The 72,089-nt window shown below is 41.1% G+C and overlaps 2 long non-coding RNA genes across 4 annotated transcripts; both read right to left on the reverse strand.

Annotated features, from left to right (window-relative positions):
- Positions 1-12,274: 12,274 nt before the first annotated feature.
- LOC103170299 lies at positions 12,275-39,198 on the reverse strand. Of its 2 annotated transcripts, XR_486081.3 has the most exons (7): positions 38,984-39,198; positions 23,739-23,855; positions 21,008-21,098; positions 16,868-16,972; positions 15,520-15,593; positions 13,134-13,274; positions 12,275-12,877 (listed from the first exon to the last, which is right to left on the reverse strand). It is a non-coding gene; the product is annotated as an uncharacterized LOC103170299 (long non-coding RNA). The 2 variants fall into 2 exon arrangements; XR_003760775.2 differs by lacking the exon at positions 15,520-15,593.
- Positions 39,199-39,722: 524 nt separating this feature from the next.
- Positions 39,723-57,322, reverse strand: LOC120638480. Of its 2 annotated transcripts, none has more exons than XR_005660155.1 (7): positions 57,154-57,322; positions 55,797-55,889; positions 53,412-53,478; positions 49,651-49,714; positions 46,527-46,637; positions 42,838-42,943; positions 39,723-39,843 (listed from the first exon to the last, which is right to left on the reverse strand). It is a non-coding gene; the product is annotated as an uncharacterized LOC120638480 (long non-coding RNA). The 2 variants fall into 2 exon arrangements; XR_005660154.1 differs by having other exon boundaries at positions 46,527-46,642.
- Between the last annotated feature and the right edge of the window lie 14,767 nt (positions 57,323-72,089).

Consider the following 72,089-nt stretch of genomic DNA (forward strand, 5'->3'; position numbering starts at 1 on the left):
AGAGTCAGAGATGAATTGTGATTTCTTGAGTAATTTTCCTGAAATCAAGCTTCTCCTGGTGGATTTTAGATTTGTGCATGGAGGGGAACGGGGGAAGTTTTCAGTAGGCTTCTACCCTTTCCTGCTCCAGGGGTCATTCATTCGATCGTATTTATTGAGCACTTACTGTGTATAGAGCACTGTACTAAGCACTTGGGAGGGTACAATAAAACAGTGAACAGATATATTCCCTGCCCTCAATGAGTTTGCAACTCAGCAAAGAGGACAACTGTGCTTTGGACCTGGATGAACTTTGACCTTTCTACTTTTATTTTAAGTGATATTTAAGCACTTACTATGGGCTGGCCCCTGTACTAAGCACTAGGGTAAATACAAGCTAATCAGGTTGGGCTCAGTGCCTGTCCTGCAAGGTGCTCACAGTCTTAATCACTGTTTCACAGATGAAGTAACTGAAAAACAGAGAAGTGAAATGACTTGCACAAGGTCACACAGCAGACAAGTGAGAGAGCTGGGATTAAAACACACGTCTTTCTGACTCCCAGGCCCGAACTCTACCTACTAGACAGTGCTGCTTCACGCTGACCTGGTAGAATCGCTGGCTGGGTGAAATTGGAGAGTTGCTTTCTTGTCTCTAGCACTGACTGAGCCGACAAGAAAGACCATTACTAATGGATGTAAGAAGACTCCGCTTAGGGCCTAGAAAGCTAATCCCTAGAAAGTTAATAGTTGCACTCTTCTTGCCATCACCCATCGCCAAAACTATTGAGGAGAGGGAGAAAGTCCCCTTGCTCCCTAGCCATCAAAGAATCAGACTATCTGTCATCAACTAGGAGGCAAGATAGTCAAGGAAGTCACTAAAACAGATAAAAGTCTTCAGTGAAGTTCTGGTAACCAGGGAGTTGATACATACTAAGCGCTTAACAAATTTCCACAATTTATCATGCCTCCCTAAGTGAAAAGGGATCAGAATGTCTGGAATGTTAATGAACAAAGCAACATGGCCTAGTGGAAAGAGCATAGGCCTGGGAATCAAAGGACCTGGGTTCTATTTCTGAATCTGCCAATTACTTGCTGTGTAACCTTAAGCAAGTTACTTAACTTCTCTGTGCTTCAGTTCCCTCAACTGTAAAATGTGGATTAAATACCTGTTCTCCCTCTCACTTTGACTGTACTGGACAGGACTGGATCCGACTTAATTAACTTGAACCTACCCCAGTTTTTAGAATGGTGTTTGACACAGTAACTGCTTAGCAAATACCATAAAACAAACCAATAACCACAAAAAAATAATGACAGAGATGCACTCTCAAAAACATCATAGTCATGGATGCCGTCTCTCCTAGGGCTGCATCATATTTGAACTGAAGGACAGCTCTATTATCCAGTCATGCAATCAACCATTTGTATTTACTGAGTGTTTACTCTTTGCAAAGACTATCTGAAACACTTGGGAGAGTACAGTATAACAGAGGTGATAGATATTTTCCCTGCCTGCAATGAGCTTACACTCTAATGGGGGAGACAAACAATATAAACAAATTATGGATATGTACATAAGCCCTGTGGGGTTGAGGGAGGGGTGACTAAAGAGAGCAAATCCAACTGCCAGGGCAATGCAGATGGTAATGGGATGAGAGGAAATGAGGGTTTAGTTGGGGAAGCCCTCTTGGAGGATCTTTGCCTTCAATAAGGCTTTGAGGTGGGGTCGGAGGGGAGTGATTATCTCGTGGATATGAAGAGGGAGGGCATTCCAGGCCAGAGGCAGGATGTGGGCGAGAAGCTGGCAGTAAGATTGATGAGATTGAGGGATAGGGAGTAGTTTGGCATTAGAGCAGTGATGTGTGCAGGCTGGGTTATTGTAGAAAATAAGAGAGGTAGAGTAGGAGGTAGGAGACAAGGTGATTGAGTCCTTTAAAGCCAATGGCAAGGCATTTCTATTTGGTGCCATGGTGGATAGACAACTACTGGAGGTTTTTGAGGAGTGAGGAAAGATGAACTGAACATGCTATTATAGAGAAGTGACCTGAGCAGCAAGTGAAACATGGACTGGAGTGAGTAGAGACAAGAGGCAGGGAGGTCATCAAGGAGGCTGATAAAGTGATCAAGGCAGGAAAGATAAGTGCTTGGATTAAGGTAGTAGCAATTTGGATGGAGAGGAAATGGTGGATTTTAGCAATGTTGTGAAGGACTGAAATGATCTCGTGATGGGTTGAATGACAGAGAGGAGTCAAGGATACTGCCAAGGTTACAGGCTTGTGGGACAGAAAGAATGAGGGTTCCATCTAAGGTGATGGGAAAGATAGGGGGAGGACAGTATTTGGGTGGGAAGATAAGGAATTCTATTTTGGACATGTTAAGCTTGAGGTGACGGGAAGACCTTCAAGTAGAGATGTCTTGAAGGCAAAAGGAAAAGTGAGACTGCAGAGAGGGAGAGAGATGAAGGCAGGAGATGTTGATTTGGGAAATTGATTTGGGAATCATTCTCATACGGATGGTAGATGAAGCCATGAGAGCAAATTAGTTTTCCAAGGAAGTGGGTGTAAATGGAGAATCGAAGGTGAACCAGAACTGAATTCTGAGGAAGGCAGAGGAGGACCCACAAAAGAAACTGAGAATGAGCGGCCAGAGAGATAGGAGGAGGACCAGGAGAGGATAGTGTCAGTGAAGCCAAGGTTGGTTAATGTTTCCAGGAGAAGGGGATGGATGACTATTTTGAGGGCAGATGAGACCTCAAGAAGCATTAGGGTGGAGTGGAGACCATTGGATTGGGTGAGAGAGAGATCATTTAAGACCTTTGAAAGGGTGGTTTCTTTGGAATGAAGGGGTCAGAAGCCAGATTTTGAGAGAGTCAAGAAAGAACTGGAGGAGAGGAACTGGAGATGAAGATTAGACCACTTGCTCAAAGAGTAGAGAGGAATGATAGAAGGGTGATGGGGCAATAACTGGAGGAAGCTGTGGAATCAAGGAAGGATTTTTTTTTAGGATAGGGGAGACATGAGCATGTTTGGTTTCTATTAGCTTCTTCCTTACCTCTTTCAAAGAGTTTAAAATATTGGTCAGGGAGGAAAGGAGGAAGGGGGCAAGTTTATTGATAAGGTGAGAAGGGATGGGGTTGGAATCCACAGGTGGAGAGGGTGGATTTTGAGAGAAGGCAGGAGATCTCCTCTTGGGGTACTGCTGGGAAAGATGGGAGAATCGAAGAAGTGGTTGGAATAAGGAGGGACTGGAGAGGAAGAGGGGAGATTTTAGGGCAGTCATGCATGGTGATTTCAATTTTCTCAATTGAATAGAGGGCCAGAGATGGGCAAGAGTAGGGGCACGAGATGGGGGAAACAGGGTTTAAGAAGGAAGGTACACATCTAGAACAACTAGAAAGGGCAGTGGGCATGGCTGTCAATAAGAAAGTAAAGGCAGGCAGACAACAAAACTGTTCAGAAAACTATCCTAAAGATTCCTGGTGAGACACAGCATAGCATAGCCTAATGGAAAGGGTTCAGACCTGGGAGTCAGAAGATCTGCGTTCTAATTCCAGTTCAACTACTTGTCTAGGTGACCTTGGGCCAGTCACTTCACTTCTCTGTGCATGTTATTTCATCTGTAAAATGGGGATTTAGACTGTGAGCCCCACATGGGATATGGACTGTGTCCACCCTAATTAGTCAGTCTACCCCAGCATGTAGTTTGGTGTCCGGAACATAGTAAGTGATTAAAATACGTCTGGATAACATTTTGACTAATCAACTCAACAAAGAGCAAACGACATATGTCAGCCACAGACAATCTTAAATTCATCCATTGCTAAGAACAAAGCCTACTAACAAAGCCTACACGGCAGTTCGCACACATTGATTGGGCTTGTGTGTGCTTTTATTTTTGCAAATATTGACTCCAGTTAGACTAGAGACACTTTCAGCTCTAGCTCCTTGATTAACTTCTGTGCAGAGCTCCATACAGCAAGGGAAGAGGGAATTAGTATTGATGGCAGAAAGCTGAAGCCTCTTTTTCAGGATAACATTTAATACTTGCGAATGAGGCAGCTGAATCAAAAGGGGAAATACAAACATTGCACAACAATAATATTAAGTTGCACAAGAGATGTTGAATGTCTCCTTGAATATGTGACAAATAGTACCCAGGAAGGTCCATTCTCACAAATAGTGCAGAAATCAAAGGAGTGGATAGTTACGTGTCCATCAGACAGGAAATGAGTGAGGCTGAGACATTCCAAGAGGAACACAGTCTGGGTGAACAGCATGGATGTGATTCAGTAAAATCGGATAGCTGCCATCGAACAATGAGCTGAGCAGAAAGACGAATCGTCTCTACTGTTTTGCCGACAATGACATATAGATTGGAATGTTGGTCAACACCGCATGCTAAGGAAGAGACATGCATAACCCAAAGAAGAAAGCTTTCCTCCCTCCCCAGTACACAATCCAAACAAAGAATTGCACAGGAAAGTACCCAGGGGTCAGAGATGCAACACAAGCTATACACAAAGCCAAACAAAGACGGGCAAGTCACGTAGCTCGCAGGCGGAAGTGCAGATTGATCTCACTCCTAGTAGAATAGAAGTCAAGAGGCAGAAAATATTATCACAAAAACTGAAGCAGGCTGGGTAGATGCAAAGAAACAGCATTTTTTTGAGGGATGGATATGTTCTCGGCAATGTAATGGTGTGAAGCGCTGAACAAGGAGGGTGAGCCGGATAAAAGGATAAAAATATTCATTAGTGATGTTTTCCTTTAGCTAATGCCATGTCATTATAGTGGTATTGAGAAGCAGCATGGCCCAGTGGAAAGGACATGGGCCCAATAGGGGACCTGGGTTCTAATCCTGACTCGGTTGCATGACTATGGGCTAGTCACTTAACTTTTATGTGCCTCAGTTTCCTCACCTGTAAAACAGGGACTAAATAGTTGTTCACCCTCCTACTTAGACTGTGAGCCCTATGAGGGGTAGGGAGTGTGACCTGATTATCTTGTATCTACCTCAACTCTCGGTACAGTGTTTGTAATGTATTAAATGCTTACCAAATTTCACCATCATTATTTATTAGTAGCAATCAGATTCAAACATACCGTGATTAACGGTGAGATTTTCAGTGGTCCAGGAGAGTGGGGCTATTAGTCTTTCATATAATAAAAGTCTCTTCCACAAAATGTGCTGTCAAAGACTCTCCCTTGAAGTGATATTTGTTTAAGCTTGTTTAAGCTTGTTTGAGAAGCAGCGTGGCTCAGTGGAAAGAGCACGGGCTTTGGAGTCAGGGCTCATGAGTTCGAATCCCAGCTCTGCCACTTGTCGGCTGTGTGACTGTGGGCAAGTCACTTAACTTCTCTGTGCCTCAGTTCCCTCATCTGTAAAATGGGGATGAAGACTGTGAGCCTCACGTGGGACAACCTGATTCCCCTATGTCTACCCCAGCGCTTAGAACAGTGCTCGGCACATAGTCAGCGCTTAACAAATACCAACATTATTATAATTATTATTATTTAAGTCGATATCTGAGAACTGGTTTCAATTCTTGTAGAATCAGTTCTAAAACGACTTCCAACCCTCTTACTCCAGTTGAAAGTGCATGTTCTAGCTCACCAAAACTATTCAAAACTATTTCTACCTTTCCCCTTTGTTGCCTGTTGTGACCCCATCTTCTCACTGCCAAGAGAGCTATTTGGGGAAACAGAAATGCCCATCCTTCTCACATGCTACCCCCAGCAAAGGTTTGATTGGAGCAGATTTGTGTAAATGCTAGTGGACTAACTCGATTTCATGTGTGCTCTTTCTGCCTTGGTATTTGATGTTGATATAGGGCAGAGATGATAATGAACTCTTTTTCTAAGTCCCAGGGTCAAGGCCGTATTGAAATTAGGATACTGTGTTTACTCTACCAACTCAGTTTGGTCTAAAGCTTGACTTCCCATTGGCATCGTACTCTGTCAATCACTTAGATTTGGTTTTCTAGGTCTCTGTCTCACTTTCCATAATTATAAATTTTGCTGCTAGGCAGCAGAATTCAATGACATTCAGCTCATAAATAAGATTTGCTGGGTTCAGGCTGGAACATAACCTTGTGCTTCTTCAATCTAATTGTCAAACTATAGCATTTGCTTATGCTGAAAGGAGGTCCTGAATCATGTCTGTGTATTCCTTTGTGCCTCTAAAGCATAGGCTTTAGCAAATGGCTGCTACGCCAGTATGACAGATACAAGGCCTTTTGATGATGCTCTTAGTTTGTTCGGTTGGGAGGATCTGCCTTGGGACATCAGCTTCCAGATTCTTTGTTGCATTTTTAAACAAACATGCATGGACTAGATTGAAAAAGCAAGGACCTATTAGACAAATCTTCTTTGCTTTGTTAGTGAAAGCTCCTTGTCAGCAGGGAATGTCTCTGCCACCTCTGTTGTACTTTTCTAAGCTCTTAGTACAGTGCTCTGCACATAGTAAGTGCTCAATGAATGCCACTGTTGATGATGACGACAGTGGGAGGGTAGAGGTGCATTATGACATGGCCGGCCATTTCAAAATCAGGTGGTCTGTGAAAGTTGATTCGTGTTATAGGTCTGGTCCTACCTTTACAAATCTCCAGAATCTACCCGTCACTATCCATCCAAGCAGCTACCATGATGATCCAAGCACTTATATCCCTCCTTCAATACTGCGTCGGCCTCCTCACTGACTTCCCTGCTCCCTTTCTCTCCCCATCTCAGTTCACACTTCATTCTGCTGCCCAGATCATCTTTTCTTAAAAAAAAAAAAAAAATCCAGTCCATGTTTCCCCACTCCTCAAAGACCTTCAGTAGTTGTCCATCCATCTCTGCATTAAGCAGAATTTCTTTACCAGCAGCTTTAAGGCACTCAGTCTTCTCTCCCCCACGCCACATCCAACAACTTTTCTGATCTTCTACTACAGTCCAACTGGCACACTTCACCCTTCTAATATCAATGTCACTGTACCTTGATCTCAGCTGTCTTTCCTTCAACTCCATGCCTACATCCTCCCTCTAGCCTGGAACTTCCTTATTTCTCACAACCAACAGACCACCACTCTCTCCACCCCTTCAAATATAACCAGGGAAAGACATAGTTCCCATCTGAACCATCTCAACTTAAGTGAGAAGGGCTATTAACTGCAATCCAACCACATAATAGTCCAGAAAAAAGAGATGGCTCTATGACAGTGAGATCAGATTGCTGGGTTTTTTTATTTTATTATTTTCTGTATAATCATAAGAGGAATGTGGGAAGTATCAAGATACTAAAAAGCCATGCCATTGACTATCTTGTGCATGATATTAAATTACTAGAAAAATGGAGTCACAGTACAAAATGTTTTCTCTGTACAGGTTTATTGAACAACCTCCTCCTGTCCTTTAGAAATCACTGTAAAATGAAAATTGGGTTTAAATTTCTTCTGCTTCAAAACCCCCTTTTCCTCCCTAAAATGCCTTTTTAAAAATGAGGATTTGAGCCAATGCATTTTCTTCTGCTAATTCAATTTTCAAATCCTGCCTTCCACTTCCACTTTACAAGGGAAAACAGATCCCATCATTCCAGATATTTAAATTTAAACACGTTTATTAATGTTCCATTTCTTAATTCATTATCTATGTATAAAGAAAATGTCTGTCTTAAATTCTGATATTCCCCCAATGGACTGGTGGACAATCAAAACAGCAGTCAATTCAATAATGTCCAGCACAGGGCTAATAATAATTGTGGTACTTGTTAAGTGCTTACTATGTATAGGCACTGTTCTAAGCACTGGAGGGGATATGAGCTAATTAGGTGGGACACAATCTTAATCCTCATTTTACAGTAGAGGAAACTGAGACACAGAGAGGTTAACAGTGTGACCAAGGTCACACAGAATTCAGGTGGTAGAACTGGGATTAAAACCCAGGTCAAAAAACTCCCAGGCCCATGCTCTATCCACTAGGCCTTGCTGCTGGATAGCCAGCCTTCACGTTCCCCCAGGCACTACAATCCAGAAGTCCACTGGACACTTGAGCAATAGATGAACACTTCACCCTTTGTGTTAAGAATGGGAATGATGCTCTGGGCACCCTCAAACCTTAATCAGCAATATGGGCTCCTGGTCACCTGGGTACAGGGCAAGAGATGGTTGGTTGACTGCAAATCGTGCATCTACTCCACTGCTTAGAACAGTGCTTGGCACATAGTAAGTGCTTAACAAATACCATTATCATCACCAATACTGCAAGCTTAACTCTTGACTGTAAGCTTGTCTATAGACTATACGTTCGTTGCAGGCAGGGAATGTGTCTATTATTATAGTGTATTCTCCCAAGCCTTTTTTACAGTGCTTTGCATACAGTAAGTGCTCAGTAAAAATGAATGAATGAATGAACTCGAGCTCATGGCCTGCTGTTGGTAAGATTTATCATTTCCTTACTCTCCTGACTAAACAAAATTCTTATGACACATAGACAGCTCCATCCTGCTGACTTGCTGATGGGGAAGACCTCGGACAGTGGTTTTCTGTGGTAATCTTATCCTTATTCTATAAAATGAGCCATACGGAGACAACCAGCTGCCTAGCTCCTGGGAGGTTAAGATGAAAATGCACTGATGTATTTCTTCACGACCCTCCAAATTTGGGGCGTTTTATGAAGTAGCCATTTATACTACACTAGGGAGTTGGTTGCACACTGAACCTTTCGATTCCATAGCCCAAATGCCTCATGGTCCTGTGACAAAAATCCCTCTTGGTCATGCCAGCTCTGGGGAGTTGGTGAAAGTGCAGAAACAAACCAGGATCCACAGTGAGATGGGGGAGGTGATGACGAGGTATCAAAATTCCCAACGTATTGCTTGGCTCCACCGGTCTAGAGATTATTATTAAGTGTATTTATTGAACACTTACTGTATACAAAGCCCTGTACTAAGCACTTAGGAGAGTACAATATGACATCAGACACATTCTCTGCCCACAACAAGAGCTCGGAGTCTGGAGGATGGGATGTTTAGTGATGCTTTTCCAGCCAATAGCAGAAGAAACTCTGGAGAGCTAGTCAGAGCAACAGCTGACCGCAGCTTCTTTGCTAGACAAGTAGCATTTTTGCTTAATATGTACTATGTCTGTTTAGAATGATCTCAGCTCTGAGCTCATTGTGGGCAGGGAATGTGTCTGTTATATTGTTATAATTTACTCTCCAAAATGCTTAGTACAGTGCTCTGCACACAGTAAGCGTTCAGTGAATATGATTGAATGACTGATCTTCCCCCACCCCTGTTCTGTCTTTCCCCACTCATAACTCTCCTCCTCTCCTACGGATCTCTCCCTCCTACTCCCACTCTACCTCTTTCCCCTTCAGTTCTCTGTCTTTCTGCTCCCTAAGTGCCCCGTCTCCCTCTTTCTATGCCCTGCCTCTAAGAATCCCCTTTCCTTCTCCATTTGGACTAAAGAAAGCCAGGTTGTTTTCTCACTAAAAATACTAAACCATAAGATAGAAAGACTAATTAAGCGAATTTGCCCCCAGATGAGAAATGAGAAAAAATGGATTTCTTCCCTGATCAGCAACTGATTCACAGTTTGCCCCTGATATGATTGATTTAACCTTCTGGTGATCTATCCATATATAAATTAAGGCTAATGGTAAATGCTGCCTCTTATCAGGAGTCTTGGAAAGATATTTTAAAAAATGTTTAAAAAAGCTATGGAAAAACATGTAATAGAAATAAATCCATTGTTTTTATTGTGATACCAAAATATGGGCAAAACACATATAGAAAATAAGTATTTTAAAAGAATATCAAATTGCAACTTAGTATATTCAACATTATCAATGAAAATGGCTAAGTGGCAAGGACAAAGGAAGAGTTACTGATGAAGAAAGGGCAAAACTAATGAAAAAAATGAAATCAAACCACAAACCTAATTTAAAATGATTAATAAGTGAAATGTCAGGCAGGGATGTCTATCAAAGATTCTATCTAAGAATTAAAAGTGTTTTCTTATGGGGTAAATCCTTTTTTTTAAATATGGTTTTCAGTAAGTGCTTACTATGTACCTGGCACTGTACTAAATGCTTGTGCTAAGCTAATCAGGTTGGACACAGTCCATGTCATACTTAAGGCTCACAGTCTCATACCCCACAGTCTCACATACCCCATTTTACAGATGAGGTAACTGACACACAGACAGGTGAAGTGACTTACCTAAGGAGACACAGCAGACAAGTGGTGGAGCTGGGATTAGAACCCAGATAAATATGACTCCCAGCCCTTTGCTCTATCCACTTGCCCACACTACTTCCCGACTAGGCCATGCTTTTCCCCACGGATTTGGAACTTTAATTAAGGATAGGGTTTCATTCCACTGTTCAAAAACTTCTTCACAGACTTCTCTACCTGCTGGTTCAAGAAAGTTCAATTTTAATGACTTTTGAAGAAAATCTGCAGAGTCTTAGGTGACAAATTGGAATTTTAGACTCCCTCTAATAGTCATCCTTTAACCCTTGGATTACTAGAAGAGCACAAAGGAAGAAGTCTACATCATTTGGACCAGAGTTTGGGGGACACTGAACAGAAGTCCTTAAAAGCAAGGTAGTCTTGAAGAAAGGAGGGCATAGTCCTATCCAGGCAAAGCTGAGGTAGTTTGAGATAGGGTTCTCGGGGAGGACCTCTGGGAAACTGATGAAAAGGGTCACGGAAATAGAAATTCACTTTGTTTTAGAGGAATTTGTGTAAGATTTTTGCCTCCCACTTTGATAGTCTTCCGGGTGAGCATGTCAGTATCTGTTCACAAAAGGTGCTGGAGGCAGAATAGTCCAGGAATCAAAAAATGGAGGGGGACTTCAGTCTGCTTGCCAGCCTGACAAAGTTGTTCTATTGCCTATTGCCAAACTGGATCCAAAAGCTAAGGCTGGGACAGAAAAACCTGAAGTAAATGAGATTTGGTTTGGTTTTTTTGTGTGTGTGTATGTATTCATCGTTGCTGTGCACACAAGAATGTCTAGTTGCCTGAGCAACAGTGTGGGTGATTAGTTTTAAGTCTATAGGTTTGTCTGGGTATAAAAGTCTGTGTGTGTGTGTGTGTGTGTGTGTATTTGTAGCTATGAGCATTTTTATGTGAACATTTATGTCCGTGTGAATATATATGTATGTGAACATGTAAGTTGTAAAAGATGGATAAAAAAAGACAAGGTAAGTTTAGTTGAAGCAGCTGGCCTAGTGGACACAGCACTGGCCTGGGAGTCAGAAGGACCTGAGTTCTAATTCTGACTTCACCACTTGCCTGTTAGATGATCTTGGGCAGTCTCCTAACTTCTGTGACTCAGAGAAGTTGACTGTGAGCAATATGTGGGACATGGATTTTTTCCAACCCATCCATCACTACATCCTGTCAGTTCCACCTTCACAACATCATTAGAATCCACCCTTTCCTCTCCAACCAAATTACTACCACATTAATACAATCATACTATCTCACCTGGATTACTGCATCAGCCTCCTTGCTGACCTTCCAGCTTCCAGCCTCCTGTCTCTCCCCACTCCAGTCCATACTTCACTCCTTTGCCCTGATCGTTTTTCTACAAAAATGTTCAGGACATGCTTCCCCATTCCTCTAATAGCTCCAGTTGTTGCCTATCTACGTCTGCATCAACAAAAACTCCTCACCATCGGTTTTAAAGCACTCAATCACCCTGCCCCCCTCCTACCTCACATTGCTACTCCTTGCTACAACTCAGCCCACACACTTCGCTCCTCTAATGCTAACCTTCTCACTATGCCTTGATCTCATCTGTCTCGCAACCAGCTCCTCGCCCATGTCCTTCCTGCCTCTGGCCCGGAACACACACTTTCCTAAAATCCAACAAACAATTACTCTCCTGTCCTGCAAAGCCTTATTGAACGCACATCTCCTCCAAGAGGCCTTCCATGACTAAACTCTCCTTTCCTCTTCTTCCACTCCCTAAACATTAAACACTCCCAAGTGTTTAGTACAGTGTTCTGCACACAGTAAGTGCTCAATAAATACGACTGAATGAATATCTTGTGTCTACCCAGTGCTTAGTGCAATGCTGTTAATACCATGAAAAAGAGTGCTGAACAGCTAAATTAGAAGTGTTATATATTTATGTATTATAGCAGATTTAAGAATTTCAGGAACAGGTGATTCCTGGGATCCTAAGGAATTTTTCAACTCCCTAGTAGAGTGCCTGGAACAGAGTAAGCACTTAAATACCATTTAAAAAAAAGTGAAAAACAGAAATGTCTAAGTTACCACGACAGAATCAACCAGTGGTATTTATTGGATATTTTAATAAATATTTTAATAAATCCTTGGGGAAGTTCAGCAGAAGCAAGATACACAGCATCTGTCAATCTAATGGATGAGAGAGAGAGAAAATTATAAATAGAGAGGGAAGGTGGAAGAACAAGGATATAACAGATCATAGGACATATGTACTCAGGAAAGGAATAGAATATATCAGTACTAAGAATGGCTGTTGGAGTGAAGGGACTAGAAAAAAGCAGATGAATGATTTATAGAGCCTTTTAATTTCATGGGAATTTTCAATGGATCTCAAATAATAGATAATTTTGATTCAAAATGGACTAGATTTGAACTGATGACCAAGAGGTGAGAGGGTTGATAATCAAAACATTGCTTTTTCACAGGCTTGGATGTGTTCTCTGAAGCGACATTTCCTCTTCACCAGTGTCCAGGTTGAGATGCTTTTGTAAATGCCATCTGACTCCTCTGTACTGAAAAACCATCACTTCCTTTCATTATTGTTGAAGCCCATCATTGGTAGTCTTTCTGAGATTTTTTTTTCTTTTATCCAGGGAAAGGCTCTGGTCTAATTTTGTAAGGGACTTTTGTCTCCCCGGTAGAGTCCTTCAATTCGCCCTATTGAAAATGGTACAGGAATTACTGGTCAATTGGTGATTCATTTCACTTTGTAAGGTACATTTCATTTCTTCTCTGACAATAGAAGAGGGAAGGCAAAAAAAAAAAAGGCTCTATTCACAATCAAAATGGTCTTGTTTAAGTTCAAAATACCACCCTGTGAAATTCCTGTGTTCGAGGTAATGAACGGAGGTATCCATGGGAAAAAAGACAAAACTCGTGTGGTCAAAAAAAAATCATCAAAACTTTCACTCACCATTTTGCAAATTGTTCTGTTTCCCGAACGTTGATCATTGGGGTATGATTCACACTTGCTTTTATTGCATTTGCTTCTATTCATAGAGCAGCAAACCACGATTTCTGCAGGAATCTGGACCATATAATGTGCTGAAAGCACCTAAAAAAGGATCAGATTCACAAGATTCAGCTTCGATCATTCTCCCCAGAAATACAGTATAAAGTTCCCATCTTCCTGAATCTATGGAAAAGATGCTGAGCTGAATCCCCCTTCATTATGTGCCCTTACATCAACCTTTATCATGGCAATTTCATAAGATATTAGGAAGGTAAAGAGCTGATGGCATGGGCTTAACCTTGATTGAAGAACAAGTCTCATTGCTTTGAGGGGAAAGCATGGCCGAACAGTGAGATTGGCGATATGTACTAAAAGTGAGACACCATGATATTGACAAGCATCCAAGTTGCAGATGTAGCTTTCCCAACAGGATGACCCAGAAGGAGACTCACAAAAGTGAGGAAAACCCAAGGATGTCGGGAAGCACCATCTCAACTGGTGGGAGAAAGTCACAGGGGTGTTAGGAGAAAATAGTAGGCAGACCAGGATACGAGGCAGCAATCAGGATGATGGTAGTGAATTTTGAGAAGATCCGTAGGCCACGTGCAGATTTTTAAAGAATATAACCACTGATGCAGATGGCAAATTAAGGGCATATAAAGCAGCAGCCTGGCCTTGAGGAGAGAGCATGGGTCTGGGAATCAGAAGGACCACGGTTCTAATCCCGGCTCTGGCACTTGTCTGCTGTGTGACCCAAGGCAAGTCACTTCACTTCGCTGTGCTTGAGTTACCTCATCTGTAAAATGGGGATTAAGACTGTGGGACATATGGGAAGGGATGGAGTCCAACCTGATTACCTTGTATCTACCCCAGCACTTAGTACAGTTCTTGGCACATAGTAAGGGCTCAATAAATACCACAGTTATTATTATTATTATTATTACATGGCTTATTGAAGACACATGTCCTCCAAGCGGCCTTCCCTAATTAAACCCACCCCTCTTCTCCCACTCCCTTCTAGGTCGCCCTCACTTGATCCCTTCATTCATCATCCCTCCCAGCCCTACAGGATATATGTATCTGTATGTAATTTATCTATGTATGTTAAGGTCATTTTACCCCTCTAGACTGTGAGCTCATTGTGGGCAGGGAGTGGGGCTGTTTGTTTTTGTATTTTACTCTCCCAAGAGCTTAGTAAAGTTCTCTGCACACAGTAAATGCTCAATAAATACAGTGGACTGTTTGACTGAGTAGAGCCTTGAATGTAGGCTCCTTGAAGGTAGGAACGATGTCTTCCACCTCTCTGGGACCCTTCCAGGCACTCACTACTGTGCTCTCCTGCTCTTCCCCCTTCTCTCCTCCCTTCCCTCCTCCCTTTTCTCCCTCCCTTTTTCCTTCTCTCCCTCCCTTCTTCTTCTCTCTCTTTTCTCTCCTCCCTCTCACTCCCTTCTATCCCTCCCTGAAATTAAGAGACAAGTGGGAATGCTTGTAATTTTCAACTGCAAATTGAGAGACTAGGTTTCTCATTCAACTGTACTCTCCCAAGGACTTATTAAAGTGCCTTGCACACAGTAGGCCCTGAATACCTACCATTGACAAGTTTAACCTATTTTCTTTGTGTTTGCAGTATAATAATGACAATCATAAAACTGAAGATGAAACAGGTAAATAATTTATATGACTACAGATAATGCCAATTCCTTTATTTTCATGCCTCTAAACAAGGTAAATAGAAAGGATCCAACAAGCTCCGACTCACTGGAATTTAAGTTTTGACAACTGAAGGGCTTTTTTGCTCCAATTCTTTATTTGGAAGTTTGGTTTTTGAAAAATGGACTGGCCGAATTCAGAAATGGCCCTGCTTAACTGACATAAATTTCTATTAACTGGACTCATTCAAAATAAGTGGTGGTGAAAAATAATTTGTTTGACTGCCCAGTTCTGACATGATGCTTAAGCACTACCTAGAAATTGATCAACCCATCTTTACCTTAAGTCAAATTAGATGTACTAATTCAGGCAGTTCATGTCACTAGGTACTGTAAACACCTTCTCTAAAGGAATTTCTCCATTTTGAGCTAATGCATTTGCAGTCAGACAAATCTTAGAGATCCCTATGCTTACCCATAGGCATTTTTGACCAATTTTATACCTATAATTAAGACAGCACATATCCCAGTAATAACAAAGTAGTAATAGTATTTAAGTGCTTACTCTGTGCAGAGCACCATACTAAGCACTGGGAAAAAGGCTGGTAAGAAGGAAGTTTCTATGTACGTCCTGAGGTCAGATCCACTGTAACAGTAACATCACTGGAAAATAATAATTATGGCATTCAAGTACTTACTCTATGCCAAGCACTGGGGTAGACACAAAATGATCAGGTCGGGCACAGTCCATGTCCTACATAGAACGCACAGTCTAAAGAGGGTGGAAGAACAGTTATTAAATTCCATTTACAGATGATGACACTGAGGCATAAATTAAGTGACCCATCCAAGGTCACACAGCAGGTAAGGGAAGCATCATAGTGTAGTGGAGAGAGCACGGCCCTGGGATTCAGAAGGTCATGGGTTCTAATCCAGACTCTGCCACTTTCCTGCTGTGTGACCTGGGGCAAGTCACTTCACTTCTCTGGGCCTCAGTAACCTCATCTGTAAAATGGAGATTCAGACTGAGAAGCCCACATGGGAGAAGGGCTATGTCCAACTTAGTTTGTTTGTATCCACCCCAGCACTTAGTACAGCGCCTGACACATTATAAGTGCTTAACAAATACCATAATTAGTAATCACTATTATTGTTAAGTAATGTTATTCTAACGATGCACATCTGGGTACAGTGTGATATGGTAGAAGAAACTGGCAGCATTTTACCATTTTCAGGTCATCTATTAGGTGCAGTGACATGTAAGACACAAATTTTTCTATTAATGAACATCTGTTTTCAGGGCTTCTTTGGGTGAGATACTCATCTGAGCACTGTGACGCTGTGCCCAGTGAAAATCACAAGACTGTTCTGTGTTATGTCTTCCCCGTTCAATCCATTCCATTAAAGCCTTCATTTAATCTGATTTTTCTGACTTGCTGGTGATGGTGGTGATATTTGTTAAGTACTTACTATGTGTCAAGCACTGCTCTAAGTACTGGGGTGAATACAAACTAATCAGGTTGGACACAGTTCCTGACCCATATGGGGCCCAAAGCCTTACCCACCATTTTACAGATGAGGGAACTGAGGCCCCGAGAAGTTAAATGACTTGCCCAAGGCCACACAGCAGAGCAGTGGTGGGCTAGGATAAGAACCCAGGGCCCTTCTGACTCCCAGACCCATTCTCTATCCACTAGGCCATGCTGCTTCTTGACTGATCTTAAAATATGTAGATAGGAAGGTTCTAGAAATTCAAGCCCCAAGCACCTTCACCACTGCCTTTAAGCTCTCTTATTCCCCACTCTTCTTCTCAATGGGAAGAAATTGTTGTTTACCTCTTCCTAACTGGAATGTTCTAAGGAGGAATTAATAAATGATTACAAAACACTTGAAAATCAGTGTTATAAAGCCTACATTAAATAATGAAAGTGCTGTCAATCTACCTCTTTAAAGTACAGAATTATTATTTCTGTTGATGATCACCGCCCCCTGCCAGGCCAAGAATCTTCTTGGTACTTATATGTAATGAATACACAAATTAATTACCTTAGAGTTCAGTGTCTAACATCTGATCCGACCTGCACCATAGAGCTGTTATCACTTTCAGGTTCAAAGGTGTTGCTACTGAGAGAGAACTGTATTAAGGTGTGGCTGAAAATAACAAGCAAAAACAGAAAACATCTTCAGAATGTGATGAATAATAATTATTGTATTTAAGAATTTCCTAGTTGTCAATCACTCTTCTATGTATTGGGGTAGATACAAGTTAATCAGTTCCAGGTTCCACATGAGGCTTACAATCAAAGTAGGAGGGAATATAAGTACAGAGAAGTTATGACTTCCCCAAGGCCAAACGACAGGCAAGTGGGTGAACTGGGATTAGAACTCAGGTTTCTCTGATTCCCAAGAGCATGTTTCTTCAGGCTGCTTCTTTATATAGAAAAATCTTCAAAAATATCTGAGATTATACAATAAAAGAAGACACTATTGCCTCGGTCTTCCAGTAACTTTGAACCAAATGGAGGAACTTCCATTCTACTCCTGCTCCTAAAAATGGAGGGCAATAGGGAACAGATTTCTTTCTGAAATCAAGAAAGAAAAAGTTTTAACCTGGATGAAAGTTGGCCACGTCAGGTTGCAATATGTTCTGTGAGTGAGCACCAGGAACGAAAACATGGCCAGCTGTTATGGAGTTGATCGGGATGTGCTGTATGACACTAGCTTTTCAGCTTGGAAAAGTAGGTTCATTCATTCATTCAATAGTATTTATTGAGCGCTTACTATGTGCAGAGCACTGTACTAAGCACTTGGGATGAACAAGTCAGCAACAGATACAGTCCCTGCCGTTTGACGGGCTTACAGTCTAATCGGGGGAGACGGACAGACAAGAACAATGGCAATAAACAGCGTCAAGGGGAAGAACATCTCGTAAAAACAATGGCAACTAAATAGAATCAAGGCGATGTACAATTCATTAACAACCTTGTCTGGTCATATCATTATAGACCCCTGTGATTCTTTGCACACTTTTCAGGGCAGCCAAATTTGCTGGAATTCTAAGGGTGTAAAATGTTCTTGTAAAGTTCATAAATATAAGGGAATATTGCTTTTCTTTCATTTCTCTTTTTCATGTGGTAAAAAATCATAATTACTTTGCAATATTGGAGGTGAAAGCTACATGGGGATTTGGGGAATTAGGGTTAAGGATAGTCTTCGGTAGCCAGTACAGAAGGATCTTAAAACAAAACTTTGTTTTTTATCATATTAGTTAAATGCATACCTTGTGCATTCATTCAAGCTTATTTATTGAGCACTTAGTGTTCAGAGCACTGTACTAATTGCTTGGAAAATACAGTACAGCAAGTAAAAATAGGCAATCCCTGCTTTTAATAATAGAAGATGTAAATAATTAGCTGTGGAAAATAAAACCTGGACAGGAGAAGGTGGAGCGAAGAGAACTGTGATACAGTCTATTTGAAGGGCTAGGAAGTTCGAAAGCACTGGGAGAATGGTTTGGAAAAGAAGAAGATAATGTTAATGGCCTTGGAGCCATGGATGAGATTTGCAGCTTCAGGTCTTGAGAGGATTTTGGCTCACCAAAATGTGCCTTGGTCCATTCAGAACTGAAGGAAGTGGACTGGACTCCTTAGAATTACCTGAGATCAGAGATAATGGTGATATTTCAACTAAGCTCACTGCGGGCAGAGAACGTGTCTACCACCCCCATTACATTGTACTATCCCAAGGGCTTAGTACATAGTTCTGCACAGAGTAAGCCCTCAAATATGAGTGATTGACGGATTTGGGAAGTTCTATTCCTTGAAGCAGATGTTCATGTTACCCCTTTAGCCTCAGATGAAACATTTTGATTTCATGACTCTCATCCTAAAGTGTCCCCAGGTCTGTTGAACTAAGAAGTGGGTTCAGCTTTCCTTCAATGTTATTGAGACTGCTTGTTCATAGCAGAGCATAGTTATTTAGTTCATATTTATATTCATTTCTGTTTCCCCCCTTAGACTGTAAACTCGTCATGGGGAGGAATGTGTCTACCAACTCTCCCAAGTGCTTAGTATAGTGCTCTGCACACAGTAAGCACTCAATAAATACGAGTGATTGATGATATCTTCAAGGGAGAATGTCAGATTTAAGTGGGTGTAATGAGGGAACTCTGGCTAAAATGTTAGGAAGTACATTAAGAACATGTATGTTAATAAAAATTTCTGGCATGTGTAGACGGTAAGCTCGATGTGGTAATGGAACACGTCTACCAACTTGTACTCTTCCACGGTCATAGAACACCGCTTTGCACATAGTAAGCACTCAAATACTATTGTTGATGATGGCTGAATGATCAAAATGAGGGAGAAAAGTTAGCTATATAGCTCTCATCAATTTCTCGGGCATGGCTTGGAAAAAAAAAAGACATTTCACCTCAGATCCTTTGTCACCCCAGATGCTTTGTCACCCTAAGTTTAAATCATTATTTCTCCTTTAAGGGGCATAAAGGACACCTATCACCCTGCATTTTCTAATTCTCTGCTATCACCTCTAAATTTTGTTTTTTATTTGTGTAGATTTGACAGCTTCAACTTTTTAAAAACAGCTGGGAGCTGAATTATCAATCAGTTGTGTTTGCTGAATGCTTGCTATGAAACCCTCTTCTCCCCCCTTTCCCGCTCCTCCTCCCCCTCTCCCGTCCCACACCCTCAGCACTGTACTCATCCGCTTATCTGTATATATCTTCATCACCCTATTTATTTTGTTTAATGAGATGTACATCACCCTGATTCTATTTAGTTGCCATTGTTTTTATGAGATGTTCTTCCCCTTGACTCTATTTATTGCCATTGTTCTTGTCTGCCTGTCTCCCCTGATTAGACTGTAAGCCCGTCAAAGGGCAGGGACTGTCTCTATCTGTTGCTGATTTGTACATTCCAAGCGCTTAGTACAGTGCTCTGCACATAGTAAGCACTCAATAAATACTACTGAATGAATGAATGAATGCAGAGCACTGTACTCAGAGCTCTTGATTATGACCAGAAATTTTGAGGACCTTCTTTTATCTAGAAGACTGCTTGGAGCCCAAACAGCAACACAACTGCAAAGATGCATTTGCAAATTTCATGACAATCAAAGGTATTCACTGATAACTTACTGTGTGTAGAGCACTGTACTAAGTACTTGGGGGAGCAGAACTGATTTGGTAGATAAGATTCCTGCCTTCAAGGAGCTTGTGATCTTATCGGGGAGACAGACATCATAATAGGGCCTAAGGATTAGATCTTAGTCCAGGAGGTATTCCTGGAGGAGATATAATTTTCTTATAAAGACTTCCTAAATAGCAGTGGAATAAACAAATTACAAATAAGGGAAGGAACAGAGTAACAAAGTATATAAAGGGTACAGATCCAAATGCAAATATAGGAGGTGAATGGGGAAAGGAAAGAGAGGTTAATATGAAGAGGCTTCTTAGAGGAGATAGGAACAGTGTTTTGAAGATGGGGAGAGAGGTGGTCTGTTGGCTATGAAGGGGAGTGAGTTCCAGGCCAGAGGTTTGACATGAGTGAGGAGTTAGTGGGTGGTGAGATAGAAGAAACTGAGGTGCAGTGAGTAGTTGGTGCTGGATGAATGAAGCGTGTGGACTGGGTTATAGAAGGAGATTAGGCAGTTTATGTAGGAAAGGGAGAGAAGATTGACTGCCTTAAAGCCTATGGGAAGAAGTTTCTGTTTGCTCTGTACACAGTAAGTGCTCAATAAACCCCACTGATTGATTTAGTTATGTGGAGATGGATGGTCAAGCACTGGAGGTTTTTGAGAAGCGGGGAGACATGTGGAGAACTGTGTTTAAGAAAAAAAAAATGATCAGGACTGGAGTGTAGAGAGAGAAAAAGCACACTGGATTCATTTTTCTATTGTTCCTTTTTCCATGATTTTCCTAGGATAGATTTCATAATCCCAATGTAGATGCTTATTTCATTTTTCAATTCATGAAAACTGCTTATTGTGGTAAAACCTGCGCTTAAGGAAATCTGTAAACAAAAGTCAAACAAATAAAATAAATGTAATAACAGTACTCAATTCAAGCACTGTCACTTTCATTAACTGGCTGAGACTCGGGAAATATTTTTTGGGGGATAGTAAACCGTTTTTAGTCTGTTTGCCACTTTCCAATTCCTTTCAATTCACCTGATTCTTATGTTTTGACATTTCTTCTGCCCTGCACAGGTTTCGTGTCTGGAGAACAGTCATGTTCATTAGTTGACTAGACAAGAAGATGCTGAAAGGTAAAAATAAGTAAAAATCATTCTGTGAATTTTCAGAGACTAGGGGAATGGGGAGGAGGGAAAGGTTTGCTGAAATATATGAATGAATTTCCAGAGGGTGTGTTTTTGCTATGGTTTTATTTTTAATGGAACTTTTTAATTAGTATATGTTAAGCGCTTACAATGTTCCAGGCACTGTACTATGTGCTGGGGTAGATACAAGATAATTGAGTCAAACACAGTCCCTGACCCACCTAAAGTTTCCAATCTTCATCCCCATTCTACAGATGAGGTAACTGAGTCCCAGAGAAGTGAAGTGACTGACCCAAGGTCAAACAGACAAACGGTGGAGCCGGGATTAAAACCAAGGTCCTTCCACCTCTGCATCAAATTCCTTATCGTAGGATTAAAATTATTCAGTCCCTCATTCCTTACCTTGCTGATTTCCTACTAAAACCCACCCCACACACTTCACTCCCCTAAAACCAACCTTCTTACTGTTTCTCGATCTCATCTATCTTGCTCCCGACCCCTTACCCCTCAGCCTGGAACTCCCACCTCTTTCAAAAATGACAGACCACCACTCTCCCCATCTTCAAAGCATTATTTTGATGTACTGTTTTAAGTAATGTTCTAAGCACTGGGGTAGGTAAGAGTTAATTACCAGAGCACTGTGCTAAGCACTCGAGAGAGTTCAATATAATAGAGTTTTTGTTTTGTTGTTGCACATAGTCCAAAGAATGTCATATTAGCCATTCTTTTAGACTTTTTCAGTGGAAGTAGTCCCTATCCACAAGGAGCTTACATCTAGAGGGAAGCAATCGTGACAAGATATAAGTGCTTGGGTGTTTGTAGTACTTTGGATGGAGATGAAAGGGGGGCATCTAGAGATGTTGTGAAGGTAGAACTGAATGATCTGGTGACAGCTTGAATGAAAAATATGATTTTCGGGCAGTGCAGGTTTACCTGCTTGAGAGAGAGAGAGAGAAGATAGTGGTGCTATCTACAGTGATGAGAAAGACAGGAGAAGGGCAGGGGTTTGGTGGGAAAATGAGGAGTTCTGTTTTGGACATATTAAGTTTGAGACATGGGTGGGACATCCAGGTTGAGAACGCAAGAGGAGATATGAGACTGCAGAGAAGGAGAGAGGTCAGTGCTGGAAATATGGTAGTTGGGAAGATTTGGAAATGATGAGTTCTCCAAGGGAGTGGATACAGATGGAGAATATAAGGGGACTTAGACCTGTGCCTTGGACCCCAAAAAGCATGTTAGAAGTTAAGCTCTGTTAAAAGCACTGTAATTTCCCTTTCATGGCCAATCCTTCATTCTATCAATCATATTTATTGAGCACTTACTGTGAGCAGAGCACTGTACTAAAGGCTTGGGAGAGAGTACAACAGTCGGGAGACACATGTTCTACCCTCAAGAAACTTATAGTCTAGCTACATTCACCCTTTATTCGGTAGGGTGAATTTATAGTTGAGAAATATTTTTAAACTCTCATTTTGAAAATGCATTTATTGTCCTAGCAGACAACAATTTCAGTTAAGAATTCATTATAATCTCTTTTGTCAATATTTATCTAGACTCAATGAAAATCTGAGAAAAGAAGTCTTTTTAATGTTTCAATTCAAATTTCTCCTTTTATTTTAAATACAAATGCAATTAAGTCTTGACAGGCCAGATTTATGTTAAGAATAAAGGGCACTGTATCATTTCTGAATTATAAACATTACCTAAAATGGCATTCCTTAGTATTGCCTTTCTATTTTTGAATTTTAATTTGCAGTTCTTGTCGTGATTTCCTACTCGTGAAGCTCCCATTTCCAATAAACAATGAAAATTAAAAATGATCAGTCAATTCGTTAAAATTAGAAATGTGGTAAACAGCAATTGCAAATGTTAATTTATTTCATTTTTCAATTACTTATGAACTATATACAAACATCAATACATTTGGAGAATAAACTTTCCTGGCAAAAGTTTTCGCTTCAAAGGACCCTGTAGTTAAAAGCCCTGAAATTTGAATTTAAACATTAAAAAAAAAGTTCCCCTCAGATAAATAAGGAAATTTGAGCTACGGGATTGATTTGCTGAAGAAAGATTTTAACGAGGGAAATGCAGAAAGTTGGGAATGAAGCTAGAAGGAAAACAGAGAGAGGAAGTTAAAGCGATTCAGGTAAGAAGTTTGGGACAGACAGTCTTTGTATTGATAGGCACTTTCAGGGAATTGTGAAGTATCAGACACTCTGAATCCGCTGAAAGCCAATAGACTCGTTCCATGAACCTTAGTCTTTGAGCCTTCTGGCATTTCCCATTTCATTTTACTTAGTTCATCATCTGCTCACGAGTCTTGGTTTGAACAGAGGTCACTAAAGGTTCTCGGTAGTCTTGCTTGAGGGTCAGAGGTGGATTGACAATTGCTGACCTTTCACTTCTCTACAAGGAAAAGCCACAAATCCACAGGCCCAGGATTCTACCCTAAACCTGACAATAACCTTATTTATACCAAATCTCTGGGCTTTTGCCTTCATGCAAGGGGAGAATCATGTCTGGATCAGAAATCAGGGCGCAGGTTGGCACTGATTCCCCAGTATCCTCGACTGCCTTTGCCTTGGACTGCAGAGGATGTGAGGAAGAGAAGGTTTCATTACCTAACGTTACAGTGGCTCTCTGACCTCCCCACAGGTCCATCGATGGGGCCAGATGTTTCCTGAGTGTCACTTAGCTCCAGAGAATGTGCAGTGTGGTTCAGTGGAAAAGGCACAGGCCTAGGAATCAGAAGAATAAAAATGATAATTACTGTATTTGTTAAGCACTACGATCCAGGCACTGGGGTGGATACAAGCAAATCGAGTTGGACGCAGTCCCTATCCCACATGGAGCTCACAGTTTCAATCCCCATTTTACAGATGAAGTAACTGAGGCACAAAGAAGTGAAGTGACTTGCCCAAGGTCACTTAACAGACAAGTGGTGGAGCCGGGATTAGAACCCATGTGATTTGGACTCCCAGGTCCGTGTTCTATCCACTACTCCAGAAGACCTGGGTTCTAATCCTGGCTCTGCCCCATGCCTGCTGTGTAACATTGCGTAAGTCACTTAGCTTTTGGGTGCCTCTGTAAAATGGAGATGAAATATCTCTTTTCCCTCCCCCTTAGACTGGGAGCCCCTAGTGGGACAAGGGCTGCGTCTGAACTGAATATCTACCCCAGCCATTATTAAATACCACAACTATTATCATTAGGGATAGAGAAGCTAAAGATAGCTTATCTCATACTGCCTGTGTGTTATTTCTAGTCCTCTGGTGGAGAGAACAAAGGGGCCTAAAAGCCACAGATAGGAGATATATCAGGCTTTCACCCCCTTACTCACATTGTCCCCACAGTCTGCAATTCCTTTGCCCCCAAACTTTCAAAGTTCAACCTTCCCAACTTTCAAAACCTTCCTAACATCCCAGTTCCTCCACCAAGCCTTCCCCAACTAATTATCACTGCCCCAGATCTTAGCTGCCTCTTGCATTCACTCATTTACCTGTGCCCATCCTCAGCACTTGTGTATATACGGTGATTTGATTCAACCTTATTTATTCTGAGAATAGTAATATAATAATAATATAGAGAAGCAGCGTGGGAAAGGCAGGGTGGCCGAGTGGAAACAGCATGGGCCTGGGAGTCAGAGGAACTAGGCCCTAATGCCAGTTCTTCTCATTGCTTGCTGGGTGAACTTGGGCAAATCATAACTTCCCTATACCTCAGTTTCCTCATCTTTAAAATGGGGATTAAACCTCTGTTCTCCCTTCTACTTAGACTGTGAACCCCAGGCCGGACAGGGACTGTGTCCAACCTGATTAACTTGTACCTTCCTCTGTGCTTAGAACAGTGTTTGACACAGAGTAAGCACTTAATAAATGCCATTAAAAAAGGACCTGGGTAAGAGGGATTGATGACAAAGAAGTGGAAAGGACTGGGATGATGGAGAAATTGAGACTAAGGCAGCCTGGGGATTTGAGTTAGGGGGGAAAGTGAGGAGTACTGGATATTCAGAGGGGAAAAATGGGACTGGGAGGGGAGGTGTGTCAAGAGACAAGGAAGGGGAAGAATGGAAGTGTAGAGATAATGGGTAGGAAAGAGACAGGATTGGAGAAGAAAAAAGAAATGAGGGAAAATAAAATAGTAAGAAGAGGTTGGGAAGGCCAAAAACAGAAAAAAGAGGGAAAAGGAAGAAGATGAGAGGAGGGAAAAGACTGAGAAAGAGGAATGGAATGGGGGTGTAACAACCAAAAGGAGAAGATACTTAGCAGAAGAGAGTCTGAAAAAAAGAGCAGAAAGAGGTACAGATGAGTTTGTGCTGACATGTGGAAAGGTGGCAGATATCTGCAGAAGTACCGTGGAGGCTTCATGGAGATGAGATTGTTATTCATGCATGTGAGCACACACACACAAATACACACAAACACACACACACTTTTATAAAAATCTCTACCTTTGAAATTTCTGAATATCTCTTCTGGGAACAGAGAAGAGATGACGATAAAGCATTTGAGTCATCTCACCTTATTTTTCAGTAAGTGCACAGTGAATGCCAAGAGGTGCACTTTATTCAAAAGGAAATCACTCTCTTTTCTTTGAAAGGTTAGGTGTATGTTGATAATAATTCAGCAGCTGAATGCAGCCAAAAAGCCAAATACAAAGACTATACTGTAACTGAGGACTGAATTCGGTAACCTCTCCATTGCAATCAATTCAGTACAAGACACAAGTCCCAAATCCTTATCTTGGTGGGTTGGGACCTACAGACCGGAGAAATGAACTGACAATCTAAATTTCTGTCCAGATATTCTTCACGATTGACATTTAGTCCCTAATAGCCCTCAGGCTTAACCTGGAAGGATTTCCTTGATTGAGGATGTGAAGAAATGGAGTTTTCTGCCCTGGAGCTCTCGTTAAACCCAGAGGCCAGATAGAAATCTTTCCTTGAGCAGATCATATGGATTTCCATTGGGTGATTGTGGAGCTGCCTGGGATAAAGCAGAGGAGGAAAAAAAGGAATAATCACACTTCTTATGTGTATTGTTTAGCAGCCTTTTCAAAAAGTCAAGGAATGATGATGATAAACCTTGCAGAAATAAGCTCTATTGTATATGCAGTAAAGGATTTTTTTTTAATCTGTTATGTGGTGAAATGGGAAGTGGCGGTTGGTTAAATTTTCCAGTAAACTAAGAGTTAGGGTTAAAGAATCATGGTTGATCCACGGAGCCACTCTAGGAAGGGACTTCAAATAGACATAGAGCTAAAGAATTTGGTATGAAGTCCCTACTGAAGCCTGGTAGCAAAATCCTGGCTAGACTTCTGACTCGGGATTGGCTGGAAGTGCAGTCCTAGGAAAGCCCAAGGAACTGAAGTTATTGTAGAACGAGAACTATTTGCTAATTGGATCAGCAGACGTCTTGCAGTTTGCCTATTCCATGCAAGCCAATAAAGCCTTATAGAACACTGATGGAAGAGTTTAATCAGAGAAATCCAGGAAAATTACATGCTACGCGAATTTATCAAGACCCTCCCTAGCAGTGTGGCTTAATGGATAGAGCACGGGCCTGGGAGTTAGAAGGGCCTGGGCTGTAATCCTGGCTCTGCCACATGTCTGCTTGTGGCAAGTCACTTCACTTCTCTGGGCCTCAATTACCAACATCTGTAAAATGGAGATTAAGGATGTGAGACCCATGTGGGTCAGGGACCTGTGTGTGTCCAACCTGATTAACTTATATCTACCCTGGTGCTTCGAAGAGTGCTCGGTACATAGTAAGCGCTGAAAAAGTACCATAATTATTATTATTATTGTAAAGAGGGATCAAACAACATAAATTATGATCATTTTAGATTTCTCCCTTCTGGATTACCTATAAGAGATCAATGAGGCCAGATTGCTCATCTTTGGGCAAAACTAGAAATGCTGGTTATAATAATAATAATAATAATGGCATTTGTTAAGTGCTTACTATGAGCCAAGCACTGTTCTATGCACTGGGGTAGATATAAGGTAATCATCTTGTCCCCTGTGGGGCTCACAGTCTTAATTCCCATTTTACTGCCGAGCTAACTGAGACACAGAGAAATTAAGCGACTTGCCTAAAGTCACACAGCTGACAAGTGGCAAAGCCGTAATTAGAACCCTCGACCTCTGACTTCCAAGCCTGTGCTCTTTCCACTAAGCCACACTGCCTCTTTCTGGGAGACGGTATTCCAATTAACCCAGCTTTTCCTAAATATATCATTTCCTTCATATTTGAAAGATGACATCTCTGATGGTCAGATCCTTACCATATGGGCAAGGATGACCAAAAAAAAAATCTATAATAATAATAATAATGTTGATATTTGTTAAGCGCTTACTATGTGCCGAGCACTGTTCTAAGCGCTGGGGTAGACATAGGGGAATCAGGTTGTCCCACGTGGGGCTCACAGTCTTAATCCCCATTTTACAGATGAGGGAACTGAGGCACAGAGAAGTTAAGTGACTTGCCCACAGTCACACAGCCGACAAGTGGCAGAGCTGGGATTCGAACTCATGAGCCCTGACTCCAAAGCCCATGCTCTTTCCACTGAGCCACGCTGCTTCTCCAGTATCTATATAGAACCTACCCTTCATTCCACCCTGCAAGAATGTAAAAATTCCCCTTCAGCTGATTAATGGGAGTCACCCTTAGTTCCTGCTGCCTCTGCTCAAGAAGATCTTTCCCTCTCTTGCTTCTTGTCTGTTGGACAGATCTGGGTGCTTCTGTAGCTTTAGAAATATTTCGAGGCTATGTTCCATTGTTTGAGATTGTTTCACAAGTTCTTTGAAATATCTATAAGCCCTTGATATTCACCCCACCCTCAGTACACAGTACTTATGTATATAGCCATAATTTATTTATTCTTATTTAATGTCTGTCTCCTCCTCTAGATTGCAAGCTTGTTGTGGCAGGGAATGTAAACTGAAGAATAGCAACCATGTAGAAGCAGGGTAGCTTAGCGGAAAGAACATGGGCCCGGGAGTCAGAAGGACCAGGGTTTTATTCCCGGCACTGCCACATGTCTACTATGTGAACTTAGGCAAATCACTTAATTTTTCTGTGCCTCAGTTCCCTCATCTGTAAAATGTGGATTACAACTGTGAGCCCCATGTGAGACAGGGACTGTATCCAACCTGATTAATTTATATCTAACCCCAGCACTTAGAACAGTGCTTGGCACATAGTAAGTTTTTAACAAGTACCATTATTATTATTATTATTAGATTGAACTATTATAGCTTTGAGAGACCTTTTGATGGCCTGAATACCAGCAAGAAGAATGCCTGAATACCAGCAAGAAGAATGCCCTAGAAGGTGACAAAACCACTGTGTCAAGGGACTTTTCCATCACTTTTAACGCAAAATCAAAATGGATAGTTTCTAAAATCATTTTCCTCTACACCATAGCAAATTAGGTTCTAAACTAAAAATGGAAACAGTTCTACATTTGCACTGGTGTCCTGATTAAAGTGTTACTCAGATGTGTGAAGCCTCAGCTTCCGTGAGGACAAAAATAATCTCACACCTTTTCCCTCTGCATTTGATAGATCCATCCTCACTTTGGCATTCTAAAATGGTAGCTCAGCGGTGAGGTGCCTGTGCCCAATAATATATTTTTGAGAACTACAAATAAAATGACAGCTGAAGGATGCTCCGCTCAATGACAGTTTCTATTTTTGATACTTTATTATATTCCCTGAACTTTCAAAATTATTGATAAATGCTATAGAATTCATATTCAAAGAACAGGATGGCAAATCATAAGTAGAATATTGTATTCTATCAGTTTTCTGTTTGCATTTCTTAGTTAATTTTGAAGTGTTTTATATTCTCCTGGAGGGATACTTTGGGATGAAGTGTCGCGAGTGTTTTCAGCAGACCCTGATATCCAACTTATTCAGTATAAAATCATCTTTATTTCCACTGAAGGTCTCCATTCTAATGCTTCACCCCCTGCAAATGAAGCCCTACCAAGAATGTATCAGAATATGTTTCTTGGACTATTCCCAACTTTGAAATTCACACTTTCTGCTGATCTGCCAGAACCCCATTTCCTCCCTTACTGAATGGATTTCTTAATCATCCCTCAGCTGAAGGAAAAACAACCAAACAATAATAATGATATTAAAGTATTTTCAATGTGCCAAGCAGTCCAAGGATAAGATGATTAGATCAGACAAAAGTCCTGCCCCATAATGGGCTCAGAATCTAAGGGGGAGAATAGATATTTTTAACTCAATTATACAGAAGAAGTTGTTGAGGCACAGTGAAGTAAAGTGACTTGTCCAAGGTCATACTGAAGGTAAGTGACAGAGCCAGGATTAGAACCCAGGGCTCCCGATACCTAATCTGCTTCTCTTTTGCCCATACTGCCTACACAGCCCCACAGCACTTATGAACCTCTCTGTAATTTTATTTATATTAATGTCTGCCTCTCCATCCAGATTGTAAGCTAACTGTGAGCAGGGATCCTATCTGTTACATTGCTAGTCGAGGACTGGTCACATTACAACTGATCTGGAAAGTTTAAGAGCAGTGGGGTTTTGGCGAAAGATGAGGATTTCTGTTTTAGGCATACAAGGTTTGTGGTAACAGTGGGACCGCAGCGTGGCTCAGTGGAAAGAACCCGGGCTTGGGAGTCAGAGGTCATGGGTTCACTTCCCAGCTCTGCCACTTGTCAGCTGTGTGACTGTGGGCAAGTCACTTAACTTCTCTGTGCTTCAGTTATCTCATCTGTAAAATGGGGATTAAGACTGTGAGTCTCATGTGAGACAACCTGATGACCCTGTATTTACCCCAGTGCTTAGAACAGTGCTCTGCACATAGTAAGCGATTAACAAATGCCAACTTTATGAGAAGCAGCATGGCTCAGTCGAAAGAACCTGGGCTTGGGAGTTAGAGGTCGTGGGTTCTAATCCCGGCTCTGCTGCTTGCTAGCTAAGTGACTTTGGGCAAGTCACTTAACTTCTCTGTGCCTCAGTTAACTCATCTGTAAAATGGGGATTAAAACTGTGAGCCCCACGTGGGATAACCTGATCACCTTGTATCCCCCAGTGCTTAGAACAGTGCTTTGCACATAGTAAGAGCTTAACAAATACCACCATTTATTTTATTGATTTAGTGGAGCTGTCCTGGGGGCAAGAGGAGATGTGAGATTGCAGGTGAGATGATTTGGGGTTAGAGGGTTAGATTTGAGTCACCTGTGTAGGGCCTACAAGACTCTGTTGTAGGTTCCTGACTGTTTCTCTACATTCATTTTCTCAGAATGATCATTCTGCCAGATCGTAAATTCCATGAGGGCAGAGATTCTGACTACTAAATATACTGTACTTTACCAGGTGCTTGGAAGTAGCATGGCCCAGTGGAAGGAGCGCAGACCTGGGAGTAAGAAGACCTGGGTTCTAATCCTGGCTCTGCCACTTACCTCCTGGGTGTGTCCTCAGGTAAGTGACTTAAGTTTTATGTGCCTCAGTTTCCTCATGTTAAATGGGGATTCAATACCTTTTATCCCTCCTCCTTTAACTGTGAGCCCAATGAGGGGCAGGGAATAAACTGTTATCTTGTTATAGGCAGGGAATGTTTCTACTAATTCTGTTGTGTTGTATTCTCTCAAGCACTTAGTACAGGGCTCTGCACATAGAAAACACTCAGTTGATTCACTGTGTTCAACCTGATTATCTTGTATCAATCCCTATGCTTAGTACACAGTTTAACATAATCTAAATCCTTACCAAAATCCACAATTATTATTAGTAGAAGAGGTAGTCATGGCACGATCCTCTGCATAGAGTAAGTGTAAACTATTAAGTAGAGTAAACTATTGATTAATCTGCTCATTTTTGACTCTACCAAATCAACCCTGGTGGGCTGATATGACATGGGGTGCTGATAACTAGAAAGAGAGATCTTGACTGTAATTAATGTCTGTCTCCCTCTTGACTGTGAGCTGCTTGTGGGCAGGGAATGCGTCTGTTTGTTGTTATAGTGTACTCTTCCAAATACTTAGTACAGTGCTTTGCACACAGCAAGCGCTCAATAAATGTGATTGACTGAATGAATGCATTTCTAGGATTAGGGACCGGACAGGAGATGCTAATGAGAGTCAGGTGATCAAATTAAGAAGTTTTCTTTTTGTTAGATGTTCTTTATCTACTTGGGTCAAAGCACATGGCTTCCAAGGTGAGTCTCCAATTTTCTTGTTTCTTCCTTGTTCCTAATTAATGCCAGTGATGCTTTAGTAAGTCATTAAATAAGGCTATTCTCAATGGTGGGTGCACTTGGGAGGTGTATAAATCAATAGATGCAATTTAAAAACAGCAAAAATATATATTTTCGTACTTATCTGCTATGGAAGGAGCTGTTCATCCAGCTGAGATATAAGCCTCTTGCTCTTTTGAGTACAAATCATCAAACGTAAATGCTTAGGCAGCTAAGCAATTCTCTATGGCATATCTGAACCTGTCCAGAAGTCAGAACTATTTCATGGCTGAACAAGGTTCTGTACCACCCCAAATATTGCCGTTATTCATCTGTTTTTTCCCTTTTGGAATTTGTTGTATCTTTAATTACCCTGTCCCATGCTAGGCAGAGTGAGATATTCTAGTGGGCAAATTGATAATGCAATTTTATTTTTCTTGAACCTAGGACATTATGCACTACTTTTGGTAAGGGGAAATTGCCCACTGTGGATGCCTTCAGAAACTCTAGTGAAAATAAATGTATTACCAAATATCTATAAATCCTTGGCACGATGAAGGGTAGGAGGAAAGCGGCCCAGGGTGGCTATCCACCCAGTACTGAGCTCAACTGTTCCAGGACAGGTGAAGGTCTGGGTTCTTGGGGCCTCCCCACCTCCACCATCATGGCTCACGGTCATCTCTCTGAGCAATGAGGAGAGCGGCATGTGGCAGTAATTAGAAAATTGGCATTAAATAGATCCAACCCCAAAGTGGTAAGGAGCCTGAGAACTGCTCTTATTGTTTGTTCTTTTTCACTGAACTAATGACCTCATGAAATTGTGGCTACTTTTAAGTCCATTTATTCTTTTCTGCTGTGGTTGTCGCTTCCACCTCTAGATTGAGAGTCCATTATGGTCCAGGCATTATGTCTGAATCGACATCCTTGTATTTTCTCTCCACCACTTACTATAGTTTCCTGCATACTGTAAGTATTGAAGTCATTGCTGTTACTAAATAGAATAGGGCCAGAAGCCAGGCAATCATATTTATTGAGCGCTTACTATGTGTAGAGCACTGAACTATACATTTGTGGAGTACAATATAACAGAGTTGTTAGATGCATTCCAACAGTCTTTCACAGTATCTTAAGATATTTCTACTACTACTATTACAGTCCATCTACTTTTACTATGACTAGTCATACTAGTATTAGTATTTTTTGAGTGCCTTTTGGGACAGGGGCTGTACTACTCACTTGGGATGTACAGAAAACAGAGAAGCTACACTCCCTGCTTCACAAGGAGCTTATACTTTAGACACTTTGATGTCTTTTTTCTTTTCAAACATAAAGATTAGTGTATAGCCGGGACAACTGCATCTCATTTCAGAAGGGAATGAGTTCCATTGCAATTATGATTAGCTCCAGTTATTTCACTCAGCAGTAAGCAGCATCGTAGAGTGGACAGAACACGGACCTGGGAGTCAGAAGGTTATGGGTTCTAATCCTGGCTCTGCCACTTGTCTGTGGTATGACATTGGGCAAGTGACTAACTTCTCTGGGCCTCAGATACCTCATCTGTAAAACTGGGATTAATACTGTGAGGCTCCATGTAAGACATGGATTGTGTCTGACCCGATTTGCTTGTATCCACCCCAGTGCTTAGTACAGTGCCTGGCACATAGTAAGTGCCTAACAAATGATTATTATTACTATTATTACATTCAAGGAGAAAAATGCACTCAACTTAAACCTCATCTCCCCTTTTTACTATGAAAGGAACACTTGCTCTACAGGGTATCTGCTGATAAAAAGTGAATAATCACAGAAAAGAAAAAAGAAAGACTGTTGGTGAATTTATAAGGCAAATATTAACTTGACACTCCGGGCAAAGGTATAAATTCTATGGGATTTTTAACCAGAAGATTTATCTTTTAGAAACTGTACTTTCCAAGCGCTTAGTACAATGCTCTGCACACAGTAAATGTTCAATAAATATGATTGAATGAATGAATGAATGAATTTTCAATGAATTTGACTTTATTTTTTCCAGGGTTACAACTGCTGCCCTCATTAATGGGAGAACAACTGGGTGAGTTAACACGCAAACTCTTTCTCACTGATACTCATCATCATGAAATATCAATCATATTTATTATTTATTTTATGCAGAGCTAGTTACATCAACACAAATCACTATTATTATGGTATTTGTTAAGTGTACCAAAAACTGTTCTACGTGTTAAATAAGGACAATTAGGACCTGCTATTTCCATTGTCTTGTACTCTTCCAAGCACTTAGAACAGTGCTCAATAAATACAATTGATTGATTATATGGAAATCAATCAACAATATAATAGAATTGGTAGACACAGTTTCTGTCCACAACAAGCTTATGTGGAAATAAACTATTGCAGGCTGGTTTAGTAAGACTGGGCCATGTTTTATTTTTTATGGTATTTCATTTATTCATTCAGTCATATTTATTGAGCACTTACTGTGTGCAGAGCATTGTACTAAGTGCTTGTAAAGTACTTAAGTGCTTACAATGTGCCAGGCACTGTTATAAGCGCAGGGGCAGATACAAGGTAATCAGGTTGTTCACAGTCCTAATTCCCATTTTGCTGATAAAGTGACTTGCCAGAGGTCACAAAGAAGGCAAGTGGTAGGGCTGGGATTAGAATTCAGGTCTTTCTGACTCCCAAGTCAGCAAAGAGCATGATTCTTTTCATTAGACCATGCTGTTTCTCATTTGTCCAATCATATAGACACTGTGTGCTGTAGTATATGCTGGAGGGATGACTCACTTTTCCCAAGGCTTCACTTCCCAAGGAGTGTTCTGGGCAGCCCAATTTGGAATAGGCTTGGGGATAGGATGTTTGGAGGAGATTCTGAGTTAGAGATCTGAAATAATGGAATTCCCTTTTTCTAAGAGATTACTGCATTGCCACTGGTGGATATTCAGCCCTTAGAGGTCTTTAAATCAGCCTCAGGTTTCTCTTCTCTTTATTACTGAAGAGTACCCCACTGAGATAATAAACTCTGCTATATTAATCCTGGTGATGAAGTGGCAGGAATCTATAGACTCTATGGGAAAGATCGCCATAATAAAGACGGCAACTTCAATCTGGTTCATTTTGATGCATATTAGTTCAAATTTTTAACTAACTGGCAAGGTACCAACATGACCTTTGGCTGGGTAGAAAAGGAGTAAACAGCATGCTAATGAGAGGGGCCAAAGATTTTAATTTCTAATAGTTAATTGGGAGGTGTTGCAAAGAGCTGCTGGATAGTTTCCTCATATTTAATGAAGTGTTTCAATTTCTATAGAATCAATATTTATTTTGGGTTTTGGTTGTACTTGGGATTCCACTGCCCGTGCCCATAATTGTCTTACCATTGTTCTATAGATTTATTTTACATTCTAAGGCCATACACCTTGTATAACACGATGTTTCATAAGTATCCACCTATTTTGGCTGATTTTATTTCTATCTCTGTGCACAGATTCCTGTCAACTAAGAGTTCAATTCTCAGATAGTTAAGCCGTAACCACTCAATCTCTCTCTGGATTAATTTACGTCTCTGGTGCCTCAGTGTAGTGATATCACTCATAGTTTCTACTAATGCTTTCATAGTACCCTGCTTCAATGGGGAAGTAAAAGGCACTGGGTATTGTTGGAAAATGCTGTCATCAACCTCCACTGGTTAACCATTCCTCTCCCTATCAAATAAACTCCTCACCTTTGGCTTCAAAGAACACAATCAGCTATCTTCTCAATAGTTACCCTTGCTCCTCTTAAACCAACCTAATCCCTGGGCCTCATTCTCCTCTCTCTCATTGCTGCTCACACAACCTTTCCTGCATGGGAACTCCCTTCCCTTTCACATTTGACAATCAGCTGTTCTCATCTTCAAGGTCCTTATGAAAATCACATCTCCTTCCCTCCCTACTCCATCACCTCTATAGTTGAGACCTCAACCCACACAGCCTGAATGTACATATCCATTTTTGTTTCTGTAAGCTCACTGTGGTCAGGGAATGTATAGATCAACTCTGATGATTCATTATACTCTCCCAATTGCTTAGTAGAGTGCTCTGCACAAGGTAAGTGCTCAGTAAATATGACTGATTATATTCTGCTACTTCCCCCTCCAGCAATTTGGGATAGTGTCTACCTGCTCTATTATACCATCCCAAGCACTTAGTCTCCCTTCTCAGGGTCACACCTGGAGAGTTTCCAGTACCCTACCAGTCTCGACTATGGGAGGGAGAGTCGACCAGAGGCTAGTGAGTGGAAGGCAATCTGCTACAAGTCCAAACTCACCTGTGCTGGGCAGCAGCGGCAGGGAAGAGAGTCAAGGGCGGAGACTCAAATTTACTATGTGGAAGGAGACAAAGGCAAACCACTTCCTTATTTTTACGAAGAAAACTCTATGGATCTACTACCAAAACGATGGCAGATGGACGTGGGGTATTCTGGGAGAGATATGTCCATGGCGTCGCTATGGGTCAGAGACAACTCAACAGGATAAGACAAGAAGCACTTAGTATAGAACTCTGCAATCATGATTGATTGATCAGCATCAGAAACTATATGAGTATTGTAAGGTGATTTGGGTCATCTCACATTTGGCATATGTGATTCCACGACTGAGTTTACCACCCTAAAAACAGTAAAATCAAAGCCAGTGCTTTATTTTCTTCTCGGGTAGGTTTGTCCCTTCTCAGTAAAAATGTACTGTTATTTTTGAACCACTCAGGAGTTAAATTTGTCTTAAAAACAATGCTGAACTAAGATTCCAAACTTTTAAGGGTTCTTTTCTGAGCTTTTAGAGTTCACTGCTCTTATACAGTAATAGTTAGAAAGAAATAAAGCAGAGTTGTGTTTAGCCATTGCCTAAAGCTCATTGTCATGGCAAGTGGGCCAAGAATAGCATCAAAGAAACTCTTTGCTGACGATCGTAGCATGGCTATCCCACATATGGAAATCTAAGAATGGCAGTAATCATTTTCCTGATCATTGTAGGTGAAGACAGATGACCCGGGAATTGAGCCTTGGCAATGAAAATTTTCCATTTGAGGTGGGAGGGAAGCTGAAGGATGAGCTCTTGAGTCTTTCTCTAGACTATAAGCTTGTCAGGGGCAGGGAACATGTCTGCTAATTTTGTTTTACTCTCCCAAGTGCTTAGTACAGTGCTCTGCAAATAGTCAGCACTCAATAAAGGCCATTGATAGATTAATTCAAAAGCTATTTTTAAATGGTGCCTCTTTCTACAGGCTTCTACACCCTAGGCTAGCTCTGTTGCTGGCTTGGGCTACCAAGATGAAGCAAGATTGGCCTGAAGCCCCTCCTGCCAGTTCCAAATATTCATTCTGCCAGCTATGGTAAAAGAGCAGCTCAGCCAGCCTCTCTGGTAAGTTCATGTTTTAATGTGTTCAGCGTTCAGGGAATGCTATTTAAATTTGGGGACAAGCCATCAAACAGCCCACTTGGGGAACATAGTGCTAAGGGCTAAAGCTTTAAAGGACTGACTGTGTGTAGGAATTCCATGAATCCCAGCCCAAAGCAAGCACTGTAGTATATTTTGTATGTAAAGTAGATCTCCACATGACTACCAGCTCTCATATATTTTTATTAGAGTGATTTTTCAGAAACACTTCATTTCCTCTGTTGTCTGAACTCTACAAATACCATACAGGCCACAGAGTTAGGGAGAACAAAAAATAGTGATATTTATCTCTTACCAGTCTGGGTATGAGAGAAGCATGAAATATAGACTGGCTGAAACATAAGACTGCATTGATCTACACGCAATTGGTTTTGTTCGTCTCTTCACATTGTTCCCACAGTGAATTTAAGTCTTTTTTCCTACATTTTGATTACAAATAGCACACCATCCTCCTCACATACATTTGTCATTGGGTAAGCTTTGTGATTTTCCCCTAATCTTAGCTGAAAGTAGGATTTATGGGCTGCAGAACAGGAATTTACAAGACAATGGCAGTGCAGAATAGTTTTGTTTTATTTCATAAGGAGGTCGATATTTTAGTAATAATAGCTTCAATTAATCTATGGATTTTATGTTATTATTAACAACAATAGCAATAATTGTGGTACTTTTAAACACTTACTATGTGCCAGGCACTGTACTAAGCTCTGGAATGTCAGACTGGACATGGTTTTAAACCCTATTTTCCAGTTGAGGTTGCAGAGAAATGACTTGCCCAAAATTATACAGCAGGCAAGTGGTGGAGTGGGATTAGAATCCTGGTCCTGAGTCCCTAGCCTGTGCCCTTTCCTCAAGGACATGCTGTGTCTCAGGTGCTGGCATCAAGTATATTCTTTTTAAAAACAACCCTGTGGGGTAGAGAGATGCAGATATTATTATTCTTCCCATTTTACAAATGAGAAAACTGACAGAGGCAAATGACTAGACCAAGGTCACACAGCAGGCCAGTGGAAAAGCGGGGACATGAATCTAGTCCCCCGACCCCATGCTCTTCCCACTAAACCACATTATCTCCTTGACTTGCTTTACCCAGGTTTTTGACAGATTGGTTATTTCCAGAATATCTAGATTTTATTTGAAGGTGACTTCTGGACACAGTTTCAAATGTTGGCAAAACTATGGTTAATTCTACCACTTTTGAAATTATGTGCCAAAAACCCCACCTCTGTACATCTGCTCACTCATTACATCCATTTTCCCAGAGGGAATGGACCGAGGCAATGCAGTCTGTTACCATCATAATCAATTCTTGATCCTAAAGGCTCATCCACCATTCCCAATGGGAGATTCTTTTCTTAAAATTAGTATTTAAGTGCTTATTACATGCTCCTGCTCACTAACAACTTATTTTCTAGAGGTAAAGACTTACACATATAAAAATTTAATCTATCAGTCAATGGTATTGCTTGCGTGCTCTGTGCAAAGCACTGTACTAAGTGCTTTGGAGACTACAACACATCAGAGTTGGTAAATATGTTCCCTGCCCAAAAGGAGCTTTACGGGCTAGCTGGAGAGGTAGATGTTAAAAATAAATTACAGTACATAAGTGCTGTGGGACTGAGAGTGGGGTGAATATGAAGGGCTTAAGGGGTACAGATTCAAGTGCATAGGTGACACAGGAGAGGGAGTAGGGGAAATGAGAGCTTAGTCTGGGAAAGCGTCTTGGAGCAGATGTGATTTTAGTATAAAGCTTTGAAGGTGGAGCTGTGGTCTGTTTGCATTAGAAGGGGAATGGAGCTCCAGGCCAGAAAGACATGGCTAAGTGGTAGACAGACAAGACAGAGGTACACTGAGAAGGTTCGAAAGGGGGGGGGGGGTTCAAGTAGGAAATCAACGTGGTGAAAGAAGGAGGTAAATACTAACACTGGCATTTGCTAAGTGCTCACTATGGGCCAAGTACCGTATTAAGTGTTGAAGTAGATACAAGATAATTCAATCAGACACAGTCCCTGCACTACATGAGGCTCACAATCTAAGATGGAGGGAGAACATGTATTTCATCCCCATTTGACAGATGAGGAAACTGAGAAGCTAAGTGACTTTCCCGAGGCCATAGCACAGGCAAGTGGCAGAACTGGGATGAGAAATTAGGTCTCTTGCAGTCCAGATCTGTGGTCTTTCCATTAGGGCATGCTGCTTCTGTTGACTTTCATACCCAGTCTAATAACAGCAGGGTTCCCGTTGTTTACTGAAGCCCCGTCTCTGCTGCACTTTCCTTTGGCTTCTTCCCCAGAGGTGAGGGGTTGTCTGGGAGAGAAGACACAAGTTGTGAGTCCTAGAATAGCTTCATCCTGTTGGCAATTCAATCAGTAGTGTGCAGAGCACTGTACTTAGCAGAATGCAGAAGCAGCTTGGCTTAGTGGAAAAGAACCCGGGCTTGGGAGTCAGAGGTCGTGGGTTCTAATCCTGGCTCTGCCACTTGTCGGCTGTGTGACTTTAGGCAAATCACTTAACTTCTCTGTGCCTCAGTTGCCTCATCTGTAAAATGCGGATTAAGACTGTGACCCCCACGTGGGACAACCTGATAACTCTGTATCTACCCCAGCACTACCCCAGAACAGTGCTTGGCACATAGTAAATTCTTAACAAATACCATTATTATTATTAATGCAATATATCAGAGTTGGTGGACAGATTCGCTACCCACAGTGAGCTTACAGTCTGGAGAAAGGGTTTGAGAATCAGCATAGTGTAGTGGATAGAGCACAGGCTTGGGTTCTAATCCAAGTTCTGCCACTTGTCTGCTGTGGAACCTTAGGCGAGTCACTTCACTTCTCTGTGCCTGTTCCCTCATCTGGAAAATGGGGATTAAAACTATAAGCCCTCTGAGGGACATGGACTGTGTCAAAACTGATTAGCTTGTTTATACCAAACCTATATAAAACAGTGTCTGGCACACAGTAAGCACTTAACAAAAACACCATAAATCCAAACGCAAAAACCCCCACATTGCTTTCCTGTCAAGTATGGCCTCTTGCTCCTCCATTCATTTTCCAACATATCCTGTGCAGAGGCCTGAAAGACACATAAGGGAAAGGGTGAAATGAGCAGCAGTTCAGCCTTCTGTCTTCTGGGTTTGAGCAAGAAGACATTTAGAGATCTCTTTGTCTTCTAGAAAGTTAAACAAGTATTGCTTGACATGCTCTTGGGAATGTATATTAGCCTGGGTTTTTTTTTTTTTTTAGTTGAACATAGCTTTTTCTTTTCTCTTAAAGGTACTTGTTAAGCGCTTTCTATTTGCAGGCACTGTTCTAAGAACTGGGATAGATACAAGATCATTCATTCGTATTTAATGAGCGCTCACTGTGTGCAGAGCACTGTTGTAAGTGCTTGGAAAGTACAATTCAGCAGTAGAGACAAACCCTGCCCTCAACGGGCTTAGAGCCTAGAAGGAGGGAGACCGACATCAAAACGAACAGGCATCAATACAAATAGAATTATAAATATATACACATCAAAACGAGTAAACAGACATTAATATAAATAGAATAAGATGATCAGGTTTGACCTGGTCCATGTCCCACATGGGGCTCACAGTCTTAATCCCCAGAAGTAGGATGTAGTGGATAGAGCACAGGCCTGGGAGTCAGAGGTCAGGAGTTTTAATCCCAGCTCCGCCCTTTGCCTGATGTGTAACCCTGGGCAAATCACTTAATTTCTCTGCGCCTCAGTTACCTCATCTGTAAAATGGGGATTGAGACTATGGGACAGGGACTGTATCCAACCCAATTTGCTTGTATCCACTCCAGCACTTAGTACAGTGCCTGACACATAGTAAGCACTTAACAAATACCATAATATCATAATATATAATGAGGTAACTGAGACACAGAGAATTTAGGTGACTTGCCCAAGGTCACACAGCAGACAAGTGGCAGAGCTGGGATTAGAACCCAGGTCCTCCTGACTCCCAGCTCTAGCAATTAGGTTACGTTCCTTCCCAAGTTGCTGTTGAAGGGCTGAAGACAACTGAATAATTAGAATAACTGAGATGTGGAACTGCATTACTTTAAGTCTCATTGTCTAATCATCCAATCTAAATATTAGTTGGCATTTTTATCTTCTTACTCAGTCTCTTTACCTCATTATGGATGATCACAACACTTATGTTGTAGGATTAATGAAATTAGCTCAGTTGAATATTAATAAATTATAAGCTACACTTCCTTCTGGACTTCATATAGGATTAGGGAGACCATAAGATAAGGGTTGTATGAAAGCAGCTTGAAAGAATGAAAATGTTTGTTGACTGTCTTAAATTTAAGCTTTTAGTGGTAAGGAATATACTGATGCTGTTTGAAAGCTCTCAATGCCTCTGCTGGTTTTGGTCCTTGTTTAAACTCTTTGAAAGTTGAAATAATAATATCTTGACTTTGCATATCACTTTTTCCCAAAGCGCTTTAATGAGTTTTCTCAGTTTATCCTCAGACAGCCCTCTGTGGTAGTGGAAGTCAGATATTTTTATCCCCATTTTAGAGAGAAGGAAAGACACAGGTGAAGAGACACACCCAAGGTCATACAGCAGGCCAGTGGCAGAGTTAGGACTAGAAATCTAGGGAGCTGAGAATTCTAGCATTAAGGAGAATCCTGACTCCCAACTGTCTATTTGTTATTAGTTATTGATTGTAGCGAGATTGTGCTGAGAGGGAATTTCTAAGTCCAACCCTTTCTCCTAATAATGTTGGTATTTGTTAAGCGCTTACTATGTGCCGAGCACTGTTCTAAGTGCTGGGGTAGACACAGAGGAATCAGGTTGTCCCAGTGGGGCTCACAGTCTTAATCCCCATTTTACAGATGAGGTAACTGAGGCACCGAGAAGTTAAGTGACTTGCCCAAAGTCACACAGCTGACAAGTGGCCGAGGCAGGATTCGAACCCATGACCTCTGACTCCAAAGCCCATACTCTTTCCACTGAGCTACGCTGCTTCATTCTTGTCTACCTCCATGTGAAAGAAAATTACATTGTAATACTCACTGGGTCCTGAGTACCTATAAATAAACCACTTCTTTTGCCACCTCAGCACGCTGTATCCATACAGGTTCACGTTGTCAAATGTTCTCTAATTCCCTAACAAGTTTCCAGTGAAAACATATTCTACAGCAGAACACAGTATGTAAAGGAGACACACTATGGCATCGTGTAAGAGGCTATGAACCCAGAAATACCACCCTTTCTATCAGTTCCAATTGAAGGTACCACATTTTGCTGTTTGCACACTGTTTCGGTATTTTAATCCTCTTCTTTCCCACCCTCATCTAGCTCTATGGACCCCAGTGCAATAGCGTAAGGGCATATCTACAAATAATCTCAAAGTTTGTTGCCACTGGCAAATTTCAATAAAAAATCAGATGAAATAGGAATAGTCCTATGTTTGAACGGTCCATTGGTCAGCGCCTCTTTTCATGGTTGCAGGAGAATGTACATGCTACAAGAGGATAAAGATATTTCAGTGTTATTCCTTGCAAAGATCGATTTCTCCCTTGGACTGGAGATTCTAAAAGATGGGATAAATCTGTGCATCTCTTGAAAGACTTTAGTGTGGCAAAAAGCAGGGAGCGCTGTTATCAATCAATCGTATTTACCGAGCTCTTACTGTGTGCAGAGCACTATACTACGTGCTTGGTAGAGTACAATATAACAATACAGCGGGCACATTCTCTGCCTGCCATGGGATTACAGTACAGAGGGAGCTGTTAGGTGACTGACTTTGGATGTTTCTGGCCCCCGTCCTGTACTAATCAGACCCAGGATGAATTTCTGAACATTCTAGTGTCCTTGAAAAGTGAGCAAAATTGGAATTTTTTTTTTTGCCTTTGATATAAGGATTGTGTTAGGTGATGGATGGCATGAGACATTCTTTGTCCTACTGCAGTGAAACATTTATGATAATCGTACCCTGTAAAAATGTAATGAATAGGAAAGTAGGAGAAATGAACAAATACATCTAGGGTCACTAGGATATCCACACCAGTTTCCCAGTGATATTATTAAAAAGTGCATTTACTCACTCCGTCCAGGAAGAGCCTTGTGGGATATGAAGCCTTTCACCTTTAAGTCACTTCTTCAGGTCTGGACGATTACCTCAGTGAACAAAACTCATTACTGTTCAATGGCCTGCATAAAAATATGTGATAGACTCAGTATAATTCCTAGAGGACAGGTGTCCGCATCAAAAAAAAAATCATGAACGTTGCAAGCCCCCTGGATGACAAGTTGGACAAAGGAGCCAAAGATTAAATGAGTACAAGATTCTCCCCCAGGAAGGCGGAGGGAGGAGAGAGGTGTGTGTGTGTATATGTGTTTGTGTACGTGTGTGTGTTTGTTGGGGGTGGGGGAATAGATGAGTTAAGCTCTCACTGCTGACATAGAAACTCCCAAATCCTGCAGTTAATCACAAAGGAAGGGGAAAGAAAATCTCACTTTGCCATTCATTTTCCTGCAGAATATTCCCCTTCTAGTAGTGCCAACTTCAAGATGTGATATAAGGTCTTACCTCAAATAAAATCACCTGCATAAACAAGGACTGTATAATAAGATTGGGTGGTCCACAATGATCAAATTCTACCACTCATTGGCTAAATCACCATTAATTCTTTGACGTGAAGACAAAAATCTCAGATAGCAGATATCCACATTTGTAAGGTACATTTGTTTTTTGGCCTGAAATGGCTTGATAATTGAAGGGAAACTATGTTTCTGTTCTGAAATATATTGAGCACATCATTTTTTTTGGTATTCATCATCTTACAGACATCTTTGACCCCATCAGTTGACTGGAGCCCTGAAGCTATTAAGCCAGGTTGGCTTATCCTAAATGTTTCTCCAGTGAAAGAACTGGCTGGGTCAGAGGTGAAGGTGAAAAAAGCAAATGGAATCAGCAAAAGGATCGTTTTCTTGTGCACAAAGTGAGAGAGAGACAATGGGTTAGGTAGTGAATTGTATTACAGTTGCCCAGATTCAATGGATTCTGTACCCATCTCCTATTCCCCATTTCTCATGTTCAAGACTGATGGGCTGGCAAAGGAGCTGAAAAGCAAATACCTGCAATAGAACCTTTATTGTTCTGACAACTCAGCATGAGATCAGATAATTACAAATGCCCCCTCAGCCTCGGGCTGTAGATGACAATATTGGCTTCTGACCTGCTACCTTATTCACCCAATAATAATAATAATAATTGTGGTATTTGTTAAGTGCTTTGTGCCAGGCACTCTTCTAAGCAGAGGGGTAGATAGACGCTAATCAGGTTGGACAGTCCCTGTCCCACATGGGGCTCACAGTCTTAAGGTCCATTTTACAGATGAGGTAAATGAGGCAAAGGGAAAAGAAGTGACTTGCCCAGGATCTCACAGCAGACAAGTGGCAGAGCTGAGATTAGAACCCATGGCCTTTTGACTCCGAGGACCGAACTCTATCCACTATACTGCTTCAATAGTAGCAGTTTAAAAATGATATTGGCCATTCCTCCTCTTTTATACTCAAGTAGTGGAATTTACAGAACACTTTCCTTGGGCAGGACACTGTCCTAAATGCTTCAGACAAGGTCCTTGAGGGCAGGGATCATGCCTACCATCCCTACCGAGAGAAGCAGCGTGGCTCAGTGGAAAGAGATGGGGCTTGGGAGTCAGGTCATGGTTCGAATCCCAGCTCTGCCACTTCTCAGCTGTGTGACTAGTGATGTGACAAGTCACATCACTTCTCTGTGCCTCAGTGACCTCATCTGTAAAATGGGGATTAAGACTGTGAGCCTCACATGGGACAACCTGATTACCCTGTATCTCTCTCCCCCAGTGCTTAGAACAGTGTTCTGCACATAGTAAGCACTTAACAAATACCAACATTATTATTATTATCATTGTTTGCACAGATTGGTGTGGATTTTTACAGGAATGGGAATAGCTGGAGCATGTCAGGTTCCACTGCAGGACAACTCTTTTTGCAGCTATCCTATTGCTTTAGTGGTGTTGAGAGCAGGTTGTGGGAAATTTACAAGGGCAGAGTGGCCCCGATACTTAAGTGGTATTGAAAGCCAGGAAGCCAAGAATCTAGGTAGGGTTAAGTTTGGGTGAACCAGAGCTGGAAGCTGTGCTTGGAGGTCTTGCCTATCTGGAATGCTAAAATATATTGATTATCCAGATTTGGAGCAATCTGATCTGATCTAAGTTGTACTGTGGTCCATTCTGTGTGGAAGAATGGAGAGAAACAGTGAATCTACAAAGAGAGACCATGAGTGTCAGAAGACCTAGGTTCCGATCCCAGCTCTGCCACTCTCTGAATGGGGAACCTTTGGCAAGTCACGCATATTCTTAGATTCCCATTTACTACTTTTGTAAAACTGGCAAAAACTCTCACCTTTACCTACATCATAAATGGTCATTTTCTCTGTGGGACAAAGCCGGTATCTGATCCAGTTATCTTGTATGTACCCAAATATTTAGATCAATGTTTGCCACCGAGTAAGTACTTAATAAACAGCAGAATTATTATTATGACTAATAATAATAATGATTTAAGTTTCTCAATTCCACACCAGGCAAATCACTAGCACATAGTATCAATATTCTGAAGACAAAAAGGGGCCTATCAGACCAACCTCTTAAATGGGGAAATTTTGCAGGACTTATGAAACTTTAAACATGCAAAACACTTTAATGAAACATTATTTTGAGTTCTGTGGGAGATGCCTGAAAGGTGAGAAACCATAGAGCTCTGGGTGAGTATAATTTATTATCTGAGTGCTAAGACAGTTTTCCACAAACCCCACCAGGTATCAGAAAATTGTATTTCATTTTAATTTCTCTTGACTTACAAAGCATTTAATTCCTCTGTAGTCTTGGCCCAACTAATAAAAATCTTTCAGAGGACAGGCATGTTAATTAAATTAGGGACCTACTGTTCCTTTTTTTTTAAAGCTAGTCTGTTTTTGAAGTTATTCTTCAAGTTATGCTTTCAGCCTCTTTTGTTTTTGTAGTCAAACTTAAGGAATGAATTTTTTAAAAAAAGAACCAAGCTGAATAGGACACAAGCTAATTAGATCAAAAGTTGTTTTTGCACTTATGTTTCTTCCAATACTTCAAATTGTTCCTGTGCCTTAAATATGCATTTTTTAAAATGTGGCTCTGTTTCATTTATATGTAAACGAGGAGAGCTTTTCTCCTGTCTTTTGCCAATCAGTAGATTTTCCACTCAAACAGCCCTGTTTTTATTCTGTAAGAAAACCATTCATTCATGTAAAGAAAATATCTAGTTCTTTCAATTTTCATTTAATTTGCTTTGGTATCTTGGAATGACTCAGAAATTCAATGTTTTCCCTGCAAATATGTCACTTTCAGTTGTACAACTTGACTTGAAAGTAACCTAAGGAGAATAATTTTCAAATAACTATACAAATCATATTGTTTTTGTCTCTAAAACTAAGTTTTAAAACAAAATAATTTAGCTGCAAAGGAAGGAAAATTCAGCAGAAAGAGGGTGGGGAAAGAAAAGTGGGAGAAAGTTCTCTGAAAGGTGAGGTGGTGGTGGAAAATAAGAAACTCAAGATTACCTGAAGTCTGAACTCATCTAGGTTCAATTTTCTCGAAGTGGTTCTTATTTCTAACTTATTGGGAAGGGAAAACCATCTAATCATATCAAACTAAATGCTTAAAGCAATGATGCATTAAAATACAATGAACTCACATTAGAAGCTGGATACTACCTTTCCAGGGAAGAATATCTCCGTATCCATAGAACTTGAGAGTTGGGGTTACCCGTCTCCTTCTACTCTATACATATTGAAGATCCACAGCTGGGCTTTTTCCTGGTGGCCCTATTCTTGAAGAAGAAACACAGATATATCATGCTGCTGTTTCACAATTACATTTATAGTCCATTGTTATATATAGAAGCCTTATGGCCTAAAGGCCTTTTTACAAAACAAACTTTGGTTTCTCTATTTACCAATGGAAAATCTGAGACCCTAAGGTCAAAACAGATAGCAGTAATGTAGGGGTCATATCCAGTTAGTACCATGACCTTTTTGCCTTAACCTCCTGCTATCCTAAAGTCCATCTGGGGAGTCATTTGTGTGCAGGAGAATTGGGGTCAGAAGGGCTCTTTTGGTGTCACCTCACTCCTTGTCTCCCCCTGAAGACCCCCATTTACCCTCCCTTTCCAAATCTCACAGACCCCAGCTTTCTCCACATCCAAAACCTCTTCTAAGAAGTCCCGATTCATCTCCCTCCACCACAGACCCATCGGCTATCTCTAGCACCTATGGACTTATTTATACCCATCCTCAGCACTCTTGCATAGGATATATGCTTAGTCAATCGGACATTCAATTATTTGCTACTTCTTTTAGTGCTCACTCTGGAGAAATATAATGGAACGAAGCACTCAAGAGAAAGGAGGAAGGACATCCTAGTAAGTTATCCTATTTTGACGATCTTTGCCTCTGCTGCATTGCTTCTTGAGGGGCTTCAAGTTTCAACTTTTCGCTCCAACCTTTCCACTTTCTTCATCCTGGGATGCCCAGAACTCTTCCCTAATTAAGGAGCCCAACCAGCAGCAGAAGCTGTTGCTATCAATGGCTGTGTGTCAGAGGAGAGAGTGAATTTGGGTTGGGGAGGAGCAAGTGAGGGAGGGGAGGTATTTCAGATAAAACCTTGACAGCTCAGTGGTCCGGGGTTTGAAAAATAAGTCAGGCCCACCCACCAGTGCAGTTTCCTTGTTCTTGCTATTGGCCTTATCGCCAGCACTGACCTTGAAATAGCTCTAGGGAAGGCACTGCAGAGTAAGGTGTAAATAGTGATTTGTGTTCCCTGATTTGAAGACTGCCAGGGTTGGTGGCTAAAAGGCAGAAACGTACAGAATCATGGCTGAAATGTGACAGTCTCATTGAAAGACACCAAAGCCACAGCATGATCGGTGAGAAGCGTGGAGAACCTTCCTTGAACTATCCAGCTAAAACAGGCTGTTTCCAGGTTTCCAGAAAACTGAAGTCAAGCCTACAAAGACTCCTGCTATGAACGAAAAAAGTCAAATAAAATACCACTTCTTTGTTCTCACTCTTCTGAACAGAAAATGTGATTTTCTGGCAGTTTTTTTTTCTCTCTTTTCCTGTTGCTTCCTTTTACAGAAAATTCTGGCTGGAAAAAAATGAAATTTAACCAAGCAGGATAGGAGAATAATGGTATTTTCTCAAAGCACTTACCCAGGAAATTGCTAAATGTGTGTAATTTGAATATTAGCAACAGTAAGGTGCAAAGTGTGTCTTATAAAATGTCATTATGGAAATGCTACGTTCTGATTAGTTAACAGCCTTGATGCCAGATTGGGTTGGCGGCTACTCAATTTTCAGCAATTTCAGTGCTTCTCTAACAAGGGCTGCCAGTGAAATAAAAGGGGTGATATTCTCAAGAGATCTGGGATTTGCCTTTCTTGTGGTTTTCAGAAGGCCTCTCTGGTGCAGATTGCTTTGTTGCAATTAGACTCTGTACATGGAAAGAACAGAATCTGCTGATGGAATTAAATTCTATATATCAGATCCAATTTAGACTAGCCTTTGACCCTCTCCCCTTGCTCTGCAAGGCTTTAATTCAAAAATTATGATGAAGATGATGATTTGGAAATCATTTCAAAATGAAAAAGTGGTCCTCCCTCAAGGCAAAGAAAGCCCTCACCTTTTAGACTTACCAAAAGCCTAGCCTCTGTCAGAGCTCTGATGAATATTATTGTGATTTAGTTTTCTTTGTGCAATTGGAATTCCTTGAAACAGCACGAGGCACATTTCTACCTTTATGAAAAATAACTCAATTGGAAGCACTTTGCAATTATGAATTCAGTTTGGGTACCACTGAATTTAATAGAGAAGAGGAAACTTAAGCTCTGTGTTCAGTAGCAATGTATGAAAAAGATAGCTTTAATTTCACTTAGGTACAAAATAATATTAACTGTATGAAGGAGTAGCACACCCAACTGATTTTTTTTCCTTTTAAGGATATGAGTGGAGTACGAAAAAAATCAAAATTAATTGAAAGGAAAATTTTGATTTAATTTGTAAAATAAATAAGGGGAAACATCTTTTCAGCAAGCCTAAACTGCAGGTTATACTGAGATCATGAGGATCCATTCAATGTAGCCACCTGTTCCTTGAACACTTTGCCTCAGACCAACTGCATCTTTTTTTGAAAGTTATATATCAACCAGAGGAGATCCAAGCATTTTGCTCATGGAGCAAACACTATTTAACAGTGTTAATAATACTGTTGTCTCAGTACCTAGGTTTATTTGTTTTTCTTATGGATATCTCCAATGCCACAAAACTATAGGAAAAAATGACTAAATCCCTTATCTTTTCTTCGCAATAATACCGTTCGAAAGCTATTTGATAGCACACACTAAGGTTCATGTCAGAGTACAATTGCGCCACTTTTCTGAAGGACTGTTAATTAGATTCTGGGCTGCTGGCCGAGGTTTCAGCCACCCAAGGAGTGGCTTTGTTCCAACATAACAGACATCCCCATCAGTTAAGAAAAAATCTCACCAGTAAGGAGCAGAATTTGGGCATTCTGTTCAGAGTATTCATTTTTCCCATCAAAGCCAACAAACTCAAATTTGTGTGTTGAATGTGGCCTATTTACTACCCCTGTGGGAGTAAAGATTCTTGATTATATATTTGGTGAAATGTTTTCTAAGGAGGAATTTTTTATCGTTATAAATTGCCTGAAAAAACATACATAAATTTCCTCCCTCACAAAAGCCCCAGTGGTACCAACAATAGATTTTGATTTACGTCCATTGTTAACGGCTGTTAGCATAAGGCAATTACTTTACCATACCCCAAATTCCATTTACCAAACACGATCCCCCTTCTGGTCCTGGTCTTCTGAGCTCTACCTCCTCCTAGAACAGGGAGAAGAAAGGCAATGTTAGGAAGCCACAGAAGGGTCGTTCTCAGGAATAGCGCAAATAGGATTTTTGACGGGCCCGTAAGGTTACACCATGGGATGTGTTTTGCTTTCCCTCTGGAAACACATTTGTGGGGCTTGAAGATGCAGCTCAGCGGGGCTGTGACAAATTGGTGAAGGGAGACCAGTAGTTGATCTTCCTCAGGGCCTCATCTGATCCTTCCTGCAACACTAGCATCCCCTACTTCATTTTCCTTGGGTGGCAATTCAACTACAGGAGAAGAGAGAAGCAGCACTGCCTTGTGGTTAGAGTACAGGCCTGGGAATCAGCAGGACATGGATTTTAATCCCAGGACCACCACTTGTCTGCCATATGTGACCTTGGGCAAGTCACTTCTCTCTGCCTCAGTTTCCTCATCTGTAAAAAGGGGATTAAGTCTGTGAGCCCCACGTGGGACACTCACTGTCTCTGACCTGACTACCTTGTATCTTCTTCAGCATTTAGAACAATGTCTGGCATGTACTAAGCACTTAAATACCATAGAAAAGAGAGAAAAGCCTGCCTGCTTGGACTTTTGAATCTCAGGTATCTTTCTTTTTCCTACATTTAACAGTTCTTCTCAGATATCTTTCCCCGGATGGCCTTTCTGTGAGGTAACTCACTCTGAAGAAATGTTAAATTGAAAAAGACAACATCGTAAAGAAGGGGATCCCTCTCCTCTAAAAGGTCTGCCTCAGCTTCCAGAGTAGAAAGTGCAGCAGGGTGACGCCATTTAGTGGCGGTGCATCAGGGATTAGGGATTAGGGACATCTTGATATGCTGGGGTAGTTTGGTACCCCACTCAAAGATTTCAAGTCTTGAATCAGATGCGCGATGGAATCTCGCCAGCCAGAGCCTTAAATCAATTTTCCTTCTCCAAATGCTCCCCAAAAGTAACCTCTTCCAAATGTGAATTCAAGACAGTAAATAATTGAAAAGCACATTAGAAAAATCTTGAAATAGCCTGACTGAGGGCAATAGCTAAAAAATTGGTTTGTCCCCTTAACTTCTCAAAACAGAGGCTTTGAACTAATCGACTGCATTTATCGATGATCTGCTGTGGATAAACATACTAAATGCTTGGGAGAGTATGATAGAATTACTATATATGATCCCTATCCTCAAGCAGTTTACAACCTAGACAGGTAAGCAGACACTTAAAGAAATTATAGATTTGAGAACAGAAGGGCCTGTGAGTCAGAAGGACCTGGGTTCTAATCCCACCTCCACCACTTTTTGTCTGTGTGACCTTGGGCAAGTCACTATCTTCTCTGTGCTTCAGTTACCTCCTCTGTAAAATGGGGATTAAGACTGAGCCAGACAAGGACCATGGACTGTGTCCAATATAATTAGCTTGCATCTACCTCAGCACGTAATATAGGGCCTGACACATAACAAGCGCTTAACAACTACATTAAAAAAATAAGAGGAAAATATGTTCGTAAGTGCTTATATGTTCTAAATGCGTAAGTGTTCTTGAGAGAACTGGTTGAGTCTGCTTGGGCTGATAGACTGCATCAATACAATGTTTAGAACCTTTCTTTCCTTTGAAAAGTACTAGCTAATGTACTCCTGGTCAATATGAAGCTTTTTGCTTTTGTTTGATACAACCAGGCAACGTCAAACTGATAGTGGTGAAAGGACCATCAAGTGCCATTTTCCATTAAAAATGGGCTCAAGAGGGTATGGATGGTTTCGAAGTGGTAGGGGAGGGATGTTCCCGAAGTTAGGGAAAAGTTCAACTCTATAGTAACACAACTGCTTGGACTGACACCCCTCCCCCACTACAAGATAACAAAAAAAAGTTTTGCTATTAGATGGACAATAAACTGGCCCCAGATTGGGTTTAATAGTAATTATGGCATTTGGTAAATACTTACTAAGGGCCAGGCACTGTACTAAGCGCTGGAATGGATACAAGCAAATCGAGTTGGACCCAGTCCCTGTCCCACATGGGGCTCACAGTCTCAATCCCCATTTTACAGATGAGGTAACTCAGACACAGAGAAGTGAAGTGACTTGCCTTGGATCACACAGCAGACAAGTGGCGGACCTGGGATTAGAACTCAGGACCTTCTGATTCCCAGGCCGGTACTCTATCCACTACCCCATGTTGTGTCTCACTGTTTCGGGAATAAAGAAGATGTAATAATAATAATGTTGGTATTTGTTAAGCGCTTACTATGTGCAGAGCACTGTTCTAAGCGCTGGGGTAGACATAGGGGAATCAGGTTGTCCCACATGGGGCTCACAGTCTTAATCCCCATTTTACAGATGAGGTAACTGAGGCCCAGAGAAGTTAAGTGACTTGCCCACAGTCACACAGCTGACAAGTGGCAGAGCTGGGATTCGAACTCATGACCTCTGACTCCAAAGCCCATGCTCTTTCCACTGAGCCATGCTGCTTCTCTGCGCCCAAAGTCCTTCCCCTCCTTAGGATGCTTGTCTAAAAAGCCACCTCTTTCAGCCACCACCTCAAATTTCCCAGGGAAGACAGCCACTTCAGCCACTTCAACGTCTTCTGTACTTAGCTCATTCTGCAATTGCCAGTCATTCATTTATTAACTACTGGAATATACATATATAGCTGGGATACATTAATCAATTGATGTCTGTTCTCCGAGTTAGATCTTAAAGTCATCAAGCAACTGGGATTATGTTATTTTTACTCTACATTCTCCAACTGTCCAGTACAGTATACCTAATCATACCAGGAGTTCGATGGATACAGTTGATGACGTTGATAATGGTGAATCCCCTGTCATCCTTAATGATTTTCTACTTTAACTAAAACTAGAATTTAAAATGTAAGTTTTCAAAATATTCCATTCTATAATATTAACTCTATTTTTTCAAAACAGCTATTGACAGCCCTGGCTACGTGCTGGTAAATAGGTTTCAGTGTATTGTTTCACAGCACCAATCTCCACAGCCAAAGGGGGAGGAAAAAAAACACAGGTGGGCATGCCAAACTGACAAGAGGCGACATTGTCTGATTGCTTAAATAACACTTACTGAATGTGTCTTGGTTTTCCATCTGTTTAGTGCAGAGAAAATGTAGATTTCTGTCAATACACTCTGCTCTACTCTCTTATAAAATTGATTTTAGGAGCCAAACAATTTGGGCATTGAAATGATAAAGTTTTTAATGGGTTTAGTTTGGTTTGGTGCCAAAGAATGATAAATTAATATCACGGACACTCACCCTTTTCAATAAACTTATTCCCACGGGGAGAAATGAAAATGCTTTCCTACAAAAACTCTTACCGGGTGATAATATACAACAAAACTGGTCATATATTACACCAACCATAACAGATCATAGCCTGAACAGTTATTAACCCCACTTTCTCATAGAGAGTGAGGAACTCCCAGCTAGCCTTTCACCATAATTTATTTTGGCAATGAATTTTAGCTGTGTACCGTCTATCTGCTGTGTGACCTTAGGCAAGTCACTTAACTGCACTGTGCCTCAGTTCCCTCATCTGCAAAATGAGGATGCAACACCTGGGTTCCCTCCTACTTAGACTGTGACCGGTTTTAGAACAGGAACTGATTAAGTTAAATCTACCCCAATGTTTAGTACAGTGCTTGAAACAGAGTAAGCATTTGGCAAGCACCATTAAAAAAAAAGTCATGTCCATATACTCACAGTGCAGATGATTCCGAAGAAAATTTTGTCCCCCACTGGTTCTTAATTGGTGCAAAGGTTGCGGGCCCTGTCACAGATGATGAAAAGCCTCTGATTTTACCTCAAATAGTTTCAATGGGTTAACTCACATTCCCCACATTTTTAGGAATTACTTCTTGCCAAGCCCTGAAGACTCAAACATGAGCTCCCCGATCCACTTGACATTCCACCTAAGAATTACCAGCAAAGAGGAAATGTGTAGCTCAAATGTGTGTTCTGATTCCCCCTCAACATATGGGAAAATTAAGGGGATATCACAGGATTTGAAAGATGACACCATTAATATCATCTTTAAGAAGAAGAAGGAAACAGCTGACCATGGATGCTAGCATGGAATCTCACTGCTCCCCATTGCTGGCAAAATCCTTGCCAGAACACTACGGGACCAACGTCTGAGGAATATTTTGTCTACACCTTAGGAGAATCTCAGTGTATCTCCACATCTCAGTGAGCTACAGTGGACAGAATTTTTGTAACAGCTCAGATGCTGGACAAATGCAGGGAACATCAAAATTTCTATTTCAATCCATCAATCAATGATATTTATTGAATGCTTATTATGGGCAGAGCACCTTACTAAGAGCTAAGAGAGGATAATACAACAGAGGTAGAAGACACATTCCCTGCCCAAAATGAGTTTACAATCTAGAGGGCGAGACAGACATTAATACTTCTAGTTGACGACATCAGTAGAGCTGCTCCTCACATTTGACTGCACTGAGGAGTTATCAAGATGCTAAGATCCCTCCGTGATGATAAGGCTATCCAGTCACACTTGGTGTGGCCTTATCATATTCTTTCCCCACCATCAACAGGGTGAGGCAGGGTTCTGTAATAGGTTCAGTATTGTTCAATCTGTTCTCTGCAACCATGACTCTATAAAGAATCTGAAACCTGGTGGCAGAATAAAATTGCAATCCCCCTTTTTTTTAAATGGCATTTCTTAAGCATTTACTACGTGCCAGGCACTCTACTAAACCCTGAGGTTGATACAAGCTAACCAGGTTGGACACAGACTCTGTCTCACGTGGGAATCACAGTCTTAATCCCCATTTTACAGATGAGGGAACTAGGCATGGAGAAGTGAAGTGACTTACCCAAGGTCACTGAGCAGACAAGTGGCAGAGCTAGGATTAGAATGAGGTCCTTCTGACTGCCAGACCTGTGGTCTTTCCACTAGGCAACATTGCTTCTCTAATTTTCCCTCGGGAAACTTTCAGCTCAACAAGCTGAGAGCACTATAGAATTCCTTGAATACCTTTATAGGGAAGCAGTAAGACCTAGTAAAAAGAGCACAGGTCTGGGTCAGAGGATCTGGGTTCTAGTCCTAGCTCTGCCACTTGTCTGCTGTGTGCTGTATGGCAAGTCACTTATTTTCTCCGTGTCTCAGTTCCCTCATCGGTAAAATGGGGATTCATTATGAATCCCGGCTCTGCCACTTGTCAGCTGTGTGACTGTGGGCAAGTCACTTCACTTCTCTTTGCCTCAGTTAACTCATCTGTAAAATGGGGATTAAGACTGTGAGCCTCATGTGGGAGAACCTGATTACCCTGTATACCCCAGTGCTTAGAACAGTGCTCTGCACATAGTAAGCGCTTAACAAATACCAACATTATTATTATTATTACCTCTTCTCCCTCCTACTTAGACTGCAAGCCCCATGTGGAACAGGGAAATCTGATTATCTTGTATTTATTCAAGTGTAGTGTAGGGCTTGGCAGAAAGTAAGCACTTAGGAAGCAGCATTGCCCAGAGGAAATAGCATGGGCCTGGGAGTTAGAGAACCTGAGTTCTATTCCCGGCTCCACCACTTGTCAGCTGTGTGACCTACGGTAAGACACGTTACTTCTTTCTGCCTCAGTTCCTTCATCTGCAAAATGGGGATCAACACCTGTACTCCCTCCAACTTAGAATGTAAGCCCTATGTGGGACAAAGACTGTGCCCAACCTAAATAAGTTGTATCTACCCTAGGATTTAGTACAATCCTTGGCACTTACTAAGCAGCATGGCTTAGTGGAAAGACAATGGGCTTGGGAGTCAGAGGTCATGGATTCTAATCCTAGCTCTGCCACCAGTCTGCTGTGTGACTTTGGGCAAGTCACCTAACTTCTCTGTGACTCAGTTACCTCATCTGTAAAATGGGGATTAAGACTGTGAGCCCCATGTGGGACAACCTGATAACATATCTACCGCAGTGCTTAGAACAGTGCTTGGCACATAGTAAGCCCTTAACAAATACCATCATCATCATCATCACTTAATGAACACCATTATTTAACAAATACCATTAAAAAATGAAGGGGCACATCTATATACTAAAGTATTTACTCTGGAGGCCCACTCACAATTCAGGTGATTCTTAAGAAGTTTTCAGTATCAGCAGAGTACTGTGATTTGCCATAATCTGAAGAAGACAGAGGTGATGTACCAGTTGACACCTGGGAAATCAAAAACACACAACCAGGAATCAACAAGAGTGACACAGCATTGAATGTTCTTAACTGAATCTCTTACCCTGAGGAGTGGATTGCCTCCCATCATCATCATCATCACTGGTTTACATTGAGCACTTACTATGTGCAAAACACTGTACTAAGCACTTGGGAGAGTACACTACAACAGAGATGGCAGACATGATTCAAGAATAGACAAGGAGGTAGAAAGTCAGTATGGTTCTTTGGGATTCTCATGACAGAAATTGGTGCTTATATTGTATCAAGATTTAGATCAAAATGTACGACCTTCTGATACAGATGCTGCATTTAATTTCTAGAGAATTTCCACGAATCAGAAACATCAGCATCCTTAGCAGCAATAATATTTATTGAGAACTTATGTGTGAGGGACCGCTCTTGGCAACACTGAAAACATTAACTCTGACTTAAGGAACTTATAATCGAATGGGAGAGAGAGAAAGACATAAACTGCAAATGTAATTAGAAAAAGAGTTAGACCATAGCTGCAATTTGGTTACTCAATAAATGTAGAAACACCATAAATAAACAGATTAAAGAATACAAAGACTGACAGATGGGAGACAATAGTCGGTGAATGTATCCTGAAGAAGTAACATTTTAAAAGGCTTTGAAGATGGGGAAAGACTTGGTTTTGGTGTATTTTAAGGGTGAAGAATATCCATTTCAATAAGTGGTATTTAGTGATCATCTACTGTATGAAAAGCACTATACTGACCACTTCGGAGCATACAATACAACAGAACTGGTAGAAACCTTCCCAGCGCACAAGGAGATTGCTATGTAGAGGGAGAGAAAAGGTTGTGTGCAAGGGATGTGTTAATGATGTGACTGGGATTGCAAGAGCTCCTAAGGTGACTCCGGGGGCTCCTTCACCTGGTGTTTAGGGCTGAGACACCTAATAACATCACAAAGAGAAATACAAAACCCTGGAATCTTAAGTAGTAACTGGTACCAGTACAAATAACTGTAGAAAAGACCCTCCTAGCTGTCTCATTCATTTGAATTAGAGATAGAAAACTATCCACTGGAATTGGCATCTATTAAAACACATTTCTCTCCAACCCAAAATGTAATGGCACATTTGCAGCGATAGCAAACTTTTGGAGTACATTTTCAAAAATCTGCCAAGGAGTAGGCTTTGAAACACAGCATCATTTCATCATGGTAGGTCAATAACTTTCCCCTTTTTGCTCCAGAATACTCTTTATTTCTAGTGTCTCCTTACCACTCTGTCATGATTTTGGACAAGACAATTCACAGTGCCTCAGTCTTCTAGCTGATTCGTGGATTAGTGGTTAGAGAACAGGCCCGAGAGTCTGGCGGTCATGGGTTCTAATCCTAGCTCTTCCCCCTTGTCTGCTGTGTGACCTTGGACAAGTTACTTCACTTCTTTGTGCTTCAGTTCTCTCATCTGTAAAATGAAGATTAAGACTGTGAGCCTGATGTGACACAGTGACTGTGTCTAACCCATTTTGCTTGTATCCCCCCTCCCCAACCCCAGCACTTAGTACAGTGCCTGGCACATTGGTAAGCACTTATCTAATACCACAGTTATTTTATTATTATTATTATTCCCAGGAAAGAAGAAAAATCAATCTGGGAAGTCCTCCTGGAAAATTTCAGAAGGGCTTTGAAGATGCAGACATCCTGAAGATAGAGGGAGTTGCGGTCAAGAGAAAGAGCACGGTTAAGGGGCTAGAGGTGGGAGCGTCTAGACCGAGTGAGAAGTAGTGAGAAGGTTAGTTTTAGAGGAACAAAGAGTGTGAGCTGGGATGTCATGGGAGAGCAAGTAAGTAGAAGGGAGATAGCTGATGGACAGCCTTGAAGTCAAAGGTAAGGAGTTTCTGCCTGAAGCAGCAAGGAATGCTGATCGTTGAAGACTTTTTGAGGAATCATGGTGTAGGACCTGAATGGTCCAGGCAGCTGAGTGAAGTTGGGCTGGAAAGGGGAGATGACTAAAGGGAAGAGGTTGCCTGCCAAATCTATTGCGTTGAATGCTTCAGAATACTTATTTCAGAGCCATACACACAGTTAGCCCAGAAATATCACTGACTGAGTGATGTGTTTAGCACACTGCTCTGCACACAGTAAATGCTCAATAAATGCGATTGAATGAATGAATGTGTTAGTTGATCCAGGGTACAACCGGCACTTAGACCCAAGTGTTGGCCATTTGGGTCACTTCTCCTGGTTACCACAGTCCATCCAGGCCTATCCGCTGAACTGTTCCCCCAACGAGGCTCAGAAGGCATCAGTTTGTGAACCGTCCATCTGGACTCCTGACACTCCTGGCTAAACTCTGGCACTAGATCCTCAACTTATATGTTTACTACAGTAAAGACAACATCAGCCATAAGCATAAATGACATTATGTTTTAAATAACAGGATGATGTTATGAGTTGGTTGAAAATAACGGTGGAGATAAATATTTGTGAATAGCAGTTTGATTGCTCTCTGAAAATGCCACCCACAGGGCCAGCTTCAAAGTGTTCTGCCTGCCCAACTTTCCCTGAAACTGTAACGTTTCAGTAAATAACATCTTCCATGCGTAAATGATTTTTTGTCTTTACGATAGTAATTTTAATGAATTCATCCTTTCTGACATTTGCATTTGTCTTTAAATGCCACCAGATAACAGGGTTTTAATCACTCCAAATAGCTTTTTAATTATAGACCTAATTACTTTTACAGAAGGTTAAGCTGCACAAACAGGAATAAAACTGTTTGCTTGTGTTCTGTGTTAAGAATGATGTAGTGTTTTTGGATTTAGGTATTCTGTAAATTTGCTAGGTCAGTTCTGTGGGGTTTTTTTGTGTGTGTCAAAAAGAAAACATGAGATTTTAAGACAGTTTAGTGTTATGAAGAGCGAATCATGTAGCATTCCTCTAATCAAATCAAAGAGAGGGAGGGGGTTTTTTGTGTGAATGGCTAATTTTGCATCAATGATTTACACCTTCAAAAGCAGCATTAGAGATTATTTTTCAGACTCTGAGAAACTGAAAAAGCTATTATTTCTCACTTATCAGAGAATTTACATTTGTCAAATCCTTGATTAAAAGAGGCTTAGTCTTTGAATTTGTTTTTAAGCAAATGATGAATTCATTTTGCATTTGGTAGAAAAAAACTCCAAAAAACTCTTCCATCACTTCTTACTACTTTGAGGGGGCTTAATGATAATGTTCTTTCAATTGCAAAGCATGCCCTGTCGTGTTGTGTGGAAGGATTCTTTACTGTACAGTTTCAATTTGATAACAGACAAACAAGAGAGTTAATGCATGCAACTGCCATGTCAAACTTATTCTTAGCACAAGAAAGTGCACTGTATAAATGAGACCAAAATAGAATTTTCTCAGAGATAAATAAGTCTTTTTTGTCACAAAAGCAAAAAAAATAAATCAAGAAATACAAATAAAATTACAATTTGAAGCTTGGTGGAAGAGATGTCAAAGACCCTAGCTTAATTCACTTTATTAATTTCAGCTCAATATGCAAAAAGCTTTCCCTAAGATCTGACTCACTTGACCAAAAATAAAGTTAAACAATGAAGTGATGCTGCTTCCAAAAACAAAGACAGTGGATCCATTTTGGAAACAATAAATACAAATCCCTACCTTGTCCACAAGTATGAAGAAGGGACTTTCTAGATGGCTTCATTTGCTGTTCTGTCGATGTGCTTTTTTCCTGATAATTATTCCTTTCTGAATTCTATATAAAAAGAATATAAGAAGGATTTAAAAACCATTTTACCTTAAACATTACAACATGGAATGTGCTATTACATATCTACTTCGTTAACCTATGACTGGCATACCGCAGACCCTATTATCTTGAGAAAATTGACATGCTTCCATTTTGGAAATGGAGCCCAAAGGCATGATAGTAAACAATACATTATGAACAGAAGGGCCAAATATGAGAATCTGCAATTTTAAAATGTAAACTTCACAAAAGGACAGCCACAGATGGAATTTGGGGTTTCAACTTTGTTGAGGAAATTCCTTCCCATGGAACTCTTTCACATCTCACCTGGGAAAAATCTATCCTGATGCTAAAGGAGGAGGAAGTGGGATGGATTTTAGTGTGAATGACAAACTTTAAACTACTATCCATTTCCTAAAAATCTGTTTTCCAACTTCAAGCTACCTATTAAATGCTCTTCTTCCTCCTCTTTTCCCCCCCCTTTTTAATGGCATTTATTAAGCACTTACTATGTGGCGAGTACTGTACTAAGCACTGAGGTAGATGCCAGCTAATCAGTTTGGACACAGCCTATCTTCTCCATGGGGCTCACAGTTTAAATCCCCATTTTACAGATGAGGTTACTGAGTTACAGAGAAGTGAAATGTCTTGCCCAAAGTCACAAAGCAGACAAGTATCAGAGCTGGGATTAGAACCCAGGATCTCTGACTTTTAGACCTGGGCTTTTACTATTAGGCTACACTGCTTTTTTCTGTTTCTCCTTCTGTTTCTTATCTTTCTCCAACCCCTCTAACTTAATGAGGCATATCTTCTGAGAGCATAAGAGAGCCAGTTTATTACTGACTGGAAGATAATTGGTGGTGGGCAGAGATTGAATCCCATGGGTCTTGGGCTTTCCTTAAATCAGGATTCCTGAATCTGCTGCTGCTACATGGACTGACTTCCTCCAGCAGCAGCAGCTCAGATACCTTCTGCAGGAAGAAAACGTTGGTTTACCTGGAGCAGCGGGGAATCTGAGGACTACTCTGCCAAGATCCTTTTTTTTTATTTTTCATGTCATTGTTCATTTGGCTTGTTGTCTTGGGTGCTCACTGTTGCTGCAATCCATTGCCACTGTTGTGTTTGTCTAATCCCACTTAAATTGTGCTCCCTGTGTGGGACAGGGACTGGGCCTCATCTTTATGTTCTCATCTACTCCAGCATTTAGCACAGTGTTTGGCGCATGCTAAGAACTTAATTCCATTACTAGGTCAAGAAATCTTCACTTCAGCAGGTGGTCACTTAAAACTCTTAGAGATGAAGAAGGTTGAAATCTACTCTGTAGTAGCACAAGGAATAGTATTTATTGAATGACTACCAGTGCAATGTACGTTCTTGCAAGATAAAGAAACCCAAGAAACATTCCAGACCCAAAGGGGCTTTATTATATGTGGAGACAGACACAGAATAATAACAATAATAATAATAATAATGGTATTTGTTAAGTCCTTACTATGTGCCAGACACTGTACTAAGCACTGGGGTAAGTACAAACAAATTCCCTGTCCCACATGGGACTCAGAGTCTCAATCCCCCTTTACAGATGAGGGAACTGTGGCACAGAGAATTAAAGTGACTTGCCCAAGGTCACACAGCAGGCAAGTGGCAGAGCCAGGATTAGAACCCACCCACTATGTCATGCTACTTCTCCTATACACACACACACACACACACACACACAAACAGCGGCTTGGCTCAGTGGAAAGAGCCCAGGCTTGGGAGTCAAAGGTCATGGGTTCGAATCCCAGCTCTGCCACTTGTCAGCTGTGTGACCTTGGGCAAGTCACTTAACATCTCTGTGCCTCAGTTACCTCATCTGTAAAAAGGGGATTAAGACTGTGAGCCTCACGTGGGACAACCTGATTACCCTGTATCTCCCCCAGCGCTTAGAACAGTGCTCTGCACATAGTAAGTGCTTAACAAATACCAACATTATTACTGAGGATAAATATAAAAAAAATACATAGGTGCCTTAGATGGCTGAAGGGTTGATAAGAATTCAGATGCTGATGATTAGTTGGAGAAAACCTGATGGAGGAGATGAGATTTTTAGAAGGGTTTAGAAGGTGGGGAGGATTGAAGTCTGGTAGAGGTGGGACAATGTGTGCGCAGGATCAGACGCCAAGAAGAGATCAGGGTAGAGTCAGGAGGTGGGCTTGGGAGGGGCAAAGCGTGTAATCAGGGGCTAGGGCTGAGGAAAGCGGATAACAGAATGATGAGTCTTAAAGACAGTGATAAGGGGACTTTGCTTGATATGCAGGGAGACAGACAAACACTGAAGGGTTTTGGTTCAGGAAGATGAGCCAAGCAGAAACACAAAAACTGACTAAAGATGAGGTAGGCTGGAGGTAGGGAGGCAGATGAGGAGGCCGATCCTGAGCAAATTTGATAACTATCTAACACCACGTCAACCACTTCTTTTCATGGGCAAAATCCAATTTCTCAATGCCTACAGGCAACAAAAATGTCTCCCTGGATAATGGAAACAAACTGAATACCCAGGAGGTTATGTGGGATTCCTACCAGGCAGAAGAATGCCAGAAGAGAGAAATCATCCCAATTAACTTTATTTCATTGTGGAACAATTCTGCATTTGCCATATGATCAGTAATGTGGGATTAGTAATTGAGAAGCATCATGGCCTAACGGACAGAGCATAGCTCTGGGATTCCAAAGATTCTAATCCCAATTCTGCTACTTATCTGTTGTGTGATGTTGGGCAAGCCTGTGCCTCAGCTTCCTCATCTGTAAAATGGGTATCTGAAACCTGTTCTCCCTTGAACTTCAACTATGAGCTCCATGTTGGACAGGGACTCTTTCTGATCTAATTATCTTTGTATCTACCCAAGTACTTAGTGGAATGTTTGGCACATGGTAAGCATGTATCATGCTATTATGAAGGAAAAGCAGAGTGTACAGTGTAATATGGGATTCCACATTTTTAAAAGAGGAACTACAGGCAAAGGGGTTACTTGTCCGTTGCATCCCAAAGAGAAGAAATGTATTATTAGTAGAGCTTTAGGTAAGGTGTAGTTTCAATGCGCTCATCATGAATTAACTAGTATTTCCAACTTATCTTCCCTATGCAAATATTCCTAGCAGCTGCTCTTACCAGTCGCATCTCTCGTTCCCCATTCGGCTCCTGCATTTAGTCCAAATGTTTCTCCCTTATTGAGGCTGATCTGATCAGGAAATTTTAGATAGCTTCTGGTTTTGGAAACTGCAAGTCCCTTTTAAAAAAAGTCCAAAATGCCTAGAATTAACTACCAGAGTTATAGTTATAACGGTACAGTCAATCAATCAATCGTATATGTCGAGTGATGACTATGTACAGAACACTGTACTAAGTGCTTGGGAGAGTACAATACAATAGAATTAGCAGGTATGTTCCCTGCCCACAACAAGCTTACAGTCTACAGGGGAGACAAACATTAATATGAATAAATATAAGTAATGTATAATATATAATTTAAAGATAAAAAGGCATAGAGTTCTTGAGTGCAATGCACTATACTGAGGAAAAGAAGCTTACTCACAGTAGGTTCCCTGCCCACATGAAGCTTACAATTGAACGTTTGACTCCCCCAGTTTCACGCTTCAAATGTTATTTTAGCAGCTCCTCGTGATCCGTGACTTAAGGTAAACCCCAATTGCATTTAGTAACCTTTCTACAAGCAATTCTCCATGCCTTTTTGAAATTAATTGACCATGGGAGTCGGAGGGCTTGGGTACCAATCAGGACATCAAATGCAGAAAACAGGTGTTCACTATTTCAGCGAAGAAAAATAGCCTTCAGCACTGACGTTACTTTTAAGTTTTTAGAAAAGTAAAGGAAAAAACAACCTCCAAAGTATTTGAGGATTGAGTGACTGAAGGTTGCATTTTAGATGTGACTGATTAGGGGACATTCAAGAAATGTCTCCTAATGATTCAGGTCCATCAGCTTCTCCTTTCTGACCATGCTATCCCACTCTCTTCTGTGAAGTACACTTCCCCTCTCCAGTTAAAGATACTAGATGAGACTCACCACTATTCATAAGGCAACCAAGTCTCTTCTATAAAATATACCTCCCCTTTTCCTGGTTAAAAGATACTAGATGAGACTTACCACTACTCATTAGGCAATTAACAGTCCCTTCTATAAAATATGTTTCCCCTCTCAATGGTTAAAAGGTATTAGGTGGGTATTGATAAGGTATTCATAAGGCAACCAACAATCTCATTTATAAAATATACTGCCTCTCTTCGTGGTTAAAGGTACTAGATGAGATTTACAATTATTCATAAGGAAACCAACAGTCATAAGCAAGGCACAATATTAAAGGACTGATTTTAATTCATCAATGCTATTTCTTGAGCACTTACTGTGTGCAGAGCAGTGTACCAAGCTCTTGAGAAAGTACAAGTTGGTAGATGTGATGCCTGGCCATAAGAAGAAGAGACAAATATTAAAATAATTTACTGATAGGGGAAACAGTAATGTATAAGAATATTTTCAAAAATGCTGTGGGCTGGGATATCATGGTGCTTAAAGGGTACACAGCATATGGTGAGGGGAGGACAATTATCAGTTGGTGGTATTTTACTGAGTGGTTACTATGTGCAGAGCACTGTATATGGGACATAAGTACTTAGTACAGTGCTTTGTACCCAGTAAGTGCTCAATAAATACAAGTAAATGAATGAGGACTTAGTCAAGAGTTAGCCTTTGTCAAGGCAAGATGGATATGCTTCTTGCTGGTTGGATAGTATCTGGAGTACCATCACACATGACTAAAATAAATGTGCATTGGTGAAATAATCATATTTGCTCAGGAATTCACAGGGGGCTAGCTAGATCTGAGTCCCAGGTGTTCTCAGGAATGAAAGGCCATGTCGGTCACATCAAGGCCTGTTCTAAACTGGCAGTATGACTGTCTGATCTACTTTTTCTGAGTTCAGGTTCACCTCAGGCTAAAGGAATTAATTATGGTATTTGTTAAGTGCTTACTCTGTGCCAAGCACTGTTCTAAACACTGAGATAGATACAGGTTAGGCTTGGCCAGGACCTCAGATTTGGGCTATTGAGAGCTGTACTAAAATGTTGAGAAAGTGAACAGGATTAGATTTCCTGTTCAAAATTTCAGGGAGAGATCAGTTGACATCAGATGTTGAGGATTAATTCAAGACAATGATGATTGAGATAATGAACATAAGTTTAAAGACACAAAAATTACTATGTATATGTACTGTAGAGGATGAATTAAAACCAGTAATAATATTAGTGATATTTATTAAGTGCATAATCTGTGGCAAGCAAGGGCTCACAGTCTATGAGGGAGAATAGGATTTAATTACCATTTAACAGATGAGAAAACTGAAGTGTAGAGAAGTTAAGTGACTTGCCCAAGGTCACATAGCAGGTACCTTGCAGAAAACAGGATTAGATCCCAGGTATCCTGACTTCCAGCTCTATACTCTTTCCACTAGGCCATGCTATTTTATGGAAATAACAAAATGTTAGAGCTGGAAACAATGGCCTGAAAACGAGTGTCTGAGCCAAAATAGGAGTTGTAGCATTTTTTCCCCCAGTGCTGTTTACCTTGTCAAATGGCCATAGTGAAAAATATTTTAAAATGTAACCCTAACACCCAAACCATTTCTGAATGGAGAATCTGTTCCCCCTGTTCATTTGAAGTTTACCTGATCAGGTATTTTAATGTCTCTCTTTACTTGACTAAACTTTTTATTTATCTTGAAAAGAGGAGAAAAAAAGTAGTTTCTCCACTTGTATAATTCAAAAATGCCTCAGAAGATTTAGATAAAATTTTCCAAAATAAATTTAGCTTAGGGCATAGATTATGAGTGGAAAGTTTCCATGCAGAGAGTCAATTTTTGGCACATTAGGACAGGAAACAAGGTCTTACCATGGGAAGTTTCTTGACATTTTAATTATTGGTTTGCAACCCTGAGCACTTTGCTTCTCTAGCCCTGGCTTACTTACCATATCTCGATCTCGTCTATCTCACTGTCAACCCAGTTCCCACTATCTTCTTCTGGCCTGGAACTCCCCCGGACCCCTATAAAGATGCCACACCATCACTCCCCCCACCCTTCAACACTTTATTAAGGTCTCATCATCCTCAAGAAGGCCTTCCTGATTAAGTTTCCTCTTGCTGACTTCCTCTCCCTTCTGCGTCATCTATGCACTTGGATCTCTACACTTTGGACACTTGGTATTCATCACATCCTCAGCTCCAAGGCACTTGTGGCTCAGTGCACTTGAAGCAGCGTGGCTCAGTGAAAAGAGCCCGGGCTTGGGAGTCAGAGGTCATGGGTTCGAATCCCAGCTCTGCCACATGTCAGCTGTGTGACCTTGGGCAAGTCACTTAACTTCTCTGTGCCTCAGTTACCTCATCTGTAAAATGGGGATTAACTCTGAGCCCCATGTGGGACAACCCGATTACCCTGTGTCTCCCCCAGCACTTAGAACAGTGCTCTGCACATAGTAAGCGCTTAACAAATACCAACATTATTATTATTACTTGTGTAGATATTACGCTGACTATGGACTAAGCACTGGAGTATAGCTAAGGCTCAAATGATAATCTCTGTGCCAAACAGAGCACACAATTTAAGAATTATGGAGGATAGGTAGCAAACCATAGAGTTGGTAGACATTTTGTTGTACTCTCCCAAGAACTCCATGCTATTGATTGATGGAGAAATAACCCTCAGGAAGAACAACTGACAAAAAATAAACTATCTCCATCCAATTCAGTCACAGAGTATGACTCTCAATGCTTGTTTAAAGGCAACAAAAATGTCCAATTTCTCACCTCTGGTACTTTGATTCTTCCTTAATTACCTATCTGTTAGTTTACTGTACTACAAATGAAATTCCCCAGCTTGGCTCCTTATAATCATAATACTGTGTTTAATTGCTTTTATCTAATGGAATAATTCTTTGTAATGGCATCAGAATCTAAAATATCTCATTTAATTACTAATCCAAAGAAACCGTTCTTGCTGAAGACAATTGAATGCATTAGCTCCTAAACATTTCATATTGGAGACACTTGCAAGTCATCATATATGCATTGCAACACCCTGATGGGCGAAATGTAAATTGGATGGCTCTATTAACTTCTTGTCTCTGTTTGCTCTACTGAATTAAAGGAGAGTCACGGTGGCCCTCAAGACATAGGGTGGCTGAAAGATTAGCAAATAACTGCATATAGAGCTGTCATTACATGGAGAAGATTCCAATTTTTTTAAGTGTGTGCTGTGAGTAGGTCTCTCCGCACTGAGCTGCCTCTTCTGAAAGAAGCTGGATTTTCTTCGACATTTTTGGGATATCTTTCTGTTCAGGACAGCGCAAGTACAACTGGATAAAACATCAACCAACGTAGCCCACATGTAGCATAGAGAGAAATTTGGAAGCCTCTCTATCACAGGTTATTACAACCAGCAAACGTCTAAACAGTGCATCAATTTGCAAACAAAGTTTCTTTAAGTTGATTTCTAATGGGTTGCTATTTGAAATGTAGCCTTGATTATTTATTTCTCTTAATTTTATGTGGAATATTTGTCCAGAAAAGTTTAACTATACCAGGTTGTCAGCCAATGATGATGAGGTCTGTTTTTGAATATGTAGTTCTTATCAAAAGATAGAGTATTCTCTTTGCTGACTCACAATTCGGTATTTATATTGCTCTTTGCAACTCTAAGTGCTTCATGATCAATTATCAACAGAATAGGCAAACAAGGTTTGCCATGAATTCTCTTAGCTAGCTCAATCATCCTCTTCAATGTGAACTCATTGTGGGCAGGGAATGCCTCTGTTTACTGTGATATTGTACTCTCCCAAGCACTTAGTACAATACTCTGCACATAGTAGGCGCTCGATAGATACGACTGAATGAATGCTTCGCTCGCAGTGAGCACTCAATAAATGAGATCGCCTATTAACAACCTTGAGACATTTAGCTGAATGCTGTGATTTAAAACGATTTAAACAAGAAAAAAACATTGTGCATTATAAAATGACCTATGGTACAGATATCATTGTGAAAAATTGTTTTGTAAGAATACATTTACCACAACAGAAAATTTGAAAAAAGGCACACAAAGTACATATTTCCCCAAGTAGATACTCTGCTTACTAACTATGGATGATTATCTTACTGGTCAGAATCATGTCAGCTTTTGTGATCCATGCAACACTCTGTTCTCACAACACCCAGTAGTTTTATACTTTTTAGTGGAAAAATGTCATTTTTTCCATTGACATTTTATTTCTGTTTAAACCTAGAATACCTTGACCTTCATAATTGTGCAATGTGTGAATTCTAAAGGTCTGTTTCATTCAAAATCTTCTTTGGACTTTGCTGTAAAAAGTATATATTTTTACTCAAATCATCATCATCATCACTGCCACCAGTATTCATTAAATGCTCGCTGCAGAGCACTGTTCTACGTACTTGTGGAGCAAATGGAAGACACAGGTGTCCCCTCAAGGAGCAACAGTGGATAATGACTCATCTTTGAAAAAATACACACTTGTATGCAACAGTTAAAAGAAATAATAAAATAATAAAAGGATAAACAACAGTATGGTTTCCTATCTCACCTAAGATGATTTGAATCCATCATCCAAGATAGATGATTTAGGTTTCTAAATCTATTGTCCCCCACTTATTCTATAGAATGTGTGAATGTGACCTCGGACAAGTCACTTTACTTCTCCCTGCCTCAGTTACCTCACCTGTAAAATGGGGACTGAGACTGTGAGCTCCATGTCGACTAGGGACCATGTCCACCTAATTTGCTTGTATCTACCCCAGCGCTTAGTACAGTGCCTGGCACGTTGTAAGCACTTAACAAATAATAATAATAATAATAGTTGTTGTTAAGCACTTATCACGTGCCAAGCATTGTTCTAAGGGCTGGGATAGATTCAAGGTAATCAGGTTGTCCCATGTGGGGCTCACTTTCTTAATCCCCATTTTACAGATGAGGTAACAGGTGAGGCCCAGAGAAGTTAAGCGGCTTGCCTAAGGTCACACAGCAGACAAGTGGCAGAGCAGGGATTAGAACCCGCGTCCTCAGACACCCAAGCCCATGCTTTTTCTACCAAGCCACGCTGCTTCTCTATGACAATACCACAGTGGTTATTATTATGTCATGTGTTAATTGCCTGCTCTAGTTGCTCATCATTCACTCAGCCTCCCTCGAAGTAAGGGAGTATGTGGTGGGGGTGTCACAGTGATGAAAGATCTTGACTGATAAACACACCTAGTGCATTTTGGGAGGTGGCAGGCTCAACCGGAATCTTGGAACTAGCTAATGTGGGTCACAAGAACCACACCAGCTGCTGGTACATGGCACCATATTGTTATTTTCACTTGGTATTTGTTATGCACTTATTATGTGCCAGGCACTGTTCTAAGTGCTGAGGTGGATACAAGTTTATCAGGTTGGACACAGTTCCTGTCCCTGATGGGGCTTACACTCTTCATCCCCATTTTACAGATGAAGTAACTAAGGCACAGGGAAGTGGAATGACTTGCCCAAGATCACACAGCAGACAAGTGGCAGAGCCGGAATTAGAACCCAGGTCCTCCTGACTCTCAAGCCCGTGCCCTATCCACTCAGCAATGCTGCTTCTCTAGACCACACCACATCAGCCACATCATTTTAGCTCTAAATGGGGTCCTTCAATTCCAAACCATTTTGTGTGCACTTTACAAAGTGCAGCACGCTGCCGTCTGACTTCCTCATTTCACTCTGTGCCCCTTTGGCGACATGGCACAGGACTGAGAATGTGCAGGTTGGCTTCGTGTAAGCCACCACCCCCACTAGAATCCATTCGTCTGCACAGGTCCTGGAATCTTTACGGTGGAGTCCAACACTCATCTGTTCGTCTCAACAGGAGATTCCCTAATTGCTTATAGCATCTCTGAAAGCATTTCTCCATCAGGTCATCATCCCTAACGAGAACAAGACATAGTGCTCATAGAGAAGTAGCATGGCGTAGTGGATAGAGCAGGTGCTTGGGAGTCAGACCGTTGTGGGTTCTAATCCTGGCTCCATCACTTTTCTGCTCTGAGACTCCGGGCAAGTCACTTCACTTCTCTAAGCTTCAGTTACCTCATCTGTAAAATGAAGGTTGAGAGTGCGAGCTTCGTGTGGGATACAGACTCTATCCAACCTGATTTGCTTGTATCCACCCCAATGCTTAGTACAGTGCCTGGTACACAGTAATTGCTTATCAAATGCCACAGTTATTATTACCATTATTAGACAATAGTATAGATTGCTACAATCTGTATGCTAAGGGATTGAATAGAAGTAGCACACTTTTCAAGAACGGTCCTGTACTTCCTTGTCTTATAAAACTATAGCCCTGGTAGCCGAATAACAACACACTTCATTTTCACCCTTTGGTTACCATTCATTTTTTAAGTAACCAAAAGGCAAGTCATGTTACAGAAGCCAAGGATTTGTGTTTCACAATGAAAGAGGGTCCAGTCATCTCTATTTGGGATTCCACTTCTACACTACTTTTCCTAGGTTGATAAAGATGAACACACATTTCACTTTTGCCAACTCTGCAAGGGGGGGCGTGGGCAATACAATTGTCTCAACCCCTTCCATTTTGTCTCCCCATTTTCTTCTTCGAAGCCCAAATGATCAGTTTCAATCTATAGGCTTGCCTAGAATCAGCTGCATTTGGTGGCCCATCTTCTGAAACGCAGTTATTATTATCCTGTTTGCTGTTTGTCTCTTTCCACTTAAAACTGGTTGGGTCACAAAGAGCCTGGGGCAATAGAAGGCAATTATTTCTCTGATTCTAGTACAGTGATCTTTTCCTATATTCTTGGGAGGAAGGTGAGATTTTTTTTAGCACTGGGAGAATGTCAGAAACATTTCCAGCATGTTTAAAAAAAAGAGAGAGAAACTGCATAGCTGAACGATTGAAAGATTAAAATGTGTTAAATTTATAAACCAATGCCAAAAAGAGAGTCTTCCATTAGTTAATGGAATTGGGAATTAGGGATTGTGTGCGATATGTGTGAAGCATCCTTTAGAGAAAACTGTCCAAGGGATTGCAAGTGTAATCAATGATGGAGTTGAGTAGTGGAGATCGTGTGGTCAGTCATTTGGTTGACTGCTTAGGTTTCAGGCCCTTGCCAAAGGGCCCTCTGTGATTCTAGATTGGTCCAGTCAGCCTTGGCAGCTTGGATTCAAAATGATCATGATATCTGTTAAGACCTTACTTTGTTTTATCATTTTTATTTTATAATGTCAAGAAAAATGGTAATTTTTAGGGTATTTGTTAAGTGCTTTCTATGTGTCGAGGTCTAGGATGAAAAGCATCAGACTGAATGAAGTCACTGGCCCCCCATGGAGCTTACAGTCTAATGAAAAAGAATAGATATTTGAATCCCCATTTTTTCAACAAGGAAACAAAGGGTTTTTTTTTTTATATATGTATAGTATTTCTTAAGCACTTACTATGTGGCAGGCACTGTTCTGAGGATTAGGGTAGAAGAAGGCTAATCAGGGTGGATGCAGTCCGTGTCCCACAAAGGGCTCACAGTCTTAATCCCTGTTTTACAGGTCAGGTTACTTAGGCAGAGAGAAGTTAAATGACTTGCCCAAGGTCACACAGCAGGCAAGAGGTGGAACTGGGATGACCCCCAGTCCTGTGGTGTCTCTACTAAGCCACACACACCCCTCCTCAGGGAGGTGGTGAAGTCACTCTGCTCACTAAAGTACTGCTTTCACAGCCTCTACTGGTGTTTTGTCCTAATGCTGCTTTCATTATCATCATCATTATTATTATTATTGTATTTGTTCAGGGCTCAGGGATTACTATATCTCAAACACTGTTCTAAGCACTAGAGTACGTACAGGTCAATCAGACTGGACACTGTCCCTGTCCCACACGGAGTTCACAATCTAAATAGGAGGAAGAACAGGCAGTGAATCCCCATTCTACCGATGAGAAAACTGAGGCACGGAGAAGTTAAATGACTTGCCCAAGGTTACGGTGCAGGGAACCGGCAGAGTCAGAATTAGAACCCAGATCCTCTTACTGCTCCTCTAGTCCAAATGAACTTATATATACCTTTGAGTATATGTGTATATACTAATACTCATTTGAATTCCACCAATTGAAAATACACCTAGGTCTGTCTCACCCATTAGAGTCTAAATTCCCAGTAGCTGGAAATGTGCCTCGTCTCCTGCTGCATTTTGCCAAGCGCTCAATATACTGCATTAGACTCAGAAGGCACTCAAATCTTATTACTATTACAACTCACACTGATTGAGAGTCATATGTTGGTTACTTAAAAACTTTCAATTCCACTGAAACACAGACGTCTCACACCTGCACATAGCCAGATGGAGACAGAATGGGATTTTCTGGGGGA

This window comes from Ornithorhynchus anatinus, chromosome 7 (genome assembly GCF_004115215.2).
Source record: "Ornithorhynchus anatinus isolate Pmale09 chromosome 7, mOrnAna1.pri.v4, whole genome shotgun sequence".
In the NCBI taxonomy this organism is placed as follows: Eukaryota; Metazoa; Chordata; class Mammalia; order Monotremata; family Ornithorhynchidae; genus Ornithorhynchus; species Ornithorhynchus anatinus.